This window comes from Euphorbia lathyris, chromosome 6 (assembly GCF_963576675.1).
Source record: "Euphorbia lathyris chromosome 6, ddEupLath1.1, whole genome shotgun sequence".
NCBI classification, from domain to species: Eukaryota; Viridiplantae; Streptophyta; class Magnoliopsida; order Malpighiales; family Euphorbiaceae; genus Euphorbia; species Euphorbia lathyris.
In genome coordinates this window covers 17,957,829-18,029,917 of record NC_088915.1, presented here as the reverse complement: position 1 = coordinate 18,029,917, position 72,089 = coordinate 17,957,829, and the positions used below count along the sequence as shown (strand labels likewise).

Here is a 72,089-nt window from a genome sequence, read left to right as displayed (position 1 = left end):
TAGTAAAGTGTTTATTTAATTATATAATTAGGAATCCTATTCCGAATAAGATTCCAATTATTTAATTACCTAACACAACTGGGATTAGGGTTTTGAGAAGTCTATAAATAAACTCCCTAACCCCATAATTCGACCAACACTAAATAGAAGGGCTAGAGGAATCGTTCCGCAACCGTCTCGACTAATTACAATCTTTCTTACTCACTCTTTGATCTCTTATCGATTTCTGTTAGAGGCAATCATTGCGATTGCTATTATTAAGGTTGATTACTGATTAGTTATCTTTTTCTGTGTTGTTTCTTTTGTTGTTCGTGATACACGAATTAAGAGTTGTGGGCACTTTGTTTGCAACCGTAGATAGTTCTTCACCGAAGGTATCACTTTCTATCCCTTTTTATATGAAATAACAATTAACAAATCTTGGAAAAGGGAAATAGATAAAATTTTATTATTTCGCTGCGCCTAGGCTTGTCTATTTTCCTTCAAAAGTTTCCTTAGATTATATTAAAGGTCAATCACATGCATGCTACAATTATTTTGATCATAATCTCTGATCGAAAAGACTCTAACAAAACCCTAGTAAACACATAAAATGACTTTGAATCCTCCGTGGCTCGAATCTATGTTTGTTCGATTAAAATCATAGTACAAAGATCGAAGCAAAATATTGGAACGTTCGGTCAAAAATCGATGAGAGAAACAACTAGATCAAACTATTTTATATTCATCAAAGTACAAAAATTCTTAACATTAACAAAGAACAACAAAACAAAGCTAAACACGAAAAAGGAATGCCAACAAAGATTAACTCCCAACCCCGCACACGTTGCATGAAGAGAGTCAAAAGGAAAGAACGTCACTCTAGATATGGTAAGCGAAAGGCGTACAAGAGAGGCTAGGTTACCAAACTGCACCCACACAATCCCATTCAAGATCAAACTCAACAAACAAAGCTACCATCCCTCGCACAATTTCAATCGGCTATATTTTTTCCCTCCACCCATTCCTTAGTTTGGACTTGGAAAGACGATAGAAGATGGCATTGCTCATTCCAAAACCCATATCAGGGATAATATTTACAAAAGCCAGAAGCTCTACCCAAGAACTAGAAAAAGCCTGGGAACGACAAAGTAGAAATTCCTCCAGAATGTCCACAACGATGCTCATAAAATGAAATTGCCGCCTTAACTCAACATGTTGGACATAAATACCTTACAAACCACGATGGACAGTGTTCATATGGCGAGGAGAGGATGGGAGGAGATGCACACCCAACATTAAGAGATAACTGTTATCTCCCCGAGCTTAATATGAAAGATTACTCCTCAGAAAATCTTACGAAATCAACAGAAAGAAGAGCAAGAAGGTGAACTAGATGAACAAGGAATGAAAGAAATGCACATAATACATTCAGGCACCATCATTACTAACAAGTAATGATTGAAGAGCATTAACAGCCCCTAGCGTGCCCCTTGAAAACCCGTAAAACTGTGATACATGGTGAATAGAGATGAACTGTCATCAACTCGAAAGGCGTCCAAAAGCATAGAAAATGTGCTTTGACAGTTGCATTTATGAGGAGACTAAGCGACAAGCAAATCAATCACATGAGCCCGCATAACCTCATTATCAGTCTCTATTTCTCAAAAAAAAAAAAATTATCAGAGATCAATTCCTCTCTTTCAACTTATCAGGAATCAGGAAGTACAACGATTCTCAAAACCAATGTTTTCTCATCCTAAATAATGATAAATTAGATCCCGATGGGACATCGGATATCAGGTCAACATAAACTCGCCGCATGGCACTTAAGAGACCTAAACCAACATTTGGGGAAAGAGAATATGTGGTGCCTCTATAGCCAAACTGGACGATACAACTCCGTATTAGAGACCTCAACTCAGGAAGTCCCAAAAGACTCAGTCAAAGATCCATCTGTTACAACATTCACGTATATGATCCCATGAATCACGGACCTAGTGGGCTAAAGGAGTATCAGACCCCAATATCTAGACGCACGTACACCAATCAATAGGTGATATATAACACATCCCGCTCCTAAACCCATAAGCGTCATTTACAGCCCGATCACAGTATAAATATAATAAACTCGGCTCAAGGTACGCTTACTTCACCCATGCATTAAGTTTACATTACAACTTTGATTCATTGTTGTGTAATCCTCGAATCTTACCTCAAACTAACTTGAGTATTGAAGTGGGTTGGCCAGACAACGGCTCCCTCTAAGTAGATTTTCAAGATTCAACCACATCAAATCATAAGAGAACACACAATTTCAAACTAAAATCCTATTAAGATAGATTTTATTGATAAAGATTCTTAAGCCATAAAATTCAAAAATAACATATCAATATGGAAGTTGGAATTCAAAGTATATATGCTTAAAAGATGAGAAGTAGGGTTATTTTCATATGCTTTATAGAATCTAATAACAAGCATAAGATGACTACTCTATTATATTATTCTAATTAGGAACTAGCTAGAATTAATTCTTTCTTTTCACATTGTATGTGGCTATCAATAAAATGTCGGTTAGTAACACTTTAGACATTTTCATATGTAAAAATATATTGTTTAGGATTTTTGCCCCCATCCACTAATCCTATATATATTCTCTATTTAAGTCAAAATTAATTAATTATTATCACCATATTAATTAATAATTAATTGGTCTTATATTCGAATTTAACTTATGAAGAATATGACTGACTGATGGCTCTACAAAAATGGAATTTCTTCTATTAAAAAATGAAAAATCTTAATTAAAAATATATGTGGCGTTCAATTTACGAGGCATATGATATCCAATTTGAATAGGTAGGGGGGAATTTGCTTTATTTTTTAAGAATAATACTCTTAAAAGAAGGGTTACCATAAAGTTACTAGGTGACATAATTCAATTCAATTAAATTTTAGAAAATTTATCTAAACAACATATAGAATAATTTTATTCCTAAATCATCATGCTGATTATTGCAAAATCCAAGAAATCAAAATTAATATTCTTAAAAGGTCTTTTATTAGTATTTCCTAAAATACTAAAGATTATAAAAAATCGTTACTAAACAAAAATATCGTATATTTTTTCATATAGAATTTGAGAAACAAACTAACTCTAAATAATAAAGAAAGCAAAAACACAAACACACATTAAAATATTTTTAAATTTTATCTTTTAATGTGAATTTCGATATGTATAATGCGACAATAATCTATACTTTTCATCCTTACTCGACTTGAAATACAGAGAGTCAAAACAAATTTCCACAAAAAAAAAAAATCCAGTCAAAATGCTCAAAAAACATAAAGACAAAAAAATGAAAGAAATTGTAATTATCATACATCACATAGTAGACTGACAAAAAAAAATTGAATTCATTAACTACAATATTATAAATATTAAGGAATAATTAAGTGTAAGATTACTTCGATCTACGAATATGTTCAAAAACTTATCAAAATCCATTCACATCGGACTTAATAACATCATAAACTTAATCCTTATTCTCATGTTTCATATCAACATTCTCATCCTCATCAACATCAAAAACATTTTCAAAACCTACATTCTTCTTAAAATCATTCGCTTTAAAATTAGCAGCAACACTCTGAATCAAATTCTATAAACCAACAAAACATTTCAGGAAAAAAAAAAAACAAAAATGTAAATTATAACTAATAAAAAAATATTTTTTTGTATTTCCAATCAGCTTTATATTAATTTCAATCATTTGGAACCATATTCATGCACTTTCAATTAATTTAATCCTATATCAAACAATTTCAGCCAGTTTCAGATATTTTTTTTTAATTTCTTCTAATTGCAGCAAATTTAATTTGACACAATTTCAAACACATTCAGACAGTAAACTTAAAGGACGTTAAAATTGCTTTAATGAGATGAAACTTAACACACACAAATGCATATTATATATGTGTGTGTTAGGACCTAGGATGGTGGCTACCTCATCCTCTCCGGCGGCCGGCGCCGCGCCGTCCGATATTGCCCACCTATTTGATCGTAACGCTTTTGCAAATTTCTCTAAGTTTTTTTCGGATTCGAATGGCAGGAAAGGGGCTCAACCCGCGACTCCTCCGTCTTTTGCTGATGCGGTAAGGGGATCGTCTTCTTCCACAGCAGTTCCGACTCCCTCTCTGCCCACCATATCCGAGGAAGGTGGATTCCGAGCAGTGCGCATCCAGCAAGATGTTTACGAGGAAAGAGTAAAGTCGGTTCAACACTCTATAATTGGAAGGGTCACACTAAACAAAGGGGAAAAACCCTGGAAACATGCAGACCTCAAGCTGATTCTGAATAAGGTATGGAAACGTACTTTGGATTGGCAATTGATCTCTTTAGGGAAAGGTTTCTATCAGATCATCATGCCGAATGAAAGCGCTGTACAAGCCATTTGGGGGATTGAGGCATTTGCTCTGAAGCCCGGCTTTATCCGTTTCTTTCCTTGGACCCCTGGCTTCAATCCTGACCTACATAAGAACACATCTGCTCAGGTATGGGTTCGCTTCTATAACCTACCTTGGGAATTTTGGGATCCCAGGATCCTTGCTAGCATTGCCAGAGCCATTGGTGTTCTAATTCGTTTTGACCAGAATACGGTTAATGGGGAGTTTGGGCATTACGCAAGAGTGTTAATCGATGTCGACCTTTCAAGAGAGCTCCAGACTGAAATTCGAGTTGACACGGATAATCATAAACAGTGGACTTATGTGGACTACGAGAATCTCCCCTCATTTTGTGGGAATTGTTCCTCTATTGGCCATTCATCAGCCCAATATCGGAGAATCTCTAGTAATTACAACTTGCACACCACAAAGAATAAGCAGACCAGATCAGTTTGGTGTAAATCTCCCACTTCGGATAATGAGGTGGAGAATGTTGTGAATGAGAAGCATGACCAACGGGGATCGGATGCTGGTGAACCTGAAGTCAAGGGCTCGAACATGTGGCAGATGATATTACACAAATCTGCGCAATTGGAAGACGTTAAGCAAAAAGGAACTGCTGATAATGATACTTCTAGTAGTAAAGATTATGCTGGAGTTGAATCTGAGTTGTTAGTGGATAAGCAGAACCACTCGCAGCAAGAGGTGAATTTCCTTGCTGAATCCTCCAAATGGGAGCAGCACCTTCTTCGTTCCAAAAACAGAAACTGCAGTGATACCAAGGGATATGCAGCTGAGTCTAGCGATTGGATCACCACCAGGAAGAAGTCCAAGGCCAAATCCATTGATTCCCGCTTAAAGGGACGGAACTTATCGCGAGCCTCCTTTACATGATTTGTCTGTACTGGAACTGTAGGGGGATCCTAAATATGGGTACCCAAAGAACTTTAAAGATGATTTACAGAACAAACTACCCGGATCTGGTTTGCTTGTTTGAACCTATGGTTGATGCTGACAGAATCCCGGTTCATTTCTGGAGATCTCTTGGCCTACAGCTTATTTTCAGCAATGACAGTAACTCTCTCTGGATTTTATGCAAAATTGGTTTGAGTAGTAATTTGAGAATTATGGCTAATCACGATCAGCACATCACCTGTTGTTACAGTTTGAACTTGCAAGAATTTCACATCTCGTTTGTCTATGGGAGTAACAATGTTATTAGGCGCCGTCTCCTCTGGGATTCTATCTTAGGATTGGAAAGTGGTGAAAAGAGGATTGTGCTGGGTGACTTCAACGCTGTTAGAGGGGCTCATGAAAAAACTGGCAGACCTCCGTCTCAAACAAGCTGCAGAGATTTCAGGGAATTCATCAATCTAGGTGGTTTCACGGAGGTGGAGAGCTCTGGCCTTCAATACACCTGGTCAAATGGTAGGATGGGGGTCGACCATGTAGAGTGCAAGCTAGATAGAGCCCTGGTCAATGAGGCTTTTATCGACAGCTGGGATAACATCCGGTGTTCGATCCTACCCAGGAATAATTCGGATCACTGCCCGATTCTTCTTGCCTGCAGAGTTGGTGCTGCTCGTAGTGGTAGGTTTAGATTCCTTTCTATGTGGACAACACATGATTCGCTGCACAGGCTGGTGTCGGATTATTGGATTGCCTCTTCTATCTCTCTTCCCCCGGCTCAGCTCCTTTGCCATAAGTTGAAAACACTTCGTCCTAAGCTTCGTATCTGGAATCGCGAAGTGTTCGGATCATTGGATTGCACCTATTGCCTCCAGTATTGTTTCAGATAATCAGTTTGGCTTCATAACAGGCAGAAGCATCCACCATTGCATAGCACCGGCTTCGGAGGGTGTCAACATTCTCAAAAAGAAATGCTTTGGTGGCAATATGGCACTAAAAATAGATATCAAAAAAGCATTTGACACTTTGGATTGGAATTTCCTGCTAACGGTTCTGGATTCCTTTGGTTTCTCACTGAAATTCAAAAATTGGATTCTTGAGATTCTGAGATCAGCGAGAATCTTGATTGCTATTGGAGGAGGGATCAAAGGCTTTTTCAGTTGTTCCTGTGGGGTTAGACAGGGTGACCCGCTTTCCTCCACGCTATTTGGGCTTGCAGAGGATTTCCTGAGTAGGTGGATCTCCAAACTGACTGACGAAGGCAGCTTTACACCCATGAGGTATTCCAATAATTCTGTCTTTCCTTCACACCTTCTTTATGCTGATGACATGATGATTTTTGGTCAAGCATCGATACGTAACATGAAGTGTATCAAGGAGTTTTTCAGTCTCTATGAGTCAATTTCTGGTCAAACTGTCAACTGGGATAAATCACATGCGTACTTTGGCAACTTCATTAATACTATTCGGAGAAATAGGCTTGCTAACCTTCTTGGAATACGGATTGGCTCCCTTCCTTTCTATTACCTTGGTGTTCCGCTGTTTTAAGGGGCGCCCAAATCGCGCTTTCTGCAGCCGATCGTTGACAAGTTCCTTGGGAAATTTAATCTTTGGAAAGGTCAATCGCTAACTGCTGCAGGTAGGCTCACTTTAATAAAATCATCCTTGACGGGTGCCCTGGTGCATTCATTTTTGGTATACAAGTGGCCTTCTGATCTTATCTCACGGATTAACAAAGCTATCCGTAACTTCTTCTGGTCCGGGGATAGGGACAAAAGAAAATTCATCTCTGTTTCTTGGGATATCTGCTGCAGGAAAATGAAGCATGGTGGATTGGGTGTAAAGGACCTTAAGCTGTTTAATAAGGCTCTTCTGGCTAAGTTTAGCTGGGTCTTCTGCATGGAAATAGCTTCATCGTCACTTTGCTCAGAACAAGGTTCTTGGAGGTTTCGGGTTTGGAAAAAAGATTCATCTCGAATTCAACAATATGGTCCTCTTTAAAAACTACATTCATTGCTGTCAGAGATGAATCATCCTGGTGGTTCGGAGACACTTCCTGCCTGAATTTCTGGACGACCAGATGGATAACTCCAACTGTTACGGATCAGATGAACATCCCTAGAAAACTTCAGGGTTCGCTCTACAGGCCTTTGCATGAGTTCAGGATCAATGGGAGTTGGACTAATCTGAATCTCCTTCCAGTGCATATTCAAAATAATGTTAGGGAAATTGATTCGTTTGGTGATACGGATCGATGCGTTTGGCAACCTGCTGCTTCCGGCATCTTAACGGCGGGTGAGGTCTATGATAATCTACAGAGCGGTGGTCTGCTCGTCAGTTGGAGCAAGATGTTGTGGAATCGCTTCATTCCGCCCAGGCGCGCGCTAACCTGCTGGTTATTACTGAATGGTAAGTTGGCGGTGCAGGAATTGCTGCAATCTCGTGGATTGGCCATTGCCCCGAGATGCGAGCTGTGCAAGGAAGAGGGAGAGAGCTTTTCGCATTTGTTCTTCAACTGTCGAACCTCGCAATTTCTATGGCGGATGGTGTGCTGTGCTAATAACGTCCGATGTCCGGTTTTTAATGTCAGCAGTTTCTGTGACCAGGTCAAAGGAGCTCAGGTAAGCAAATATGCGAGGATGAAATGGTACTTCTCGGCTGTTACATGTATCTGGTACATCTGGTTTATCCGCAATAGAGCAATCTTTGAGGAAGATCTCCCTTCAATCCAAAATTTAGGATATAAGCTTATGTTGTTAATCAGAGAGGGATCTTTGTATTCGATTTTCAGTACACGACCGCCTCCTGAACCGGACTATAGAATTGTTCGCTGGATTCCTCCTCCGGTCGGATGGCTGAAGGTAAACACGGATGGGGCCTCGGATTCGAATGGATGCGGTGGGGCTGGAGGAATTTTCAGGAACCATCGTGGATTTGTAACTAGTTGCTTTGCAGTGCCTCTGCAGAACTCGAATGCTCTAATTGCAGAGCTTCAGGCGATCATCTTCGCGGTGAATGAAGCAAGGGAAAGGAACTGGATGAATTTGTGGATCGAATCTGACTCTGCTTTCGCAGTTAGTATCCTTACACAGCAATCGCAGGAGGTGCCTTGGAGAATCCAGAGGGACTGGTGCAGATGTCTACTGCAACTTAACTAGATGAACTGGCGCGCTACTCACATCTATAGGGAGGGAAATCAAGCAGCGGACCACCTTGCGAGCATTGGTCAGAATGCAAATACTAGTCTTTGGTGGAGCGTGCCTCCGGACTCTTGCTGGAGTTTTGTTTTCAACGACAGATGTAACGTTGCGCACATTCGTTTTCTTTAGCTCCGTTTCTGTTTCTGTTTTGTTATTTTGATTCTTTTATTTTTTTTTTCCCCTTGTATTCTTTTTTCTTTTCTTTAATAAGATTCGGGTTGAGGGCTGCGTCGGGGGTGCCAACCTCGTTGGGATGTCTGACCTGCCCTCGCGTCCCAACTTTCAGTTAAAAAAATATATGTGTGTGTTAATTAGAAGTGAGGAAACTGAGCGGGTGACGCAGGTCATCTATATACACTAGTCGAAGAACCGTGCATTGCACGAAATATATAATATTATTTAATAAATCTTATGATTCATAATTTAAATATTATATTAATTTTGTAACTTTTCTTATTTTTTATTATAATGTTTAAATTATTGATTAATTTCTTGAATAAATTGTAATATTATTTAATAATAATAAAGAATCTCTCATATTATTGTAATATAGTAATGAAAATGCTTGCAATCTTTTCTAACATATTTTATTTACTATATATCTTATGCAATATGAGTCCAATTTGATTTTTTTTTTTTACGATGAACGGGTTATATGTAAATCAAGCAAATCAATTGTTTACATCCGATTCAGCCAAAAATCTCACAAAAGGAGTTGAATCCCAAAACATGGGGCTTTGCCATGAGAACGAAGAGCTAGCTAGGAGGTCAGCAACTTGGTTGGCTTGCCTGGGTATATAGGACATCGATAACTCGCCACAATCCCTTGCAATCAGCTGGCATTGGCGTATAACATCTCCAAGTTCAGAGAGGTCATCTGATTGCCAAGCAAACACATCAAAGACCACCTTCTCGTCCATTTCCACCAACGTTCTGCCCAGGCTACTGGTCTTAATCCAGCTGAGAGCTTCCTTCAATCCAAATGCTTCCACAACAGGGACTGCCCATCACCCTGGTTTGTGCATCGTCCCCGGACCCTTCCTAACTAACGCATCACTACAAACCAGCTCAAAACCCATTGATCGTGATTGGGGCACACCGACACATCAATATTAATCTTCCACCATCCATCTGGCGGAACCGACCAGGAGATAGTAGACGGGCATCGCGCAGCTGTTCCGATACCCAGATCACCTTCATTCGTTGACTTGTACTCATCGAGCCATTGGCCAATTTGATTTTATTAGATAAATAATAATGTAATTTAGCATAAATTTTGAGAAGATAAATATAAAAAAAATATTTGACTATTTTACGTAATAATTTATTTCAAATCAAAATACATATTAATTCACTTATATTTTACGGGCATTTTAAGATATAAAATTTTTTAAAAACAAACACATGTAAAAACACATCGCAGTTATGCCGCGGAACGTAACTACCAATTATATTAAAACAAACACATTTAAAATATATTTCCTTTAAAATTTTAAAATGAAATATGCATTCTAAAAGAAGTGAAAGAAAGAAGTAATGGTGGTGCTTTTCTTTAGTAGTAAATTGATTCTTTATTAACTACTTTTCTTTGTTATTTACTGTAATTTTCAAAATTCGAATCACTTGACTTTTCATATCACAGTATATTTTACCATATTGTATACATGTGATGTGATTATAAATCATAATATGCATTACTATTACTTTATATTTTCATTTTTTATTCTTGCATATTAGTAGGGTATTTGATTCCACTTTGCAAAGCATCTAATTGTAATTTTTTTTACCAAATAATAATTAATACAAGTTTGTTAAAATTTCTTTAAACAACATATGATAGTTTTTTTTTCAAAAAAAATATGATAGTTTTAAAAAAAAACACTTTCCAGACATTTCAATTTGATAAATCAAATCTTTTATTAGTTATTATAAATGCAAAACTTAAGTATTTCATGATATTTCTTCAAAAAAAACAAAAAGTATTTCATGATAAGAAAAAGCAATATTAAATTCATAAAACTCTGAGGTGACAAAATGTTACTAATTACATTAATTTAACATCTATATTTTTTAATAGTAAAAACATAATATATATATATATATAATGTATTTGATTAATTGATTCGATGTTCGGTGGACTTGTTCCTAATTAAAGTTTACTATGTATACTAGGATCTAAACTTGAGATCTCTAGTTTAATCTGGGGTTCTAAAAGGATTAATTTACGATGTTTGGGTTACAATCCAACTCAGGTCATTAAAACAAGCAACTTATAAATTGGTTGTTAAACCCAACTCGACTCATCAAATATTCAATTTGAATGGATTGGATTGGGTGATTTTGATTGATTTTTAATTCAAGTATTTTTTTCTCCTCCTTTGCTTTTCAAGAAACACTACAATATAATAGCTAAACCTATGTCACTTTGATTCCAATTGATAAAACAGTATAAAGAAAGCATACGTACAAACTTGTCTAAGGTACTTTGCAATCGAGTTAAACCTGTCCTTCACTCTATCATTAGCCCGACTCAATGTGCATTTGTGTCGGGGAGGCTAATTACTGACAATGCACTATTTGCTTTTGAGATGTTTCATACTATGAAATACAACTATCATGGTAGGCAAGGTTACTGTGCTTTGAAACTGGATATGAGTAAGGCGTATGATCGGGTAGAATAGTCTTTTGTCCGGTCCATGATGGTTACACTGGGTTTTCTAGTGAGCTTTGTTGATATCATTATGAATTGCATTTCATCGTCTTCCTTTTCATTTCTTATAAATGGGGTATCTAAAGGGTTCTTGAAAACGAGTAGAGGTCTCCGCCAGGGAGACCTGTTGTCACTCTATTTGTTTTTGTTGTGTGCAGAAGGGTTATCTTCTTTGATTCGAAAGACAGTGAGTGCAATGGCATTACATGGTAGCAGGGTAAGTTCAACCAGTCCAGTAATATCTCATTTGTTCTTTGTAGATGACTCATTAATGTTTTTTCAGTCTTCAATTGAGAAATGTCAGTTCATCAAAGATATTTTTCAACAATACGAACGGTCATCGGGGAAATGCATTAACTTGGACAAATCAGAAATCAGTTTCAGTTCCAACATCAGGCCTGAGTTTCAGGAGACCCTGGAGGGTATTATTGGGGTTTAGGGTGTTGGCATACATCAATGATATCTTGGGTTACAAACGGTTATTGTCAAATAAAAAAAGCGAGTGTTCAGTTTCCTTAGGGACCGGCTCCCTAAATGGTTAAGTGGATGGAAAGAGAAATGTCTGTCTAGAGCATGGAAGGAGGTTCTTATCAAAGCAGTGGCTCAGGCTATTCATCAGTATATCATGAGTAATTTCCACTCACCGTGTACTCTTTACGATGAACTTCAATGATTTATAACTTAATTCTAGTGGCAGAGGCATGAGCAAGGCGGAGGTATACACTAGGTCAAATGGGAACAACTTTGTGCTCCTAAGGATGAAGGGGGCCTCGGGTTCAAACACTTCCTATCTTTCAATCAAGCACTATTAGCCAAACAGGTATAAAGGATTATTGATTGACCGAATTCACAGTGCTCCCTTATTTTTATACATAAATATCTCCAGGGCTCTAATTTTTAGGAAGCTCGGGTTCGGCCTACTAACAGTTATGTTTAGCACGGATTCTTGAGTGTCAGGAGGGTGCTGACTGCCAGGGGAGTTTGGCGAGTCAGAGATGGTTCTGTGGTCTCGATATTCGGGGATAGGTGGGTCCCAGGTCTCACCAGTTTTAGGTCGCTAACCTGCCATGTTTCTCCACCGTCTAGAATGGTGGACTCGTTGATGGAGTTAGACAGCCACCGTTGGGATGTCGACCTTGTTTGATTGTGTTTTTTCCGCAGGAGGTGGAGCTGATTCTGCACATTCCCTTGCGATTGTGGAATGCTGAGGATCATTTATTTTGGCCTGACTCGCGGCATGGTGCCTATACGATTAAATCGGGGTACAAAATGGCTCTTTGCCTCAATGGCACGATAGCCTCGATTACTTGCTCTTCCTCGGAATCAGATCAGTTATGGAAAACGATTTGGAAGCTGGATGTCCCTCCCAAAGTGGCTTATTTGCTATGGGCCTTTTGTCACGACTCGCTCCCATGTTCTGTCAACTTAGCATCACGGCACGTCCCAATTGCTAACATTTGTTTGGTCTGCGAGTACCCAAATGGCTATATTTTACATGTTTTTAAGTTTTACAGGTCTGCAAGGGAGGTATGGAAATACTCGGGCTTGCCAGTGAAGGTATACAAAATTCCTATGGGCTCCTGTCTTGGCTGGTGCATCATGTCTAAACGCTCACTCAATAAGGAGGACTTTAGGTCTTTTTGCGATATCCTATGAATGTTGTGGTTTCAGCACAACCGGGTGTCTCATGACGGAAATATGGCCAATTTGTTTGTTGCAGCGCTGCTGACTGGAGCTCAAACTGCTCTAAACAAGTCCAGCCTAGCCAGTTCAAGGACGACTGTCTGGCAAGCGATACTGGAGGAAGCATTGGCTGCGGAAGGTGAGCTCAAACTAAATTGTGATGTAGCCTTCCATGACAATGGTTCGAGGGAGCTGTGAGTTTTTTTCTACACCATGCGGACGGGGAGGTGCTTGGATGCGGGTATTCACCGATTGATTTTTGTTGGTCGATATAACATGGCAAACTTCTGGCAATTCGGGCAGGCATATAGCAGGCCTATGTTTGTGGCATCAATCGGCTACTGGTTTCATCTGATTGCCAAATTGTTTTTAAATTGAAAAACTACATATCAATATTTGAAAACCAATCCAATCCAATCAATTTATTCTTTATATGGGTTGGGTTCAATCCAACTCACGAATAAAGCCATTAGAATAAATATACATGCGTTGGATTAGATTGAGTTGGTTAATTTTTGTACACCCCTGGTTTAAGCCGCGTGAGGCCTTTTCAAGTTAAGCTTCATTTTTTTTTGTATGATGTAATTATCAAGATGACAAGTTGTCTTTATAACTGGAAGTAGTCTATGTATATGATATAGACTGAAGTCTGATGTTTTGGCACATCTGAACTAAAAAATTTGTATGGTGATTTGAGAAAGTCTCTCTTTTTAGAAACAAAATGATAGAACATTATAACACATATTTTCACATCATGTGTATTTTGCAACCACATGTGGAAAAACATTATATCTAATGGACCTCAACTTTTTGTAGTGTGAGACTCACATCATAAAATTATAATTTCTTAATTGATTTTATCCTCGGGACTCTTAATTTATTCTGAAAGTATGATCTAATTTGACTTATCTTAGAAGAAAATTATGAAGGTTATGAGATAATTAGGACCGTAAAAGAACTCGACCATTTAAACAAATTGGGTCATGATGGAAGGAATATAGTAAGAGGGAAAAAACTTCATTTGATCACATTTAAGTGTTTCTATTTATCATTGTCCGAACACTTATACATATGTGCATATTTTTTAAAATAGAAAATTTTAAATGAGATAAAAATATTACATATAGTTGTGAGATGGATTCTAGGATAAGGCGTATCACCTGTCACAATATATGTTCAAATAAAAAATGATATATATCTCCACTTTGAAACAAGCTCATCAAGACGTTATATATATTTCTCTCACACGTAATCGCTCTTAATTCGTGAACTTATTGTTTCCTCTCTCGATTAACCTTGGTATAGTCGAAGAGTGATCGGTAATATAAAGATCATGATGATGTATTCTTCCGCTACTAATCACATTAAATATTAGTTGTGCTGTACGAGGTAATTCGATAAACCGAATTGATTACTTTTCTTTCTTATTTCATGTAATAGTTAACTTAGATGCTATGCATAATATTTACTCTCTTACCCATTTCCCCTTGTTCTTTTTTCCTTTTTCTTCTCATAATAATAATAATTATTATTATTATTATTATTATTATTTAAACTTAGCAGCTGAATAAAACAGAAATGATTAAAGGAGCACCCACTAATCAGATTCCAAATTCTGTCATTAAAAAATATACAAATCTGCACAGCACTACATGTTTGGCTCCATTTCACACTTTTTTTTTTTTCTTGCAGCTCATAGACATAGGTTAATATTTGAATTAAGGGTAAAAATTGCCCTAAAGTAGTAGGTAGGGCAGTTTAGGCAAAATCGAAGTTTAACTTGAAGTTGGTAAAATTTGATAAAATAGTCCAAATTTAACAAATTTTTAAATACTAAAACTGATTGTTTTTTTAACTAATTTATTAATATTTACCAACTTCAGGACTAGTTAATATATAAACTTCGATTTTGGATAAATTGACTCTTTCTGCCAACATCAAAACAGGGCCCGCTCTAGGGACATCCTGCATAGGGGGCCGTCTAGGGCTTCTGATTTACGGGTCATCCGATTGGAATTTATTTCAAATTTGATAATTATTAAGATTGTTATGATTAAAAATTATGTAGGCTTGGATTTATAACAAAATGCAGTGCTAGGTTTAATGGTAAAGACATAATGGAGTTGTTTGAAAAGGTGAGAGTTTGATCCTTGGATTTATGAACCACCGTAAACAATTTTTTATTCTTAAAAATAATATATGTATTTTTTGTGGTCTTATATGGGCTGGGCTCGGTATTTGAGTTTTATGACGTGATTTAATAAAAAATGACTTTCTTTGTAATATAACATATTGAGTTAATTACATAACAACAGTACTGATCAAATTTTTTTTATTCTGAGTAGTTTTACAAATTTAAAATGAAAATTATAATCTAGTAGGACAATAATTCATAAGAAGACTCAAATGTTTATGGACCGGCTCTAAGCATAGGTCAGCCAAAAGGGGCCCAAATTGTTTTTTTAATGTATAGATAATAATTTTTTTAAATATAGTTATAATACTCATTCATACCTAAAAAATGACCAAATAATATGATATTTTAGGTCTAAAATAGGTCCAAATTTCTATTTTAAACTTTTAAGTATAATTTTTTTTTATTAAGAGCTTTTTTATCTATTTTTCGCTTAAGACCCATAAAAATATCAGGATCGGCTCTGTCTAGGGCCTCTAAAATACTGGAGCCGGCCATGCTTGAGAAGCCATTTTTTAACCTTAATTTTTTTTCTTTTTTTTTTAAATCAAGAACCTTAATTCTTAATATTTAGTTTAACATTTTTTAATCTTGAGGCTAATTGGAAGCTATGGGTGGGCATTATGCATATTATGAGTGGGATCTTTTTTAGCCCTCAACTTGTCTATTTTTTATGCAAGCATGAATTATTATTAGTTTAATTAATTCCATTAGTGCCTTTAATTTTTCAACTAAATTATATAATTAGTGTTATTAATTCCAACATAATTGTTCTTTGTACCAGTTGCTCTATTTTTCCACAGATTCTTAAATTCCTTGAAAGGGCATCTTACCCTATCTTATTATGTAATAAACTGGAGAAAACATTATCATTGTCTATTCTAGTTTCTTCAAATCAATTTGACTAATTAAATGTTCTTCATATTATTTGAAATTATACTTTTATTATATCATTCAGCATAGAAGAAAGTATAAGGAAAGATAACTTAGAATAGTATTGAATTAATACTTGTAACGGTAACATTCATTCTATAAATACAATACCTAAAATAACGGTAACTACTAACTTTTTTTTTTTTTTGGTTAAAGTCAACACTGATCGGCATGCAAGCGTAATCCAGGGATAGCTTCGGCAGGTGGTTTAATTCGAGATCATCTGGATGACTGGCAAAGTGGGTTTGCAATAAATTTGGGTATTTGTACAACTTTCTTAGCTGAGCTTTGGGACATGTACTTTGGTAAGGCTATTGCGAAGTTCAGATGGAATTGGATTCGAGGCCAATTTTGAGTTTTATGACGGGTCAGATTGGTGTGCATCATCCTCAGGCTTGACTTATTCTCAAGTGTAAAGAGTTGAGAGATAGAGATTGGGAGATTAGTTTTGAACATTCGTTTCGGGAAGGTAATCAGGTTGCTGACTAGATGACGAATTTTACAGATTCTATTTTTTTGGGTCATCACGAGTGTGATGTACCTCATGTAGGCCTCCAGAATATTCTTTTTGCGGATCGATGTGGTCGGTCCCTACGTAGATGGGTTACTAGCTAGTTCTTTCTTTGTTTCGTTCGGGCTCTAGCCCTCCTATTTACGAAAAAAAAAAACTATTCACCCTTTTTACATTAACTTTTACAAAGTAAATAAGAATTTGGGAAAAGTACAAAAATAAACCTTGTGGTTTGGGCCATTTTCAAACATAGACCATGTGATTTAAAAGTTGGCAAAAAGGTACCCTGAAATTCATTCCATTAGCAAACACGGACTAAATTGACTAACGTTGTTAAAAAAAAAGTCAAAAGTCAAAGTGAAAATAGTTAATTTTATCCTTATATTTATTTATTTTATAAATTAACTCCCTTATTATCTAATTATCACAAACAAACTCCAAAATAAAAAATAAAAATCAAATACACCATCTTCTCCATTTCTTTTTAATTTCTTACTGTTCTTCCTCTTTCTCTCTCTTTAATCAGAACATAATGATTAGCAAAATATTCTGGAAGCACACTTTCTTCCTAGTGTTCTTCCAGGACATTTGGGAGAGAGTGTGCTTCCAGGACATTTGTTAAGAAGTTCAGAAGCAAAAAGAAGTTCAGAAGTAAAAGGAACTAGAATATTTGGTCTTCACCATCTTCATCACATCTCAATCATCCTTCACTGTAATTGATGCCTTTGTATTCAAGCTAAACAAATACTTGAATTTGATGTCTTGGTCTTAACCATCTTCACAAAAATTAAGTCATTTTAGAGAAATAATGAAAGAAGCGTTTCGCAAAGAGAGAATCTGCGAAGATAAATACACCTGAAAATGGATGATTTTGCTTCGCAAAAAACGAATCTGTGAAGTCTACGAAGAGAAATACATCTGAAAAATGATGATTTTGCTTTGCTGAAAGCGAATCTGCGAAGAGAAAAACAAGCTAAAAAATGATAATTTTGCTTCGCAGGTTTCGTAAAATGTGAAGCAAAATCATTATACGAAGTTATTTTCTGGAGAAAATACTACTTTAGATGATGATTTTTCTTCACAGACTCCACAAAATGTGACACAAACTCATTTTGCGAAGCCATTTTCTGGAAAAAGAGAAAGATAAAACGGAAGAAATATAGTAGATACTTACCTTATTTCTGCCTTTTGCCATTGAAATCGATAATAAACATATAATAAACGTAGAAGAACGTCGAATAACGATACATTCGATTCGCATAAGAAGAAAACGAAGAAGAAACGGAAAGATAAAGAACCATGTCTTCACAAAAACAGAGAGACAAAGAGAGGAAGAAGAGATAGAATGATGAAAAATGGAGGTGATTCGCACAATATAAAGGAAGGGGAAGATGAAACGATAGACAAGAAGGGGAAGATGAAATGATGAAACCGATAGAAAAGAAGGGGGGAAGATGAAAGATTTGGGGTATTTTAGAAAAGTCATAAATATATATTCTAGATAGATAATGGCTTGGGTAATTGGTCTAAATATGTAAATGGATATCCCATTTAACCAAGTTTTGTAATTTTTCCTTTAAAATTTGAAAATGGAATTAAATTTTGAAGTTGAAAAAACAGTTATTTTATATACTTTTGTGTTAGTGTTTAGTTCATTTAATATTATCGATTTACTGGGTATAAAATACTCTCTTCATTCTACTGTATAGGTTTTTTTTAAGTCGTGCACAATGTATGTACATTAAAAAAAATGAAAATTACATTAAAAGATAAAGGGAAACCTCCAACCCACCCCAATCCATGTGATTCGAACCCATGAACTCTACAATCATAGGCAAGTTTTCAACAAACAGACTAAGAGCTTCACCATCATTCTACTGTATAGGTTGCTTTTAATGAAATTAATTTTTATTTTATTCAATTTTAACCCTATCTTCATTTACTGAAGAAAGCAAAATGAAAATATAATTTGGGATTGAGAAAACATATTTAATCCATTATTTTAGACCAATTGAATTTAAATTTTATAAATTAATTTGAGTTTTTTCAAGTAATATTAATTTTTTCTTGATCACTTAATTTTTATTCTAAATTTGAGATTTATTACCTATATAATAGTATGATGGAAGGATTACTATTTAAAAAAAAATGATATTTCAAATGATATATGACCATCCTCTAAGTTGAAAGTGATTTTTGTTAGTAATTATTAGCATGCTAATGATTTTCCTAACCTAAGTGATTAATCATTACTGAAATAAATGTGTGAGAACTGAGTGGAGCATATAAATATCTAGAGTTGAAAATTAATGGGAATAAATAATTATTGGTACTAAAATAATTGAAAATGATTGACTTGAAAAGTTGGATTTAGGATGCAATTAATTAATTAATTATTATATAATTAATTAAGAACCTTTTACTTATCATTAGCATTTGAATAAACTGATTAATTAAAAAGAATTTATTCATAATATGCTTCCTGAATTGACAGTTTATAATTTTTATTATTTTATTATCCTTAGTTTAATTTATTTGTGTTTGTGGATTTGATGGAAGTGCATTAATTAGTAGATTGATAACTTAAAATTAAATATAGCTTATATTGAAATCCAAACATAATAAATCCAATATTATATTAAAAGCCAAATTGTGTGCTGAAGATAAAGATTAATTGTAGTTTAATATTTTAATATGTAGTAAGTATATTTTAATCAACTATAATGAAATAATTAATAAATGTTGCTGAGTAATTAGTATGTAAATGTGACATAGTTTCCCACTTCCTATGACAAACTTCTTTATTTAAATCAATATATAACTACTCTATTATATTGTCAATTAGTTTTTCTTAATATAAGCTAAAATCTAAACAAATAAAATACTAAACAGAATATTAAAAAAACTAATTCTCTCATAAAATTCTAATTACTATAGAAAAAAAAATCTTTTTAAATATTATATTTTAATTAGAATTGTTTGCATAAGTATTAACCCTCTCTCTTACTATAAATAAGGGTAAGTTTGAGAAATAATTATCCACGGTGCGTTAATAATATAAAATGTCATATAAAAAACAAATTGATGATCTCAAAAAATGACCTCGATTAGAGATTGAAAAAAGTATTAGTTAGTGGTTTAGGTAAAGATTGTAGTGATTTATATATTTAGAGCCAGTTTGGTATTGTTGTGGTCAATAGCTCAACTTTTCTGATAAAATATAGTTTTCTTGCGGAAGTTACAAATTGTAATTTCTCTTGAAAGTCACTTATTTCAACTCTTAAGAAAAGCAATTTTACATTTATTGAACACTACTTTTAACCTTTTCAGGGTTTTTTTTTCGGATTTTAAGTAAATCACTATTGCATTTAACAAACATGGCTTTTAGATGGTGATATCATGCAAATATATCGATATACACATGTGCTCATCTTAAGCTAACAGAGACGTCTAGAATAAGAAAGAGCGTCGAATTAAGACGTGTGGGCCAATGGGACGCTTTCTGAATCCTCTTCGAATCAAGACCCTTCGATCACATCCAAAATTAAGGAATCTCAATTCAAGTATATTACTAACTATCTAAAATACGTCAACCACTCAAAAGATGACACATATCCTACATGGAATATAAGAAGAGGCTCAAACACCAACTGATGGTTTTGTCCATGACTCCCTGTAAATAGAATGCAACTTCATCACTAAAGTACACACTGATCTATCGCAATTTTACTTAGTATTTTGTTCTATGCTCTACTAACTTAAGCATCCGAGTGAGATAGTCTATCAACCGTTTCACATTGATTATCTTTTTATCTTACTTCAGATATTAAATAACCCTTTTCAGGCGACAGAGTACTTTCACACATATTCTCTCATATCAGCCGGAAAAGCTGCTTTTCGAATTTGAGAGAGTTGTAATCGTGTTTTAAAAATATATAAATATGGGCTTGAAAATATACATTGGTCAACTTGTATTCTAATGAATGCATGTATTTGTACTTTAAGCCATAACCATTTTAATCAGTCAAAAGCCCATTGGGCCTGATGGGCATTTTAAGAAACCATGAAATTACTGAATATGTCTTTGTTTTACAACTTTATTTTATTCAACACTACCATTTTTGTTCTACTTTAGTAGATTGAGTTTGATTAGTTTTTAAAAGAGTGAAAGTAATGATGCAATAAGAAAAGAAAAAGATTAGATGAAACAAAGTAAAATCTGTTTTTTTTTTTTTTTAAGACTTGGGCAATATCATATTTATTTTGTATATATATTATAGAGAAATTCATTTTCATCTGTAAAGAAACCAAGAAGTTAGTTATATATATCTTTTATAAAGTCATGCTTTTAGGTACGTGAAAATGAAGATTTCCGTTTCTTTTTATGATTTTTATTAATTTTAGTGGGTTTTTTCTCTTTGTGGATCTTATACCGACTTTATTCTGAATTTATGTAGAATTTTATTCATTATATTTTCTTGATGTATCTTTTTTTTTAATGGAAAGATATATATTTTTTATAAGAAAAATGAAAATTACTAATTCATATTTCATGCTTTTGAATTTGTAGTTTTTTTATACGTGCAATTTGTAGAATTTCACTAATTTACATTTATTTAAAGTTTTTAGATATCAATTCCTTTTTTCATCATTTTGAATCTTCAAAATTGATTTTTCTTTCATTTAACACTTTCAAAAATACTTTTTAAGAGCCTTTTATCTTATATTAACCTCTGAAGTTATCAAGATTTGAATATTCAACTGTTCGGTCCAAGAGCAATGTTATAAAACTCGAATTGGACCGACCGGTTCAACTGATTCAACCAAAAACCGGCCAGATCTCCGATCCGAACTGAACTGGTTTGTTACATTTACAATAAACCGGATAGAATCGGAATTAGATCGGAAACCGACAGTCTAACCAGTAACTAGAATGACCCTGGTTTAATAAAAAAAAAAAAAATCATGCCCAAAATATAAGCAGCTCAAGCCACTTGCTTTGAGGCAATTTTTGTGATAATTATTCTTCAAATTAATTAAATGAGTTTTATTGGTTTACCGTCAAATTAGTATAATATATTAATCCCTTGCCAGAGCCTCTCAGTGTTGTGATGTCCATCTCGTGGGATGGAGTAGGCCAAGAGAGGGGGTTGTGAAGCTGAATACTGATGGTTCCTGTCTCAGTAACGGTAAGATTGCGGCTGGAGGTGTGCTTAGAGATGCAGGGGGCGCCTGGCTTTCTGGGTTCTCCCAGAATTTAGAGTTGGGTTCTTCCTTTTCTGCGGAGCTCTGAGCTATTCTTACTGGAATCAATCTTGCTAAAAGGCTGGGTGTTAAGAGGCTCTCTGTGGAGTCTGATAATTTGGAAGCAATCAAAATGATTTCTGAGAATCATTCTATGGGTCTCAACAGTCGCAACCTCATCAAAGTTATTAAAAGGCTTTGCTCCTCCTTTGAGTTCGTAGAGTTCAGACACATTTTTAGAGAGCGGAATCGTGTTGCTGATCGTTTGGCGGCGGCGGGCCATAAAGGGACGTTAGGCGTTACTACCCTTCCTGTTTCCCCTAGTTTCATCTCTCCTCTTCTCTTAGAAGATAGAATTGGGGTTAGCTTCCCTAGGCTAATTCCTGGGTAGTTTGTTGTTGTTCGTTTTTCTTTTCCTTTTCTACAAAAAAAAAAAAAGAGTATAATATATTAATATATATACATAAGTAGTTCTATATTTGTTAATTTTAATCTGGAAAAAAATTATGCCATTAATTAATATATTAGATTATATTTAATTTATAAAAATATTTTCAAATCAATTATATATATTTTTAATATATATAAATATTATTTATTTATTACATCATCCGGTTTGATCAATCCAAATTATCCGGTCCGACCAAATGAATCCTGACCTAACTATAAATTCGATTTGATATCCAGTCCGATTCTAATAACATTGTCTAAAAAGACATGATATAACCCACTATATCAAGGAATCAATTGAATTAAAAATTCAAATTGATAATTAAAATCCAATTATAAATTTTATATTAATTCATGTTGAGACCTAGCTATCCATCATTTTATATTCTTAATATCACATCAAAGTTCTCGACATTATCATATGCAAAATATTACAAGTTCTAGAAAAAAAATTAAAAGTTAGAAAAAGAGGGAAAATATGTTCAAGTGGTTGCCACCCTAATTCTCAACTTTCCAATTATTCTTTCCCAAAACTGACCCAAAAAAAATGAATACAAGAGGCCAAAAAAATCTTTTGGATAGATCTAGGATTTAATTAGTAAATTGAATCTGAGCATAAATTTTAGGGATTTTTAAATCGGATTAAATATTTCGAATAATAATATTCAAAAAATATATTAGAGATTTTTGAATCGAAGCCAATATATAAATATTCAGAGCCGAATTTCACTATTGACATTTTTTTGAACCAGTCTCACGTTTGAAATCGTTATTGAAAAAATATATTAGAGATTTTCGAATCGAAGCCAATATATAAATATGGGTGTTATTATACCTAGCCTCAAATTCCCACTCCTAGCCCCGTGAAAGGACGAAAATACCCTTTCATGAGTTAAGGGTGGGAAAAGGCTATTTTTTTACCCTCCCGACACGCGGGCGTGTGGCTATCACGCCTCACCGTGTGGTCGGACGTATGGGCATCACGATGTCATCATTGTGGGGACGTATGAACATCACGCCGCATCACAGGTGACGACGTATGAATATCACGCCGTCGCCTATGGTGAGGCGTGTAGCTATCACGCCGTCACCTGTGGTGCGGCGTGATGTTCATACGCCGCACCAGAGGTGACGGCGTGATCTCCACACGTCCTCATGTCCCGATTCTGATTTCGAATAACAGAAAAATCCGGTGCAAAAAATGTCCAAAAAACATCAAAATCAAACGGGAATACGTATCATAGGTCCCTTTCGTTGATAAATTAGTCCGGATCCATGTTTTCGTTGATAAATTAGTCCGGATTAGATTAAAGAGAGTTTAAGTTGTTTGAAAGAATTTGAAAATTCTAAAAATTGTCTAAAGAATATTTCGGTCTTTTCACAGGGCTAGGAGTGGGTATAGTAATTCACATATATTCAGAGCGGAATTTCACTATTGACATTTGTTTTTTTGAACCAGTCTCACGTCTGAAATCGTTATTGAAACACTGCTATTTTATCCTTTTCTGCTATTTTGGATTGTTAGATAGATTCTGTATTCATTATTTTGGCTACTTTTTAGGTGTTTGGGTCCTATTTTCTATAAAAAATTCATTATATTGTCTAGTGTACTCCACAAATTTCTCTACTTATCCAAATTGAACTCCATTTAAAAATGAATTATGAAAATGAGCTCACCTAAATAATATTTTTATATTTATGTGATTTTCTAAAAAAATTACCTAAACTTTAATTAGGGCTAATCTTATGATTTCATTTTTTTAGGTCAGTACTTGTTGTGGTGGGCAAAATTTTTATTTTTCCAAATTTAACTGATAACAACATCAAAATAAAAAATTTCAACAATTAACTAATATTTTAAACAATTTTAATTCTTCAACTTTTTAGGTTTGAGGTCATTTAGGTGCTGTTCTTTTTATCAGATAAAAAGTTAATGTTTAGAGAAAAAACTCCAAAAATGATGATTTTGATAAAATAAAAAATGTGATTTTATAGTAAATAGTAAATATAATACTAAACAACTTTAATTCTTAAAAAAATTCATTTTGAGATCATTATCGGTTAAATTTGATTTTTTTTTGCCAACCACAAATATCGATCTGGAAAAAAATGTAAAACCACATGGAATTTATTTGAAATCAATCCTTATAATTATATATATTCAATGTTCACTTTTTATAGTTGAAAAGTAGCTTATTACAAAATTAAATTCATGTTTATTTTTTATAGCTGAAAAGTCGCTTATTACAAAATTAAATTTGTGCTTACTTTTTATAGTTGAAAAGTAGTTTTTTATAAAAACAAAAAATCCATACCTTTTTGAAAAAACAGTTTTTTCCAACCGCAAATAAACCAAACTGGCTCTAAAATAGCTTAGAATAGAAGCGATATAATTGTATCAAAAAAAAAAAGATTATATATTATATTTGGTGTAACGAAAGCAAAAGCAGTTAAGGTTGTTAAAGGAACAATTATTGGAAAGAAGAGAAAGACTCCACCACCACAATGACATTTAAATAAATAGATTAGGTACAAATTTAGCGGGGAAAGTTCACCATGGATACTAAAGTTTAAAATTTATTTTAAAAGTAATGGGAATCGAGATTATTTGTTTAAGATAAACAGTTAAGTTGTTACGGTTGTTGTTAGCTGTTTGTAGTTGCAGTAAGTTGTTAGTTGTTTGTTATTAGATGTTTAATTACTAGTGTTTAGTAAAATTATATTGAACTGTTGCTGTTCGGATTTAAAATGTCTAATATGGATATGTTTTAAATTAATCAACGAACAAATTTTAAAAGGAAAAATGTGAAAAAATGCACATAATGTTTACAACTAGAAATAATTTTAAGTTTAACGTCTAAAATAGTGCAATTTTATCCATAACGCTGGCAGCTAAGAGCAATTTTTCTCTAACATTGACAAATTGGGTCAATTTTAGATATTTTATTTCTTATTCTACACTAATTGCACATATTAGTAGTTCTTAAAAAGAGATTTCTTTTTTTTTTGTGATTTAATAATAAAATTGAAAATTAATATTTATAAATTCAGCGAAATATTTGAATTTTTTTTTGTCCAACTCGTACAAAAGATAATATATATTTTTTATTTTTTTTAAAATCACATCTAATAATAGGTTTGTAATTTGTCACTAAACGATAATCATGTGAAGTGTAGATGATAATATCCATGACCAAGAAGACAATTTTATAAATTATTTCTCAAATTGACTCAATTTTTCAATGTTAGGGGTCAAATTGCTCTTGGATGCCAACGTTAGAGGTATAATTGCACATTTTAGACGTTAAGGATAAAATTGCTTCTAGCTATAAATGTTAGAGGTATTTTTGCACCTTATCTTATGATAAAATAAAATATGTATTACACAAATTAATAAAAATAATCTATATAAAAAAATAAAAAATTTATTGAACGCAACAAAACTTTGTTCTTCCGATAATTATGTTGTAGAAATATAAATAATATTAAAGAATAAACATATTTTGTGGAAATAAAAAGGATAATTTTGTCAATAACAAATAACTACAAACATATGTTTATGAAAAGCTCCAAATAGGAGCTTTTCAAAAAGCTCCAAAACGCTGCAGTTTTCAGAGAAAATGTTAAACGCTGCGGTTATATAAATATAACCAAACGCAATATTTCATGCGGTTTGAAGTGAAACGTTAAACGCTCCTCCGAAAAGCTGAAACAAATACCCTCTAAATAGCATGCTCGGATTTTTTGACCTGCGGTGAGAGTGATTTTCTGAAATCACTTGACTTGACAGTCAAGTTAGAACTAAAGTGAATAATGAAAGGAGTTATAGAGCGAAAATGATCATTAAATGGATGTTACACCTATGAGCTCTTGTAGACTTTGGATACTGATGATATGTCCATATTGCCCTTACGTTTCGATCAGCCTTAGGGATTAGTAAGTCTGAGTCATATTGGTTGATAGGGTTAGGTGGGTTAACATGTGTCGTAGAGGTATATCATGCGAACCAATAGCTTAAGAGGCATGTTGAGTAGGAGTTTTGGTGAATCGATTGGAGCGGGGCTCCTTTGCCCATGTGGATGAAGTTGAGTTGGAAGTCGATGTGATTGACTTTTCCTGGAGAGCGCACTTGTCATGTGAGAGTCTGAGACAAGTGTTCGTGACTGGTATGTTGGGTAAAAGATTCTTTTTATCTCTTACAAATCGTTTGCGCTTATCGAGAAGCATTAAATAGAAGCAACACCATGAACATAATTATTAGATAAATTTCTTAAAGGGATTTTACCTTACTAGACGAGTCATTCTTAAAACACCAATCACTCCAAAATATTTTAAAATGGTAGAAAACTAAAACCAACATTCATAAAATATCGTTTCCAACATATCTAAAATATAAAATACAATATAAACAATTAAAAAGAAATCAATATCAAATCTCTTTCATATCAAATTTTTATCACCTTACAAACTTTCAATAATTACAAAAAAACCTTCAATTGTCAGCGTTTTGATTTCTGATTTACGTTCTTCAACATGTTTCACGTTAAACTCGACAATTTCAATACAAAATCGAACAAACCCCTAATTTAAACAAATCACGTCCATTGTAAGAAAATATTCATTAATTGAAAAACATAAATAACGCGGGACAACAAATTAAAACATAATTTTATTTGAAGTACTTCATCCAATTTCACTCGTTTTCACATGAATTTCACCAGTTTCACACCTCTTATGAAATTGAATGAAACTGGATGAAACCGACATAAACTCATTTTAAACTGATTAAAACACTTAACTAACATTAACACCAATATTTTACCAAGTTTTACATGAACTTGTTACAGTGAATTTCACATGAATTTTAAAATAATTTGGTTGTTATCCTAAAAGTTTGAACAATGTTTTCAAATTGTATAAATATTTTATTTTGTTTTGTTATTACACAATAAGAATAATAATAATAATGGATAATAAAATCTTGAACCAACATGTTGCAACTAAAATGTTTGGCATACAAGCACACAAGAAGTCCTTTCTTTATGTCAGCAAGATTGATTATAGTGTGTATGTGTTTTTTACACATGTCCTATTTCTATGTCATTATCGATCTACAAAAATAACAAGATAATACCCCACTTAAAATGTTTGATTAAACAATGTAATAAATTAACCGATTAAGTGAATTAATAATAATAATTAGAGATATCATAAGACAATATCTCATTGGATGCCTTAGCGCACGCTTAATCTGGTGACAAGCTTGGTTTAGGATGAGTGGATGATGCTAAATCTTTTGGCGATCATGAGAATCAAGATTCAATATCACACAATTTATTCTACTTTCTTTGATAGAGAGAGACTAGCTTAACTCATCACCCTATCAATCTATGCTATATACTAATACATGTGATAAGCTTAAAAAAAAACCGTTTCATAATAATTGTGGTTTTGAGAAAAAAAAAATTTGTTTCGAATTATTTAACGTTTTACACTTTTTAATGAGCGTTACACGTGTTTTTTCCAATTTTATCTTCGTATAATAAGAGGAAAAAAATTTATAGAAAAATTGAAGCATTAATTGTAAAGGGGTAATAAGGTAATGTTTAACTACTTTTTTGGCTAACTAATAGGTTTCTTAATATTTGTGTAGAAACCTTAAAAGATAATTAAAATGAAACAGATGGAGTACATCATTTGCTTTCTGAACTTGTCTTAAAAGTTTGGTTTGCTCCTGAATTTTCAAAATATCCCGATAGCCTTCTGAATGTATAAAATATTCAGTTAGCTCTTTAAATTTGCATAAAATGTAATAAATTAATCATTCGGTTGTAAAAAAATATAAGTTAAACGCAAAAAAATATGTTGCACACATCTTAAAAAGGTAAAACGACCAATGTCAGGGTATGCGATTCTAATATTAGAGAAGAAAAGGTTTTATAGTTGAACAAGTAAGAACTTCCTTTTTTAATATTTTTATAATTGTATGGCCACTAAATTCGTGGGGAATCTGCGGGATACTTCCTCCAACAAGAATTGGTACTGAGGGTTTAACTGGGGTTGGGACCCTGCACGCTAGTCCATTTTTTCATCGTTACTCCGGTGGATTTCTGAATGAACTTGACCGGATTGGGTTATTGCTGAATATTCTGACAGATAATGGTTAAGCGACATCCACACTCACAACATCAATGATAACTTGTTACCTGGATTTGGTCATGTGTCTCAACTGTGATGATGATTTGGCGTCGTACTTGAGCCTACAAAACAATATGCAGGCCAGACGGGGCCAGAGTCTAGCAAACCTGCTCCGAAGCCTAAATCAGTTTATGATTTAGGACCGAATTGAAGGTTATGAACTAGTTTAGAGATAGTAGTTAACGTACTGAACCTTCTACCTATACTTGTTGCATATTTATAGTGCATGATTAGGTTTAAGGTTGCCACCTCCTTATGAATCCTCATAAGCTTAGGATTCCGAATCCTGAGAGGAATCATTTATCTCGTAGGATTCTAGAAGATCCTTTGATGTATTGAGGCTTGGACGTTTGGTGATGAGTCACTACTTATTAGGCTTAATCAATCGTTTCCATCCTACCGGGGTCATTTTGGATGCGTTTGGGCTTTTTTCATGTCTTAGGCCTACGCCGTAACGAGGGTATTGATGACACATGTGATATCGTTTATCCGATATCAGTATCCAAACATGTTATTTTTCTAGACCCATAACATATACACCTTAGTATTTAAAATATAATAAAAATAGTAATTTATTTAGTTTGATATAATTAAAATTATTACTTGATTGATATAGTTGTAGATAATTTTTAGAAAATGGATGTCTATGTAAATTTCCCTTTTTATAATCCAAGCTCACCTTAGATGTAAATGGACTTTAATAAATCTAGGCTGAACCAGATCTAAAGTCTTTTTCCTTATTTAAGCCCGGCCCACTGGATGCGGGCCTAGATGGACAGGCCGTAGTGATAGGCTAAACTTCAAAACGCCTAGTTTAGAAGGCTGTCCCAAATCTGTCTCGTTGAACTAGAGTTTGGAGAATTCCTTCCGTCCAGCCAGCCAGCCACTTCCTCCGTTGATTTCACCACTGTCACCTGCAATTCACCCAGCCCACTTCCATTTCCATTCCAACTTCTGTATTCCAATTAAGTTCCAGATCTCCACTGCCAAGGAAATTTGATCAAATTGAAGTCGGAAATCAAATGCGCGATAGAAGCAAGAGCTCGAACAATAGTTAGGCCCGCAGATCGCCTTAAATGAACTCTCCTGTGCATTTTTTCTGTAAAGGCGAATTTGAGCTGTATTCCTATTTATGTGTGCGTTGATGTATCGTAATTGAAACGAGTGCGAGATTCTCCATTTCTTCAAATTTTGGTATCTCTAGGAAATGGCGACTCTTGGATTGGCGCCAGGATTGTCACGGAAGCTCAAGAAGGTATTGGAATGTCGCACTGACACTCCAGATATGGTCTCATCGCTGGATGCTCTCTCAACTTTTTACTCTGAGAACACTCCTCAATCCCGCCGCAATCTCAGATCCACCATCGAGAAACGCTCTCTACATATCAACAATCAGTTTCTTCAAGCCTCCGGTGCCGCCCAGCAGGCAATTTTTCTTTTCTTTGTAAATGTTGGAGACATGCATTACATATTTACTTAATTTATTTTTTCTTTTTATACATTTTTTTAGGCGTTGGATCGAGTAGAGGAGGAGGTGGATGCGCTTGCTGAATGCTGTGACAAGTATGTTTTTCTTCTTTTTTCATACTCATCTCTCCTTTTAAAGCTCCACTTCAAATTGGAATTGGTCTCGAAGCGTGTGCATTATTGTGTTCCCGTTCATTCATCTATTAATGTAGAATCCTTGGTCATTTTGTTGCTCTTTTAAATAAATCTTCAGTTTGGTGTCTCGATCACGTTCTAATGCTGTACATGCTAATTCTAATCAAGTTTTTCTTAATGTGGATTGCCTTGGCATGTGGAATGAACAAGGAATACAGTGAGTCCTTAACTCTAATTGTGCCGAGCAGGTGGTAGGATTAGTGGGATCACTAATGTGATAAAAAAAATTCACAGAGCGTGCATATATGTAGAGAATTATACCACCATTGCTTACAATGTATCCTATAACACTCAATTACCAGCTCTTGTACAGCTGTCATTCATTCTGTTATAAGTTTGTTATGCAGTTAGTCAAGTAGTTAAGCTTTCTCTTTCCTGTATAAGTAGCTAAGCACTGTATTGTAATTTCCAAGTTGTTCATACGATTCATTTGAAGATTCAATACAACTTTCTCTTCTTTTCTCTGTTCTTCATTTCTACTTCCATTTTTCTAGTTCTGTACATGGTATCAGAGCACATGCACTCAATAATTTCTCAAAATCCTTACACGATCCGGGCAAATTCCGCATTAATCTAGAAGATTTATGGTTCAGAAAGGAAGAAATTGCAGCAAAAACACCTTTGCTTCATTGTTTGCTGAAGAAGAAGAGGAAGATCATCAAATTGATGAAATGGTGAATCCAAATGATAATCGCACTGGAACTAACAATGAACATCGCAACAATGGATCTGGAGCAAGATCTTCTAATGTTCATCTAGAAGGAGAATCTTCTTTCATGGATTTGCCTAATACTGATCATCATCCAGGTTTTTCCTTGGTGAGTGCTCCCTTAACTCCTAGCAATTATCTGTCTTGGATTAGAGCAATTAAGATTGGATTGTCTGCCAAAGATAAGCTAGAATTTGTGTTGCGTGATGATATAGAACCTGATCCAGCAAATGTTGATTTACATAAGAAATGGAAGAAGATCGATCATATGGTCTTATCTTGGATCTTAGGTTCACTATCTAAGGATCTAGTTGAATCGTTCTTGTATTGCAAAACAACTAGAGAATTATGGCTGGAATTAGAGGAGAGATGTGGTGAATCCAATGGACCATTGATCTATCAAATCAAGAAAGATTTAAGCACTCTTAGGCAAGGAAATTACTCTGTATGTGTATATTACACTAAAATGAAGAAGTATTGGGAGGATTTAGCAGAAATCAATCCTATTCCTGTTTGTGAGGAGTGTGGAAAAGCTGCTAAGAAAGTAATGGCAATGATTGAAGCTGATCATTTGATGCAATTTCTTATGGGCTTGAATGATATATTTGAGCATGCTAGAGATCAATTGTTGATGATGGAGCCTTTGCCATCTGTGAACAAGGCTTATGCCACAATACAGAAAATGGAAAGGCAGAAGCAAAATGTCAGTGCTGCAACAGACAAGATTGAAATTGCAACTATGGCTGCTGGAAACAGGTCATCAGATGAAGGAAAGAACAAAGAAGATTTGGTTTGCACACACTGTAAGAAGCCAGGCCATTTGAAAGAAAATTGCTTCAAATTGAAGGGATATCCTGATTGGTTCAAGCAAAAGAAGAAAGGAGGGAAAAGGTCTACTGCACAGGCTCATTTGGCAAATAGTTCTGACATTGGTGATATTGAAGAAGGGTCAGGGCCAGATCAATCCGCTTTGTTCTCACAAATGTTTCAGAGGGAATTTCAGAAGTATACAAACAACAAAGCTACAAATGACATGGCAAATTGTTTTTCAGGATTTGCAGGTAATGTGCATCTAACTAGTCATCAAATTGGTGATCATGTTTGGATTGTAGATTCAGGAGCAACATGTCACATGTGCAGTGATATAAATATGTTTGATAGCTATGAAAATGTGTCTACTGTGAGATCAGTCACATTACCAGATGGCAGTAACAAGCAAGTTCAAAGCATAGGAACAATTAGTTTTTCTCCCAAATTAAAACTAACTAATGTGCTTCTTATACCTTCATTCAAATACAATTTGTTGTCAGTGGGCCAATTGTTAAAGGATACAAGCATTATTGTTAGTTTTTTCCCTGGAAAATGTGTACTACAGGACCAGAAGACTAAGGAAGTTCTGGGAATTGGACACTTGGAGAATGGGCTGTATCTTCTTACTAAAATATCCTTCCAGTCTGAAGTATTAGCACAGTTTGTTGGTAATAGTTCTTTTTCATCTGTAATGGATAACAACTTACTTTGGCATTATAGGTTAGGCCATGTTTCTTGGAATAAAGTGAAACATGTAGATGGAGTGAAATACAAGGATAATTTGTCTGTTTGTACTATTTGCCCTCTGGCAAAACAACACAGAAATGTATTTCCAAACAGTCAATCTACATATAATAAAGTTTTTGATCTACTGCATACTGATATTTGGGGTCCCTATCATAGAGTTTCTACTGCAGGAGCTAAATATATTTTAACCATTGTCGATGATTATTCAAGGGCTTTATGGACAATCTTGTTAAAGAGCAAAGCTGATGTAAGTGAAGCTCTGCATAAGTTTCTATTACTTGTTCAGAATCAATTCTCTTGCAAAGTTAAGGTTATGAGGAGTGATAATGGGACTGAATTTACCAGTCAATCTTGCCAAAAGATTTTCAGTGATCTTGGTATCTTACATCAGAAATCTTGCCCATATACTCCACAGCAAAATGGAGTTATAGAACGAAAGCACATACACCTTCTTGAAGTAGCAAGATTCTTACTTTTTTCAGTCTGGTTTGACAAACAAGTTTTGGGGAGAGGCAATTACAGCAGCAACACATATCATTAATCTTTTGCCTGTTGAAAGTTTACAATGGCAAACACCTTTTGAAAGGCTTCATAACAGAAGTCCTACTTACACAAATCTTAAGGTTTTTGGATGTCTTTGTTACATAGCTACAACCAAACCTGGCAGGGATAAGTTTGAGCCCAGAGCTCAAAAGGCAATCTTCTTAGGCTATAAAGGAGGCCAAAAGGGGTTTGTGGTATACAATTGTACTTCTGGAGAAATTCAAGTTACAAGGGATATAGTTTTTCATGAAGGAATTTTTCCACGCAAAGAAGAACCTTCATTGGTTATTGATGAAGCCAAAAATGATGATAAGGTCATCTTACCTTCCCCATCTCATGATTATGAGGAGGCTTATCCAACTAACATTAATAACAATCATGGTCCTTTTGATAAAAATGCAGGAAATGACTCAAATGTAGATAATGCTGCAAGTGCCTCAGCTCCTACCATTGGTTCTTCATCTCAACCAACTACAACAGCTGATGCCCACAATGACAGGCCACACAGAGCAATCAAAAAACCATCTTGGCTCAACGATTTTGTAGCAACAGTAAAAGAGCCTGCAGTTTCAGGGCTATGTTCATTACCACTAGTTAGTCCTCTCTATGCTGCTTTTCAAGCTAAAATTGCAGAAGAAAAGGAGCCAAAAAATTATATGGAAGCAGCAACAGATGCAAGGTGGCTTCAAGCTATGAATTTGGAGCTCAAGGCCTTAGAAGATAACAACATATGGGTTTTAACAACTCTACCTAAAGGGAAAAAGGCAATTACATCAAGATGGGTATTTCGCATCAAGAGGAACCCTGATGGATCAGTAGAGAAATTTAAAGCAAGGTTGGTGGCAAGAGGATACAACCAAGTATATGGAGTTGATTATACAGACTCTTACTCACCAGTTGCCAAAGTTGATACTGTAAGAACTTTTCTTGCTATAGCAGCTGCTTTTAACTGGCCAATTCACCAAATTGATATCAATAATGCCTATTTGCATGGCTTTATTGAAGAAGAACTCTATATGATTCCACCTGATGGCTATGGGAAAGCTAAGAAGGGTCAAGTTTGTAAGTTGAATAGGTCACTTTATGGCTTGAAACAAGCTGGTCGCATGTGGAATAAGGAAATGTCTGCCAAATTGCTACAATTTGGATTCATTAGATCTAAACATGACTACTGTTTATATACAAAATCCACAGATCAGTCTTATTTAGCACTTGTCCTATATGTGGATGATCTCTTGATTACATGCACCTCAGACTCAGAAGGAGAAATTGAGAGTCTCAAAAAGTTCTTACACAAGGAATTCACCATCAAGGATCTTGGTTATGTAAAGTATTTCCTTGGTATAGAGGTGGCAAGATCAAGTGCTGGCATGGTTATTTCTCAAATGAAGTATGTCAAGGATCTCATAGAAGATACTAAGTTAGACTCAGCTTCACATTGTAGTTCCCCTTTACCATCAGGCTTTCAAAATCATGCATCTTCTGAAAAGATACAATTCCCAGATAGCTATAGAAGGTTGATAGGAAGACTATTATATCTTGGTTTTACTAGACCTGATATTTGTTTTTCAACTCAACAGCTTAGTCAACATATGTGTGAACCCACCAAAAATCATATGGATGCTGCTTTACATGTTCTCAAGTACCTTAAAGGAACTATGGGCAGAGGGATATACTATCCTACTCAATCTTCATTGGAAGTCAATGCATACTGTGATGCTGATTGGGCAGTTTGCAAGGGAACCAGAAGATCTACAACTGGATATTGTGTATTCATTGGCAAGTCAATGATAGCATGGAAAAGCAAAAAGCAATCAATTGTTAGTACTTCTTCAGCAGAAGCAGAGTACAGAAGTTTATCAACAATAGCAAGGGAAGTTAAATGGATCTCTTATCTCATGAAAGAGTTTCAAGTGCCAATTAAGTTCCCAATCTCAATCTTCTGTGATAATACATCAGCAATAGCTATTGCAGCTAATCCTATTGATCATGAGAGGACCAAACATTTTGATATTGATATTCATTTTGTGAGAGATTATGTTGAGCAAGGCTTCATTCAAACGCCTCATGTTTCTACAACACAGCAATTAGCTGATCTCTTTACGAAAACAATGACAGGAACTCAGCTTGATACTTTCTTGTCCAAACTTGGTATTGTTGACCACATACCAGTTTGAGGGGGGAATGTAGAGAATTATACCACCATTGCTTACAATGTATCCTATAACACTCAATTACCAGCTCTTGTACAGCTGTCATTCATTCTGTTATAAGTTTGTTATGCAGTTAGTCAAGTAGTTAAGCTTTCTCTTTCCTGTATAAGTAGCTAAGCACTGTATTGTAATTTCCAAGTTGTTCATACGATTCATTTGAAGATTCAATACAACTTTCTCTTCTTTTCTCTGTTCTTCATTTCTACTTCCATTTTTCTAGTTCTGTACAATATATAACGGGATATGCAAATATTCATAAATTGGAGTAAAATAAGAGTGAACAGAATATCTGCTTAAATACTTACTATCTATTACTAAATCAATTCAATTAATACTTCTGTGCTAATTTATTTGAACAACTGTCACGCCTTTCCTATTTATTTTATGAGTGTATTACGGAGGAATTTCAGAGAATCCTTAATTCTTTTTAGTGGGAATCTAAAGAAATTATGCATCTCCAAACACTTTGGAGGTCAGGATGTTTGGAATTTCACTGCCTTTATTGGGCAAGTAAGGTTGAATATTTATTTTCTGAAACCAATTCTCTTGCTATCATAGTTTTCAAAGTTAAATATTTTTCCAATGGCACTTCTCAAATGCTCGATTAGGACAATCACCTGACTATATATTGAGGAGTATTTGGAGCTCTCAACTATTGCTTAAAGAAGGTTATGGTTGGAAGATCGGAAATGTTAGTCTCTTTAATGTTTGCTCAGAACCATGGCTTTGAAATAATAAAAACTTTCGTCTTCAAAGTCCAATGATTTTGAGGTTGGAAAATCTAAAAGTTTGCGATCTTTTTATTCCGAGCTTCATAATTGGGATGTTGAGTTATTGGAGGAGTTGTTCTTCCCTAGAGATATATAAGAAATGTCCACAATTCCGCCAAGGTGGGATGATAAAAAAGATTCAATTATTTGGCATGGCAATCTGTCTGGTATTTACTTTGTAAAAAGTGTTTATAAACTGGCAGTCAAAAATCTTGGAAAATGAAAAATGTTGAAATAGAATATGATAATTACATTCTTTCAACACCATTTAATATCAATATATCTTTGATTTGATTTATGTGTAACAACCTGATCCTGATCCAGAGTGCGTGATGTCGGAACAGAAGACTTGAGTAAGGAGCGACTTTAAAGGATGACAGTGCGGACATTAATAAGGTGTGTTTTCAATACATATAAACATGATTTAAAGTCACGAGACTCTATATGTTAATTCTTTGGGGTTAATAATTCAACAAGATAAGTTGACATTTTTTAACAGATATTTGAGATGTGATTTGTTGTTATTGAGAAACTAAACATATCACTATAAACATGACCAATGTAAATAGACCATTAACCAATTTGTGAGGCTTTTAATACTAAACATGTGTGTCGATTTTCCGTGTATAATTTATTACTCTACCATTAACTGAACATAATAGAACTTCAAAAAGATCACGAAGAACCTACCTATTGGCTTGTTGAAAAGTTTCCAATTTAGATGCTTTAAATATGGTGCATGTTTGATAATGCTTTGGAGTTGAATCAAAATGGCTATCTATAGCACATACTTATCTCCATCGAGCAACCAAAGGATTATTAAAATTGGTTGAGTTTTGATAAATTTAAGGGTGTTTGGTTCGCGCGAAGATAAATGTATGTAATATAAAAGAATCCAAGAAAGGAAACAAAAAGAAAGGAATGATAATGATCCATTTGACAATCCGTTTAACCCATAGAATAAATAGATTGGGTTGACCCATTTATGAGTCGGTTATAAACGAATCGACCCATTTAATCCATATAATAAATGAGTTGGATAGTGAGTTAGTTGGGCCGATCCATTAATCAATTTAATAATTTATGTAAAATGAACAAAAAAACATGAAAAAATGAGAAAACGTGAAAAAAAACATGAAAATGTGAAAAATAGAAACGTGGAAAAATGAAAAACGGAAATATATATATATATGAAAAATATGTCAAAAGTGAAATAATCTTGCATGACTGTTAATTGGATTTGACTGAGTTTTCTCTCTTCCTCTTTTTCTGTTTTATTTTTTTCTGGAATTCGTGATTTCTGAAATTTCAGTATTTTATAGAATTCCAGATTTTTGAAATTTCAGTATTTCCTGGAATTCCAAATTTCTATAATTCAAGTATTTTTTGGAATTCCAGTATTTTTTAGAATTATAGATATGGAATTCTAGAGTCTCGAATTTCAATATTTTCTAAAATTCCAGTATTTTCTGAAATTCCAGGTTTCTAGTATTGTTTGTAATTCTACTATTTTCTAGAACTCCAAAGTCTGGAATTCCAAAATCTTTTCTCTGCCTAGGCTGAACCTTTTCCTCGCCTCCCATCCTGACCAAGAACAAGAACAGACGGCGCAGCAGTTAACGAGCTATACACAAGTCCAACATGATCATCCTCATCTTTAGATTCAGAACAGCAATTTGTCATCTCCGATTTGCAATCCAAATGGTCTTTCAATGAAGAAATCCTGCAAAGGTTTTTCCAGAAAGGAAATCATCGAATACAATATACTTTTTTCCTTGTAACATATTAACATTAATCAAGAGAGAAGAAGAAATATAAATTTTGACACTTCTTTGATACCTTGAATATCTTTAACGTAAAAAAAATTGTAAAAACTTGAGTCTAATGACGGTGGCAGAAGGCACAGGGTGCTAATGCCCTCCGGCCGTCCGGAACCATCCCTTGTACCATTCTTTATGTCTTTATTCACATTTTCACGTTTTTTTTTTAATGTTTTTTCATTTTTCCGTCTTTTTTTCTTCTAATTTTTAATTATGTTTAGTTAATTGGGTTAAACGATTCAACCCATCTAATTTATTTCCACATAAGCAGTTTTTGATACTGTTAGTTTTTTGGACTTTTTAACTAAAAATGGCCCGTTTGTTTTACATGTTGTTTGCGGTTACGGTATGCTATTGGAAAAAGCTGTTTTTCCGAAAAGCATTGATTCTTTACTTTTATAAAAAAACTACTTTTCAGCTATAAAAGGCAATAGGAGCTGTCTAACCAAACACCTAAAAATCTCAATTATAAAGTGTAAAAACAAATATGAGCAGAAAAAGCAGCAACTAAACACTTCCGAAATCAACTTCAAGGTACTTGTTTGTCAACTTTCAAACTAGGTAGATTGTATTTGCAAATCGATCAAACCAAATGTACTTTTTTCTAAAATCATTCAACCTTCAAGTTTATCTCAATTAAGTCACTCCGACCACTTCAAAAACAAAAAAAAATATACCGTTTAGATCAGTCAAATGCCACGTGTCGTTTCCACCAGTACTGACATGGAAGGAATATCACCTTTGAAATGATCATAATTGAGACAATTTAAACACTTCAATGAAAAAAATTAAAATTGAGTCAACATTTTAAAACAATTATAAAAATGAGGAAATTCAGTCAACAATAATATATTTAACCAAAAATTGAAGCAGTAGCGGAAGCAAGGAAGAAGCATGCTTGGCTCAGTTGTTGACTTTGTGTTTGTATATTCGGTTCACCATTTCCGCTCTGCTTCTCTCTACTTCTTTGTGTTGTCATGCTTGGCTCAGTTGTTGACTTTGTGTTTGTATATTCGGTTCACCATTTCCGCTCTGTTTCTCTCTACTTCTTTGTGTTTTCATTTCAATTTCGATGATTTTCTTCCTTCTTCCACTGCTCCCGAGGATTTTTTTTTTCTTCTTAACTTCTCTGCTTCTTCTGTTTCCGATTAAGTTTCAACTCTTCCAATTCTTCATTTGTTTGATCTTTTGCACCTTGTTTACCGATTTTTTCATCTAAGGTTCAACTCATTTCTTGCTTCGTCGCGGACTAGTAAAGGAAATGGAGCGAAAATAAAACTGCCTTAATCTTCAACAATGTCTACGCTTATGGCGGCGGCTTCTTCTTCTTCTTCTTCTTCGACTTCTTCCACTCCATCTGAATGGAAGTATGACGTGTTCATTAGTTTCAGGGGTGAAGACACCCGTGATAATTTTACCAATTATTTCTATGAAGATTTGTATCAAAAGGGAATTGAGACCTTCATTGATAACAAACTTGATAGAGGAGAAGAGATCACTCCAGAGCTGATAAAAGCAATTGAAGAATCCATGATTTCGGTAATTGTGTTCTCACGGAATTACGCTGATTCACCATGGTGTTTAGAGGAGCTTGTGCATATAATGAAATGCAAGAAAGCTCATGGGCAGATCGTCTTTCCTGTTTTCTACAGGGTAGATCCTTGTGAAGTGGAGGACCAAACTGGGGTTTTTGGGGAAGGATTTGATAGAGCAAAGGAGCAAGCTAAGGGAGATATGCGTTTGGTCAAGAAATGGAAAGCTGCTTTGAAGGATGCTGCCAATATATCAGGATTTGACTCCGCCTCTTTTAGGTAAACCTAGCCTTTCTTTTTCTTTTGTAATTTGTTTTGGGAGTTTTTAGCTGTTTTTTTTTCAAGGAAAATAAAAACAGCTCTTTAGCAGCTTGGATGATTAACTAATGCTGAATATATCATTAGCAAAAAAAAAAAAGCAGCTCATTAGCAGCTTATGTGTTGTAAATTGCAATGCCATTCTTTTTTAATTATTTTCACCAAAAGGTCTAATTTAAATATGAGTGCAAACATTTGCCAATGCCAATGATTTAGTACACACTGGCTCTGTTTTTCTTTTGTAGCTAGAAAATCCACTATAAGTTGTATGTCCATACAATGAGACATCTTTAGCTTACGTTATACAAACAACAACGCCTTAATCCTGAAATGATTCAGAATCGGCTAACATGAACCGTCGTACGAAACCGTGAAATTAAGTCGTGTCAGCAACATAAATTCTCTCCCTCCACTCCGTCCTATACTGCTATATTTTTCTTAATCCCCAATAAACTCATATCACTCTCAAACACCCCCTTTCAAGTTTGCTTAGGTCTTCCTCTATCCCTCACCATTGCATCCCTTTTCCACTCTTCAATCCTTCTAACCGGCGCGCTTGATGCGCTCTTCGTCATACATGGCCAAACCACCTTAGTCGGTTTTCCCTCATTTTATTCTCAATAGATGTAACCCTACTTTCGTCCTAATTATTTCATTCCTCACCCGATCATTTCTAGTTTGACCTCACATCCATCGCAACATATGCTCTCCGCCACCAACATCTTATGAATGTGACAGTGTTTCATTGCCCAACATTCTATGTCATATAATAATGCAGGTCTAATTGTCGTACGATAGAATTTTCACTTCAATCTATTAGGCATGCCGGGGTCCCAAAGGAAACCCGTAACACTCTTCCACTTCGATCAACCAGATTTAATCCTACGAGCAACATCTACATCCACTTCTCCATCCGTTTGAATAGTAGACCCTAAATAACGGAAGCAATCCGAGCCTTGGACAACCCTCCCATCCAGGGTGATTGTCTCTGCCTCCCTACTTCTATCGCCGCTAAACTTACACTCCAAATATTCCGTTTTACTTCGGCTCAACTTGAAACCTATAGATTCCAAAGTTTGTCTCCATAATTCCAACTTACTCTCCATGTTTTCTTTCGTCTCATCAACCAACACAATATCATCTGCAAACAACATGCACCATGGTATACCGTCTTGAAGTGAACTCGTTAATTCATCCATAACGACGGAAAAAAGAAATGGGCTAAGTGCGGAACCTTGATGCACTCCAATCGTAATAGGGAACTCTTCAGTCTTCCCAACAACACTGGTACGTATACTCATGCACGTTCCCTTATACATGTCCTTTATGATGTCAATATATTTCCGCGAAATGTCTTTTCTTATTAAGACCCACCAAAATACTTCCCTTGGTACCTTATCATATGCTTTCTCTGAGTCAATGAAAACCATATGAAAATCTTTCTTCTTATTCCGATAGTGCTCCATTACTTGTCTCATTAGATGAATGGCCTCCATAATTGATCTACCTGGCATAGAGCCAAATTGGTTTTCCGAGATCTTCACCCTCTTCCTTAGCCTTTGTTCGATCACTCGCTCCCAAAGTTTCATAGTGTGACTCGTTAGTTTGATTCCTCAATAGTTGGTACAATCTTGGACATTGCCTTTGTTTTTATACAAAGGGATTATGGTACTTTTCCTCCATTCCGATGGCATCTTATTGCTTCTCCAAATCTTGTTGAAGAAAGTCGTCAACCATTTGATTTCTCTCTCTCCCAAACATTTCCAAATCTCAATAGGGATTCCATCACTACTTTCTTCAATCTCATCTTTTTTAATGTCATTTTGATTTCACCCTTTTGAATTCTCCGCATGTAGTCACGATTTACCATATCGTGAGGGATACTTATATCTCCAACATCTTGTACGCGATCTCCATTAAATAAGTTATCAAAATAGGACCTCCATCGTTCCTTGATATCCTTATCTCCAACCAAGACTTTTTGGTCCACATCCTTCACACATTTAACTTTTTGAGATCTCGTGTCTTCCTATCTCTCATACGGGCAATTCTATATATGTCTCTTTCCCCTTCCTTCGTATCCTTACATACAGATCCCGATTCACCTTTGCTCTGGCATCCCGTATAACCTTCTTTGCTTCCCTTTTAGCCTCTTTATACTTTTCGTAGTTCTCTTCACTCCTACATTTCCCCAATATTTTATAGTATTCTCGCTTACTCTTTATTGCTTGTCGCACTTCTTCGGTCCACTAAGATGTGTCCTTATCTGGTGACATGCTACCTTTAGATTCTTCTAGAAATTCATTTGCTACTTCCTTTATACTATGCTCCATCTTAGTCCACACTGAATCTATATCTAAATCCATGTTACAAGACCAAATATTTTTTGTGGCCATCTTATCCACAAATTTTTGTTGGTTCTCCCCTTGCCGTTTCCACCACTTAATCTTAGACTCCACTTATTGTATTCGTTTTCTTATACATCTCCTACTTCAAAAATCAAGCACCACTACTCTATGTTGAGTTGTTGTACTCTCACCAGGGATTACCTTACAATCAATATAACTCATTCTCCAAGCACTCCTTACTAGGAAGAAGTCAATTTGTCTCGCATTACCACCACTCCAATAAGTTACTAAGTGGGAGGTTCTTTTCATAAACCAATTGTTCATGATACTCAAGTCATAGGCTAATGCGAATTCCAGAGTATTCTTTTCTGCTTCATTCCTATCTCCAAAATCAAAACCTCCATGGACACTCTCAAACTCATCTTGCCTAGAACCCACATATCCATTAAGGTCACCACCCAGTACCATTTTCTCATTCCTAGGAACCTGTTGCACCACTTCCTCTAAATCCTCCCAAAAAGCTTATCTTATAGAGGTATCCAATCCTATTTGTGGTGCATATTATGATATTCACAATCTAATCCCCTGTCACAAGCTTAATGTTCATAATTCGATCGCTCTTTCTGGACATCGCTACATTATTAATATACTCTCGGTCAATGAGAATACCTACTCCACTTCTACCCTTATCCTTTCCTGAGTACCAAAGCTTATAACCCCAAGGAGCTATCTCTCTGGCCTTGACTCCAACCCACTTGGTTTCTTGTAGGCACATTATATTTATTCTCCTCTTCTTCATAACATCTACAATTTCAACTAATTTCCTGTCAAAGAGTCTATGTTCCATGTCCCATAGCGTAACCTACTACCCCTACCATTACCGTTACCGTCGACTAGCTTCTTTACCCGCACCCGTTTATCATGCGTGGACCTTTGCACATTTGACACCACCTCGGGCGCCGGGGTGGCGTGCCGTTTTGGGGCGACGACCTAGCAACCGTTGCACAATTTTCACTACACCGGCCTATGAAGTGCAGCGCATCGCTGAGTAGGGAACGTCCCCACGATATCCGTATTTTGGTTCATGTCTATAAGATGTGGCTAAGTTTCACGCTGGCTGCCACAAACCTACCACAACCCTCCTCCTTTGTCCGCTCATGGGACCTGCTGTAAATGCCACTAAGTGACACTCATGGATGGAGTTAGCTTACGTTATACAAATAACAAACCATATTTTGTGCTGATAAGAAGAATGCTGAAATACTTGTAATGAACACATAAGCTGTCGATCCTGTATAAAAATGGGGGAAAATTAGTAGAATGCATTATCCATTGAACAAAATCTCCCACTCTTATCTTCAAGATGATATGTGGTAAAACTGAGAAAATGAGAACAGAGAAGAGAGCAGGAAGAATTGCAGAACTTAAGAGAGGAGAAACTGATTTTGCATTTTCATTGATAAAATCTCAAGCAGAGGGCTCAAGGTACAACTAGTCGTTTCCTGGGCTCGCACACAACCCTTTCTCTCTCCATAACTAACTTACAGCTGCAAACAAAAATAACCAAAACGCAGCTATCAAAAGTAAACCTGACTCAGCAGAATTTACATATATCATGAAACATGCCTCTTTTTCTCCCGCCCTTATTGCTTATCTGACCAGTTTCGGAGTCCTTAAAAGCCCCCTGAAACACCAAATTCGACCTCATTTGCAGAGAGTATTTGAATGCCAAGTGCATCGCGAACGGAGTCAATCCCTTTGGACCCTACCATAGAGCTCACACCCCTTCCGTTTGTGAGACTGTCTTGCCACAAACAATGGATGATTCCCTTATAGGTGCCAACCCTATCGAGCTGCAACCTAGACTGTACGTGCTTGATGCAAAATGATTAAAAGCAAAATGCTTAATGTTTGAATATATGATTGGAGGAATAATTAATGTCCATAATTAATTACATACCTGTGCATAGCAATCTTAGCTCAGAGTTATTTTTTGTGTTTCTATTTTCACCTTTCTTTAACAAAAAAGGATTAAAGAACTATAACTCTTTCTTCTGAAGTCTGAAATCCCTTCAGGATTTTAGTTTACTGATTTGTTGTCTGCATTTCTTTTGATATATGGATTGTATGATGGAAAATCTTGTTATATTAGCTGATGTAATTCACACTTCTTATTTTCTGCCATTATGATTGCTTTTGTAGATATATGATGCATGTCAATGTGATTTGATTTAATAACAACCCCTTGTATGTATAGAGATGCATATCCATAGCTATTTCACTGACACGGCAGCTAGAATGACCACAGTAATTGATAAAAGCGTCTCATCTTCCAAACTTTTCTTAATAATTAAAAGATAGCCCTTTTTCCTCTTTTTTTTTCTGATTTAATATATTCTATTCTGATTACTGAGTTAATATCTAATATATATATTTTAATATTAAATATAGCAAATAATGAAATGTTTGTTGTCGATTAGCGAAATGAGTTAATATCTATTCTCAATATTTTATTTCTTTGTTGATATTCCAGCTAACAACTAATTTCCTTTGCATGTGGCAGGCCTGATTCCAAACTGATAAATATAATTGTTGATGAAATATTGAAGAAATTAAAACGTAGACCATCAAGTGATACTGAGGGCCTCATTGGAATAGAATCCTCCTTAGAAGAAGTGGAAAGGCTATTAAATATCGGATTTTCAGATGCTCGCGTTGTAGGAATTTGGGGAATGGGTGGTATTGGAAAGAGCACAATTGCTGGGGCTGTATATAACCGCATATCTGCTCTATTTGATAGTTGCTGCTTCCTTGCAAATGTCAGGGAAGAATCGGAGAAAATGGGACTTTATAGTCTGCACCAAGAACTCTTTTCTATCCTGTTAGATGATAACAATCTGAACATACACAAGCTAAAAACAAATCTAACTTCAATTAAGGCTAGGCTCCACCGTAAGAAGGTTCTTGTTGTTATTGATGATGTGAGTAGTTTAGAACAACTAGAACTTTTACCAGGGCTTCATTGGTTTGGCCCTGGAAGTAGAATCATTATAACAACTAGAGATAGACACTTGCTAGTTAGCCATTCAGTGGATTTTGTGTATGAGGTAAGGGATCTAAATGAGGAACATGCACTTGAGCTCTTAAGCCGGTATGCCTTTAAGCAGAAATATCGTACAGAAGAGTTTACGAAGCTCTCCATGCTTGCTATTGATTATTGTAAAGGTCTTCCTTTGGCACTTAAAGTTTTGGGTTCTTCTCTATATGGTAGGAGTGAGAGTGAATGGATTTCTTTTCTAAAGAGACTAGAAAAACATTTTGACAAGGATATTCAGCAAATCCTTAGAATAAGTTTCGATGGACTTGATGACCCTAATAAGTCTATATTTCTTGATATAGCATGTTATTTCCGAGGACATGACAAAGATTATGTAGCAAAAGTTTTAAATAGCTTCGGGTTTTTCCCAGAATATGGAATTCGTGAGCTTATTGATCATTCTCTGTTAACTATGTTAGATAACACTGTAGGAATGCATGATTTGCTACAAGACATGGGTCGGGAGATTGTGCGCCAACAATCGCCGGAAGATCCTGGCAAACGTAGTCGACTTTGGGATCATGAGGATGCTCTCCAAGTATTGATGCAAGAATCGGTAATAACGAGGTTTATGCTGTTTCTAGTTCATAAAAAAATGTGTAAATAAATGTTGTTGTGAATAGAATTTTAATTCTTGAAAAACAATTAAATCGTAAACCATCCATGGATGAGAAGCTCCCCACCCCTTACTAAGAAGTGACCTTCATGGATGCATGTATGCATCTATTTTATAATCTCAATGAGATCTTATCTATTGGCACTCAGTTTCATCTTTTGGATATTAGGGGACAGAATATGTTGAATGCATGGTCATTGACTTGTCTAAATTGGATGAGAAGAAGTTCAGTGTTGAGGCATTCATGAAGATGAAGAATCTAAGGCTGCTTGATGTCCATGGTGCCTATGGAGACCGAAAAATACATCTCTCTGGTGAGTTCGAATGTTTATATTACCAACTGAAGTGTCTCAGTTGGGAAGGGTATCCCCTGAAATGTTTGCCTTCAAACTTTAATCCTAAGAAGATTATTATCATCGAGATGCCACACAGCTCCATTACACGGCTTTGGGAAGGAATCCTGGTATGCATGTTACTTTTTGGGTTTTTTCTTGAATGATTTATGAGGTCTGGGCAGCTAATTTGGTCTTCTCATTTTTTTTCTTTTTGTGCCTATTTAACAGGGGCTGAAAGAGTTGCAATTCATTGATCTCAGTCATTCCCAGTGCCTGACTGAAACCCCGGACTTCACAGGAGTACCAAATCTTGAGTTGTTGATTCTTGAAGGTTGTACTTCCCTCTCTAAGGTTCATCCATCCATTGGAGTTCTCAAAAAGCTTACTCTTTTGAATATAAAGGACTGTAACAGCCTTGAGAGCCTTCCAAAAACCATTGAATTGGAATCTCTGAATAAATTACTTCTTTCTGGCTGCTCAAAACTTGGACAGTTTCCAGAGATTGTAGGCAGTATGAAACACTTATCAACCGTTACTTTAGATGGAACTTCCATAGCTGAACTTCCTCTTTCAATGAAGAATCTGACTGGGCTGGTTTTCTTGAGTTTGAGAAACTGTAAAAACCTTGGGAGTCTTCCAAGCGAGATCAAATTTTGGAGACCTCTTAAAAATCTGGATCTATTTGGCTGCTCAAAGCTTGATCGCTTACCCGAGAGCTTGGGGAATCTTAAACATTTAGAGAAGCTGGATTTAGGTGAAACTGCTATAAGACAACCCCCATCCAGCATTCGATTATTGAGAAATCTGAAAATATTATCCTTCTATGGAAATAGACCGATATTATCGTGGTGGTCCTACATGATGAATTTTTTGTGGAAAAGACATGGCTTTGTGGGTTTATCATTTCCTTCTTTAAAAGGTTTGCATTCTCTACAAGAATTAGACCTCAGTGACTGCAACCTTTCAGAGGAAGTGATCCCTGAAGACTTTTACTGTCTATCCTCACTGGAGGTACTGCATATTGGCAAAAATAATTTCGTAAATATGCCAGCAAGCATCAGCCGACTTCCCCAGCTGCGTTATCTCTTTCTAGATGAATGCAAGAGTCTTAAAGCTCTGCGAAAGCTTCCAGCAACTATACATGAAATATCTGCAAATAATTGCAAGTCTCTAGATACACTATCAAGTCCAGAAGCAATGTTTGCAGATGTATGGATGTGGCCAATCTTCTACTTTACTAATTGCTTTAAGCTTGCTGTGAATCAAGGCAATGGCAGCACCAGTACCGCATTTGAATTTTTAAGAAGCCATTTGCAGTCTCTCCCAATGACTAAGCTTCAGGTCCTTCCATGATTCTCATTAACTCCTCCTTTCTCTTTCCCTCAAGTTATTTCTCATCATGGTAATTTTTCCGTGCAGGATGCCTCCTCGTATTCAGGCCGTAGATTTGATGTTATTGTTCCTGGGACGGAAATTCCAGACTGGTTCTCTGAACAAAAGATGGGCGCATCAGTTACCATCCAGTTGTCTCCAGATTGGTACAATGAAAAGTTCAAAGGACTGGTTGTATGCACTGTTCTTATAACTAGTCAGTTCCTCCGTGACAATCCAGCTTCAGACATTGCCATTTACTGCAAGTTGGAAGCCATTGGGTATTCTGCGACGTCTAGCTTCAAATTTCTTATCTATAAACTACCATATCTTGAGTGTGATCACCTTTGGATGGGGTTTCATTCCCGGATCGGATTTGGTAAACAAAGTTGGCTCAACAATTGTCACTCTCTTAGAGTTTCATTTGAGTCCTCTGCCCCAGGTGTGGAAATAAGAAAATGTGGAACCCGTTTAGTTTATGATGATGCTGGTGATACCGCCAATTTGGGATCTTGTGAAAATTCAGGGGTTGATTGTGAAGAGAATGGTGTGGGAATCATGGTAGAAGGAGGTTGCGAGTTGAAAAGAAGTAGTGATGATGAGGAAGAGGAGCCTTGCTTCAAACAGTCCAAAGATTTCTTTATTCGTATAAGTTCGTTTTTACTTTCATTTTGTGGGTCAATTGACAAACGTGGTATTTGAATTACTTCGGTGAACATAGGCCGCAACGTATCGTTTCAGTCAACAACGGTGAAAGATGATTAGTACTGGTAGAAGCCACATTACTTTTTCAGTGTCTTTTGAAGTCGTTAATTGAGACAAAATTTAAAATTAAATGATTTTGTTGTGACAACTTAAAGTTGAGTGAGCACTCATTGTGCATTTAAGGAAATGATTGTATTAATAAAACAAAAAGAATGAAACTTCGGACCTGTTTGTTTTTATTTTTCCTAACTGCTTTTTGCCTTTCAATACTAAACAGATGATAGAAAGTGTATCAACAACAACAAACAGGAAACAAAAACCGTTGAAACAAAAGGCCCTTCATCTTTCTTTTACTCTTTCTTGAAAGCTTTCAAACAAACCTGTCCTAACGGAAAATGTGGAATCCTCAAAAACCTATAATTCCAAACGTGTCTTGAATTCCCAATATATCATGTGTCTAGCTAACTATCTATACTTAACAAATGAATTAAGAAATTAGTAGTTAACTTATCTCATCTCATCTAATTGTTATTATCCCGAATTGATATGTTTTTATTTTGGTAAAAATTATAAAGTTACTGTATTTTTACTTAACAAACTAATTAATTTCTGTATTTTTAAAAAATAATTATATAGTGTCTCATTTTTTATTTTTGTCAATTGTTTAATCCTTATTTTTGAGTAGTCAATAATCCTTATTTTTGAATCAATGGTAAAATTAGATGAAATAAAATTTTAAATACCAAAATTATCTATTACTCCATTTTTTTTAATAATAAACATCTGCCTTTCCTTGTTTTGAATGAAAACATCTGCCTTTCCTATTTTATGTTTTTTTCTTCTTTTTTTCCTACATAATGAGTATTGAGTAATTATTCTATTAATTTTTATAAAATTATAGAATTTTAATTTAGTAATGTAAAAATTAGGGAAAAGTACAAAAATTAATCTTGTGGTTGGGCCGATTTGCAAAAACAAATCATGAGGTTTAAAAATTAAAAAACAGAGGTATGTGCTTTTGCAGTTTAAAAGCTCAGTTATTCTTCAAAAATCGTTATTGTGACTATTTACCCGAAAAGGGAGCAATTTGGAGCAATTAAAAAGATTGACTTTGCAAATTATCCAAAATTCAATGTCTAACTTTGCAAATTAACTTAACCGCAAGTATTGTTTGGTCAAAAAATGACTCATATATCCTTTATCCGCAAAATTCACAAAGTAAAGGCTCATATTTGCAAACTTTTAAATTACGATAAATGTCTTTACAAATCGGCTAAACCACAAGGTTTATTTTTTTATACTTTTCCTTAAAAATTATTCATTTAAAAAATGAAAGAAAAATATTTTAAAAATTAGGAAAAAAATAGAACTATATAAAATTATAAAAGTGATTTTTTTATCTCTAATAAATTTTATGGATTAAATAAATAAAAAATATATGTTTTTTTGAAAAATATAAGAAATTCATACTAATATTTAATGTCAGTTTAAAAAAATAAAGAAAAATGAAATAATTTAAAAAATATATATATAATTAATATATACAATATATATAATACACAAACTTTGTTAAAATTATTTGATTAAATTTGAATACTAAAATATAAGTATATATTTTATTTATATAACTAAGAGTAATTTTATACTTTCATATATAAAAAGAAACAGAGAAATTAAGAGTTGATTAAAATAAAATTTAAAGACCTTATAATAACATGATGAACTTACTAATTTATTTGATATCAGATGAATATAAACTTGCCCACGTGACACTTACGAAGCTCGGACCATCACCATAGTGAAGCTGCTCAATACGATCCCATCTTAAGGTCTTGATTCAGGAAGTCTCCAAAGACACCGTCAAGACTCCACCCGTTACAACAATCACACCAGATCCCACAAATCACATACTAGTGGGCTTGAGGGATATTGAGTCCCGATATACAGGCACACATTCACCTATCGACGTGTGGCACATGACATGTCCTGCTCCTAAACTTATAACCGTTTTTCATACTCAATCACAATATAAATAGAGTAAGACATTGTTCAAGACACACTACTTCATTCATTCATTAAACATGAATTATAGTTTTGATTTACTGTTGTATTCGTTCTCAAATCTTCCATCAAAGCCGACTTAAGCATCAGAGCGGCTTAGCCAGATTCTCCTTTAACCTTATTTCTGTACAAGTGCAAGTTTACAAGTGGATTTATAAGATTCAATCATATCAATATTAAAAAAAACACATGTACCTTATAATTGTTTACTTTTTATTTTCTAACCAAATTTACAGATTTTTTTGTTTGGATAGAAAATTTATAAATTATTAAATAATTAATTCATCTAAAATTTCAAGGAATTGGATTATTAATCTGCCTTATATGAGCATCTGAGCTTTTGAAGATAAGAATTGTTATTGGGATGGAGGCCAAATTTAACTAACGTTTTTTTTAGAAGTAAAAATTTGGTATGTAATGGTATACATTTAATCCTGATATCTTTAAGCAGAATTAAAATTAGTCATATGTTACCGAAATTTTTAAAAATCGGATTTGATTGTTATTTAACTATCAGATCGGACATTCCAAAAAGTTTGTCGATAAACTAAAATAATTTCATATATTTTTTTGTTATTTATAACTGTATTTTTTGTTATTTATAACTGTATTAGTAACACAATAAACATTTTAGACATTTTGATCACTTTTTATGTGATTAACTTATATGTGTCAGACGTAGTTGTTAGCATTTTGACAAGTTTTTCGTAACTGTGTTAGTTACATACTAAATAACTTAAACGTAATTGATGTTTGGATGGTCCAATGTGACAGTTAAATAACAGTCAAACCAAACGTTTTTAAAATTTAGGTAACATGCTACTAAAATTGACATTGTTTGAAAAAATAGAGTTAAATTTATACTATTTCATATGTTAAGACTAAATCTGCAATTTTTCGCAAATGTGAGGGTGAAATTTGGCTCCCATTGATATTTGAAATATCTTGGGTCAAATTTAGGGAAAATCCAATTGAAGAGCACACATTTATCCCCTCTCTTTCTCTTACCGTTCAACATTTATCTATGTAAAGCACCTCAATTAAAGATGAATGTGTTAGAGAATGAGAAAGATCTTTTATGGAAGAGAGAAAGAGTTACGAGAGATCAGTTAGAAAAATAATATTTCTCGTTAATCCAACTTGTAATTAGAAGTACGCACTATCTACCGCTAGGATACTTACTTTAGTTTGTTTATTATATACATCCTTTATTTATATATTATTAAGTATCTCTGATGCTAAAAAAAATCTAATACTATATTTTTTAAATAAAAATACACTTGCTTTAGTTTGTTCATTATACAGTTCTTTTATTTATATATTATTAAGTGCCTCTGATGCTAAAAAAAATCTAATACTATATTTTTTAAATAAAAATACGATTGCTTTAGTTTGTTCATTATACAATTCTTTTACTTATATATTATTAAGTGCATCTGATGCTAAAAAAATCTAATACTATATTTTTTAAATAAAAATATATTTTATATTTTAATAAAATTTCATATTAATATTTTATTTATATAAGAAAATATATTTTTTAAAACATACGTTAGAACATATATTTTAACTTTTAAAACATGAAATATCAAGTTTAGAACGTACGACATATTTTTTTAGAACATATATTATGTTTTTTAGAACATGCGTTATGTTTTTTAGAACATGAGTTATAAATTATATTATAGAACAAATGCAAAAATGATTCAGATATCTACTGATTTTTTTAGAAAATTATACTTAATTTTTAGAACACAAACTATAAACTTTAGAACATACGTTATATTTTTTAGAACATACGTTATATTATTTAGAATATGAGTTATAAATTATATTATAGAACAAATGCAAAAATGGTCCATATATTTACTGATTTTTTTTAAACATTATATTTTTTTTTTGAGGATTTTTTTTAAGAACACAGAAATTCGGTACTTGATATTATTGAAAGAAAAGATAACAAACTTTGTTCACAAGGCCTTCACAGGGTCAAACACACAATTTTCAACGAAATTAAAAAACATAATTGAACATAAAAACAACCATTGAAGATGTCACAAGCACCATCAATAACAAATCCATCTAGTTTCTACCACGCAGACGGAGGACAACGTGAAGGGTTGATTCTTTCTGGATATTATAATCAGCCAAGGTACGACCGTCCTCTAAAGTTTGCTGATTTTTTTAAAACATTATAATTAATTTTTAGAACACAAATTATAAAGTTTAGAACGTATATAACAATATTTAGAACATCGTCCTTAACATTTTAAAACATAAATTACAAAAAATATAGAGGAATTAAATAAATAAGAAATTGGAGCATGTTCTTGGATTTATTTTTCTATTAATAATTCATTATTATGCACATTTATTTTTTCTATTAATAATTCATTATTATGCACATTTAATCGATATTAATAAGTGTATGCGTCAAATATTAAACAATAGAAGATACAATGACAATATTATATTAAGCAACGCGCAACATATTGTATAAGAAAAACAATTGTTTTAGTGGTAAGTAGCATTGAGTGTAAGTGGAAGTGCTTGGGTTTGAATCCCACCAGCAGCATTCCATGTTTTATTTAATTTTTATACTCAAAACGACGTAGTTTTGAGTGTTCTTATTCTCTACAACCCCTTCTTAAGTTGGACAAGTCCCAACTTGCACAAGAAATATTGTAGATGATTTGCAGAAAGAGATTTGCTGAACATATTCGCCAACTATTGAGTTGTAGAGATGTATGGAGTGATGATGAATCCTGAATTGATATGTTCCCGAATAACATGACAATCAAGATCAATATGTTTTGTTTTCTCATGATAAACGAGGTTAGCTGCAATTGTAATAACAACCTTATTTTTATTGTGTAGAGGTATGGGTAAAGAAACAAAAATCGAAAGATCGCGAAGCAAAAAAGAAAGCCATTTTGACTCGCAAGGTGTTGTTGCCATACTTCAGTATTCCGCTTTAGCGGAAGAATGACGAACTGTGGATTTTTTTTGCTTTCCAAGAAAATACAATATGCGGTTATAGATTTCCTAATGATCTTACAGGTTGCCTAATCGGAGTCACAATAGCCTGTAAGTTGCAACTAATGTTGAATATGATAGAACCATCCAAGGTTATGTGTCCCCTTGAGATACCGCAAGACATGGAATGCAACCTCTATATGGTGAATGTATGGAGAACTCATGTATTGACTAAGATGTTGCATAAGATAAGTAATATCTGTATACGCGAAGCAAATGTATAGCAATCTGAAAATTACTTGTATAACCAAAAGGATTGGTAACATAATTAGTCTTTTGTAATTCAGTATCATGAAGAAGATCAGAAATATATTTAGTGTGTGAGAGAAACAAACCCTGGAAACTTAATTTAATTCAATGTCGAGAAAATATTTAGCTTCATCTATGTCCTTCAATGTGAATAAATCATCCAAGTAATGCTTGACTTCTGAAATTTGCTGAAGATTATTCCCTATAAGTATTAGATCATCAACATTGACCACCAATAAAAGAAATATATCTCTATGCTTTTTAATGAACATACAATGATCATGAACAGATTTCACGAAACCAAAATTAAGGAGCTTTGAAGATTTACCAACTTATATACTTGAGTAGATAAAGCAGAGAGACCAAGTGGAACCTTTACATGAAGCTCTTCTTCAAGACCTATGTGGGGTAAATTACATACGTGGTGTACAACGTTTGCCTCAAATCACACTTTGGTGTACAACCAAAATTTTGTCACACTAAACTGTACAATCTTTTGGTGATCTCCCACTAAAGTGTACAGCCGGTAATTTTGACCGGTCAAAACCTGATCAACGCACCACCTCATCACTTTTAACATCCTAATAAATAAAAGTGGGTCCTACCTAATATTAAATGACAAATTTAGTCTTAGTTATATTTTTTTTTATTTTTTTATTTTCTTTTATATTAATATCCATATTTTCTCTCTCTTACTTCTCTGTTCTCTCTCCTAATTCAACTACAGAATTGCTCCTTGGCATCTCAGATTCTCTTGTTGATTACTACTTCAACTCCACAAAGACATATTCTTGCTGAAGCTGAAACATTTATCAAAGTGCAAAGTCCATCACCACTCCCAGAAACGCCTCAATCTTCAAAGAAGAACATAAGAAGGGCGAGGTTTACTCCGTTTCCGCTAGGGGACTGTGCAGGTTGGATGAGTTGGAGGGAACAAGCACCGGTCACTACGAGAGGCTGTCGATTCATATTCAGGCGGAAACCGAAGGAGAAGAGATGACGGCGGAGGTGTATTTTGCACACAGGAGTTTCGGGGAGAGAATGTGGGAGAAGAGAGGGAAAGCTGGTTTGAGTGAGTACTGTGAGGGACATGGTAAAGAGTATGTGAAGAAGGAGGATAAGATTGGTGGTAGCTTTATTGATGCAATTGAATATTTTCTCTCAATTTCTTGAAATTCATTGCAATTATTAATAATAAATGCTTGTTATGGACTCGATGCCTATTTGATTGCATTCATCATGTGAATTGGAGATGGTAGTGAACAGATGATTGAAGATGAATAAATAAGTCCTTTCATGTATCAATTTATCTTTTATATGTTGTTTCAATTCTTTCTGTCATAATAACAGTGCTTGAGATTGTGGTTTTATTTTTTAATTTTGTTTAATTTGGCTGCTGATTGAAGCAGTCAAATAAAGAGATTGTTATGGCTATGATGAACAAGAATGCCACATTTCAAATGTATTCTAACAAAAATGAGAGAGATGTGAAAGGGGTTAGGATGTCTATTATGAAGAAGAATGATACATGGGTTTTATAAGACAAAGCTTAACCCCTCATAGTGAGAGAGAGAAATGGTAGAGAGAGGGGTTAAAGGAAGAAGATGAGGGGTTGAAAGGAAGAACAAGAGGGAAGAGGGAGAGAGAAATAGGAGTGAGAAAGGGGTTGAAGGAAGAAGATGAGGGTAATTTAGTAAATATATAAGGGATAGGGTATTTTAGTAATCCTATAAAGAGTGGGTCCCATTTTTTAATGTTATAATGAAAAATGATGATGTGGCAACTTTGACTAGCGTTGACCGGTCATAAAAACCGGTTGTACACTTTAGTGGTAGGTCACCTGAAGTTCGTACGGTTTAGTGTGACAAAATTTTGGTTGTACACCAAAGTGTGATTTAGGGTAAAGGTTGTACACCACGTATGTAATTTACCCGACATATGTGAAGGTAAGCATTATTTACATCCACTTGATGTATGGGCTAGTTATTTGTAGTTGCAAGAGCTAAACATAATCGAACTATAGAAAATTTAGCTACAAGAGAAAAAGAAGTAGTATATTCTATACCTTCAAGTTGATTGAATCCATTGGCAACTAACCCAGCCTTATATTTAACGACTATCCTATCTTGTTTATATTTTACACGAAAAACCCATCTAGAATCAATATGTTTCTTGCTAGGAGGTCAACTCGTGGGATATAAGCACAACTAAGTTGGTGATTACTATTTGAGCAGCAAAAAATTATTGACATGTAGCATTGGTAAATTTTGTACCATTGTCACTGCGGAAAAATTTAAACTTTTAGAGAACTGAGTATGCACCATATTAAAAAACTTGATGATGTTTGATGGTACTTGACTTTTATTCTGTAACAAAATTTTCCACACCGCCTTGGAGAAATCATTAACAATGATTAAAACATACTTTGCACAAGTTAGTGAAGATTTATTATAAGGACCTTATGTATCCAAGTGAATCACTTCAAATATTGAATTTGTAGTAGTATTACTAATGGGAAAAGGAAGCCTATTTTGTTTGTCCATAGGACAAACATCACAGGGAATACAATTATCATCACTCAATATACTAGGAATTGCATGTATGTGTTTAAGTTTGATCAAAGAAGCATGAGCAAGTCTACAATGCCATAAAGGCAAACTTGTATTACTATTATCCAATCTGTCGCTTATATGTGCAACATATATGTTATTACATTTATCATATGTATTAGTTAGGACAAGCAGTTGAAAAGATTGACACATAAGCTTGTAAAGTCTGCACTTGTAGTATCCCACAACCAAGATTATGCTAGAATGATGGTCTTGTAACATACAAGAATTGGAATGGAAGGACACAATAATAGAGGAATCCCTTATTAAACGTCCAACAAATAACAGGTTATAGTAGAATATAGGAATGTAGAGAACATTCAAGAGCTATAACTTGCCAGCCAATAAAAACATCTCCAATATGAGTGATCAACTGCTTGGAACTCTTAGGAAGAAAAACATGTCTAGAAGGATTAAGAACTCTAGACTTTCTTAAAAATTTCAAGAATGCACATATATGTGAATTGGGACCTGAATTAATTATCCATTCAGAATCGATAAGAGAATATAGAGAATGATTAGAAGTATTACATATAAATCTTGAGAAGACAACAAAATCACCATTACCTTTGCCACTGTTGTTGCTAGTATTTCCTTCAACATTATTCGTGTTGCAAGTTTGTATATATTGCATGATTGTATTCAAATTTTGTACAAGTTGTGTCATATTTGGCTTATAACCTACATCAGAAAAAGTATATACATCTGCAGGAATATCAAATAGAGTGTTAGTAGTATTTTACACCAAATATGCCTGTTGAGCACCTTTCCCTTTCTTCTTTTTGGCCCACTCTAGAACACCATGAAGCTTAAAACAAGACTCTCTTAGGTGACCAGACCTACAATAATCATAAAAGCGACCGTCTTTCTTCCTTGGATCTTACTAGTTAAAATGTTGATTATCAAACTATGACTCTGATTAGTTGTTATAAGGTTTGTGGCCAAAAACTTGATTTGCAATATAAATTGTCATATCATAAGAAATTTGTCATTGCTACTCCACACTTTGTATTACAACAAAAGCGTTGTTAACCGATGGAAAAGGTTCCATAAAAATAATATAATTCTTAACTCTATCATAAGTATCATTAAGGCCCATTAAAATTGCATTAACTGATTTGTTTTAGTTATATCAATCATACGCCTAAAAGCATCAAACACAAGATTTGTGTCCAGCACAATAACAAACAAGAGAAGGTTGAAAATAAGGAAGATCTTCCCATAATTTTTTCATTTTTTGTATAATATGACACAAATGATAGGTTTCTTTGAACAAAAGCATTTAATTCTCTTTAGACTGTTGGTCCCTTATAACGTAACAAGTTAGTTCCAAGGGGGGGGGGATATGAACTATTTAAAATTTTGTACGTTGAGGCTGACTTCTTTTTCTTTGAAAAAGGTTTACACAGTGCGCTGAGTGAACTTAAGACACTAGCTTAGTCAACTAGTGACTAAGTCAGCTTCTTTCCTTGAGTCAGGAGATAGCACTTGAGTCTATTCCTGAACTCAGATACTCAATGCACACAACTCATCGTGACCTCTTTACTTAATCAGTTTTTAAGCAAGCAATATATATATCAAAGGAGTTTAAGGTTAGAAAGATGTTACTCAGCAGATTTATCCAGGTTCGGCCTCTATGCCTACGTCCTGTCCCCGGAACACGTTCCGAGCTTTCGAATTCTCTACTGAGCTCTTTAAAGGTAGAGCACCAAACCTTTTACAACTAGAAGCTGAGTATAACAAGAGTACCTTCCTCTATACCTCTACTCACTCATATTCTATCGCTGAGCACTATAACCGAGTACTCAGCCTCTCCTTTCTATTTCTAGAATTGATAATAAGATTGTCCTAAACAACAATTGCTAAGACACTTTAGATGATTGGAAATCACTCTAGACTTTTACACAATAATCTGGAAATTGGTGTAAGTATTTGCTTTGCTTTTTCTCACAGAACTTCAAGTGTGAATTTGGTCAGCGTAATGGCTAGTTGAAGATCTGCATCGAATGAAGCAACTGAAAGGCCTATTTATAGTGACACTTGAGGCATTCGGTGATTTCGAATTTCGAAATAACCGTTGGAGGGAAACGGCTTGATGTCGTTGTCACTTAGTACACGCTCAGTGTCGTTGGCCAATCAGATTCTTGCATCTTCTGTCTTCGGTCAGTGATGAGCAGCTTTTGGTCAGTCCAGCAGAATGTCTCTCCTTTTATGGCAAAGTCAACCAGACAGCTTTCTGTGTCTTCTGAACTTTACCCGAAGTGGAAATACTTTGTCTGGAAGTTGCTCTTGTTCAGCTGCTGTCTTGTACTCTTTGTCGTTCAACTCAGCAGCTTTGTTCCGAAGTAGTCAAGGAAGGTCTTCTCGATCCTTCACATGCTGAGCTGCGTTTTATCAATAACGACAGCGTTTTGCTTACACGGGCCGAGTGGTCTTGATCTATTTTGACTTGGGCCTTTGACTTTCTTTTGGGCCTTTAGCCTTTTAATATTTGTGTCTTATAAACAAGTAACTTAACATTGAACAAACACATTAGTATAATAAATCAAAGCATAAACTTAGTGTGTTTAGAATATTTTTAATCATATACTTAAATAATTTTGTCAAATCAAAATCATGTGGAAAGGTGTTTCAACAAACTCCCCCATTTTGATGTTGGCAAAACTATTCAGTGAAGAACTCAGTGTTGAGCTCCCCCATGATAGTTGACCTTTTATAACTTAATAAACTCCCCCGTAAGGGTTGAGCTACTGACACAGTTTTACTCTAAACATTTTAAGGTTTAAATGAGTAAGTCCTAGGTCAGTTTTTCAGATAAAGGTCAGCTCATAGAACATATTCTATTAACTCAGTTTTAAGCGGAAGATTTAACTATCAGAGAACGCTGAGTATATTGTTGTTCAATGAATCTTATAAGACAATGTTTTATAGCATTCAAGACAGTGTTAACAGCATACAATCAACAAGCATTGTAAATGATAAACATAGTTGATGTATTTGAAGATGCAGGCATTGTATTAAGTTTAAAGTAGTCAGCATACATAAGCAAAATAAACATAGAAGATAAAACTAAGAAGTTGAGCTAGCTAGTTTTATTTCTTTTTGCTCTTAGGCTTTTGCTGACTGCTCCCAACAGCATCCTCTTGCTGAGTTCTTCTAGCTTGTTCTTTCTCCCCCATTTTGGCAGCATCGGGAGGAGGAGGAGGCCTGAAAGAGCTTGTTTGGACAGCTTCAGTAATTTTAGCTGACATGTTTTTAAGCTTGAGGGTGCTTGCATTTATGCCATCAAAAATAATGACACCCTCTTCCAGTACATCTTTATCAACCTCGATGTTGGATGAGCTGAGCATGCTCAGCACATATTCTTGTGATTTTCCTACCCAAGTTATGGTGTCCGTCAGCGCAGCAAATGCCTGATGAAACATTCTCAGTAATGCTGTGTCATAGTACTGACGCTGGATGTTGGAATGATGTATATGGGTGAAGGTACGGTGTGAGTACTGGAGAATTTCATTCTACTTCAGTTGGTCAGTTTCCATCTCTTCCTTGTTTAGATTCAGCAAGCGAACAGCTTCGCCGATCTGCTCTACTGAGCATTGAGAGTAGGAAGCCAGCTGATCGTTAGTCTTTGCTTGCTCAGTTTGCAGATGGTTGAATAGATGGTGGACTTCAGCTAAAGTGGCATACCCAGAATTCGCAGCTGACAAGGTTTGGAATTGTCCCTGAAAGGAGTCAAGGTGTTGAACCATAGTCAGCTGGAGTTCAGCCAGCTTTGTGATGGACTCCTGCTTTGGTTGTTGAGCTTGGATATTGGTCATGACACTCAACAGGTCTTTGAGACCTCAAACCTCGTTGAGAAGTTGAGTGACTTGTGAGAGCTGAGTGGACTCATTATCGGCAGACCCAGTAACAGTTTCTGAGGTTTGATGAAGGTCGTGGATCAAGGCCTGCACCGAATTAATTATCCTTCTACCAGACTCAGTGGCAGTGAGATAGTTGTATGATCTTTCATCAGTTTGACCAGTTGGTGGAGGTGTTAGGTTTAATTCAACATTTGAAGTGCCAGCGGGGTCAGTGACTAGTCTTGGTATGTCAACCTGCACTTGTTCTATTGGTTTGGGAAGTGATTGAACAGTAGCATTGATGATAGGTTCAAAGTCAGGCTGAAGCTGACTTGTTGGTGAAGGTGGGACATGTTCAGTGCTGCCTGGAGCAGGAATTTCCATAGTCGGCTGAGGACTAGGTTCAGCATCGGCATCGAGAACTTGCTCGGTGTTGGTCGGATTTTCAGAAGCATTTAAGTCGGCTTGTTCCTGTGGAAGAGAAACAGAGGCTTGCTTTTCAGTTTGCTCTGGTAGAGGAGTAGAAAGTTTTCTGAAGAACTTTAGTTTGATACGTGAAGGATCAGGGGTCAGCTCAGGTTGGTTTTCAGTAAAGTCCAAAACTATAGTCTGATGTGCCTTTACAAGTCTTCGTCTTATTCCCTGAGTCCTTGGAGGAGTGGGATCAGCAGGAATTGATTGAGATGGAGAAGGTTCTCCCTGATCAGTATTGTGCTGTTCTGTGTGCTCAGCTTCTTCGTCTGTAGCCAACTCAGTGTTAGTTGGCTCAGCATCTTCCTCTTCACTTTCTGACTCAGTGTCATCCTGACCACTTTCTTCGTCAGGCTGTTCTTGCTCATCGTCCTGCTCTTCTTCCTCTAATTCTTCTTCTAGCTGGTCAATGAACTGATCATCCAGTTCAACTTCATCGTTCTGTTGCTCAGGGTCAATGCCTTGACTCTGGGCATAATGAGAGTTGATGGGTATGAAGAAGGTAGTAGGTAGAGCATCAATTGGACTTAACTCTGAAGAGTTCTTCTGTTTCTTACGCAGTGATTCCTCATCAGCGTCTGCTCTTTCTTCTGCCTCAGGCACATCTTGCCTAGGTCTTTTCTCAGCTGACTTAGGCTCAGTTTGACCTTGCTGGGGCTGAGCATCTGTTCCTTTGGATACAACCCTCAGTTTCTTTGGAGGAGGAACAGCTCCCTTAGAGGTGCTTTGCACAGCTTTCCTCTTCCTGTTAGTGGGAGCTTTGGTTCTTCTGCTCTTTTTAACCATTGTTCCCTCAGCGGTCTAATCAGCAGCACCTTTTTCTTTCTTAATTGACTGATCAAATTTCAAAGCAAATAGGGCAGCGGCAGTGATCTCTGATCCTTGGGCCTTAGTTTCCCCCGATAGGTCCACTTGGTGGTCCAGGAGGATTTTGGTGATGAGTGAGCCCAGCCTTAGAGTTCCAGTGCTCCTTTGAAAGCCGGCGATTAAGAATACTGGCATGTTGATGGGATTGTAGGTCAGCATATGCCATATGAAGCATTGCTCAAAGTTTGTTGTTGAGCTGGTGCAATTTATCTTTGGGAAGATATAATTGGTCAGCAGGTAGTGTGCCATCTTTTGGTGTTGGCCCATTGAAGTACTGGAGATTTCTCCAGCATGGCCAGTAGGTTTGCAGAACGTAGTGGAGTACCCAGTGTTGTCCTGATCTCCAGACTTCCTAAGAATGGCTCCTTCATTCTTAAGTTTCAGAAGGCTGACTAAGTAGGTGGGATTTATGAAGATGGTTTTGTCCTTCACCTTGGTGACTAAGCGGTCCTGGTTGTCATTAGCGACATGAAGGTGGTGGTAGAATTCCCTCACCAAGTCAGGGTAGGTAGGATCTCTTATTGAGAATAGCTCAGTCCAGCCATTCTTTGAGATCCACTCACAGAATGGTTGCTCAGTTTCCACAAATTCTTCCAAGAACCACCTTGAGTGGTCAATCTTGTATTCCCTGACGTTCTCATAGACCCTGGTATATGTTCGTTGCTTAGGTTTCTTCCCCTTGGAGGAGGTACCTTAGTCAGTCTGGGTTTGCTTGCTCGGTGTGGTAGCTTTGGTTTGATCATGCTGGGTAGGAGGCTTAGGGTTTCCAGCAGATTGGTGATGGGCATCAGAGATGTTTACAGAGACGTTCGTCATTTTCGCAGAGAAGATTTGAAGGATTTGAAGTTTTTGAGAGAGAAAGTATTAATGGAAGAGAATTCTGTAAGCGTAAAGAAATAAAGGTCAATGTGAGAGATGAATCTTATCGAATCCATGTGTCAGTTTTGCCCTTGGGATATTCAACCGACAAGAATCCTGGCATTTATGACACATTCGGCACATACGTCATCCTAGGTGGCTATACGCGTGCTTTTGCATTTAATGCAACGGATCAATTTACTCAGTGTGAGGATCCTAATCATTCTATATTCTGAGTAGTCAATTTTATACAACTGGATGGTTTAAGTAATTGGTTGCTCAGTTTGAGATAACTACTCAGTGCGCATATTTGCTTAGCATGTGAAATTCATTCATTTAGCATTAAACACTCAGCATACATCTATTCACTCAGCAAGTAATAGCATAAATCATTCAGCATGGAAATTCACTCAGCATGAATATATATTTAGAACTGGAATTTACTGAAGAGGATTAAACATACCAATGGCTTCTCTCAGTATGCTGAACTGCTCATGAGCCAGTGGCTTCGTGAAGATATCTGCAAGCTGCTCATCCGTTGGGACATAGTTCAGCTTGATCTCACCCTTGAGTACATGGTCTCTAATGAAGTGATGTCTGATGCTGACATGCTTCATTCTGCTGTGCTGAATTGGGTTCTTTGATAGATCAATTGCACTTTTGTTGTCACATTTGACCTCAATTGTCTTTGTTTGAACACCATAGTCTTCAAGCTGTTGCTTAATCCATAGGACTTGAGCAACACAGTTTCCAGCAGCAATGTACTCAGCTTCAGTGGTAGACAAGGCTACTGACGCCTGCTTCTTGCTGAACCAGGATACAAGACAGCTCCCTAGGAAGTGGCATCCTCCAGAGGTGCTTTTTCATTCAAGCTTGTCTCATCCATAGTCAGCGTCAGTGTATCCAATGAGTGTGAAATCATGCGTGTTGGGATGCCATAAACCTGCGTTCACTGAGCTTTGCAAATATCTAAGGATTCTTTTTACAGCTATGTAATGAGATTCCTTAGGGTTAGATTGATATCTAGCACAGTAGCATACTGAGAACTGAATGTCCGGTCTACTCGCTGTTAAGTAAAGTAGAGAGCCAATCATACCTCGATACAATTTGTTGTCTACTGACTTACCATTCTCGTCAGCGCATAGGACAATGTCAGTGCCCATATGAGTAGATATTGGCTTGAATTTTTCAAGATCATATTTCTTCAATATCTCCTTGGCATATTTAGCTTGACTGATGAAGATGCCATTTTTTCCTTATTTAATTTGAAGTCCAAGGAAGAAGTTGAGTTCTCCCATCATTGACATTTCAAACTCAGTCTGCATTTGTTTGCTAAATTCCTTGCACATTGACTCGTTAGTTGCACCAAAAATAATATCATCAACATAAATTTGAGCCAGCAGGGTATCTTTCCCCTTTCTCTTAATAAATAAGGTTGTATCAGCTTTGCCTCTGACATAATTTCTAGTCAGCAGGAAGCTGGTCAGCCTTTCATACCAAGCATGTGGTGCTTGCTTGAGGCCGTACAGAGCCTTTTTGAGTTTATAAACGTGGTTTGGGAACTTAGGGTCCTCAAACCCTGGAGGTTGGTTAACATAAACTTCCTCGTTTATAACTCCATTAAGAAATGCACTCTTAACATCCATTTGAAATAATTTAAAGTTCATATAGGATGCATATGCACATAAGATTCTAATAGCCTCTAGCCTTGCCACTGGGGCAAAGGTCTCACCATAGTCAATACCTTCTTGCTGACTGTAGCCCTGAGCTACAAGTCTTGCTTTGTTTCTGACCATGTTCCCTTGTTCATCCAGCTTGTTGCGGAAGACCCATTTTGTCCCTATGGTCTTCTGGCTTCTTGGTTTTGGTACTAGATCCCATACTTCATTTCGTCTGAACTGATCAAGTTCTTCTTGCATTGCATTCATCCAGAATTCGTTATACTCAGCTTCAGCGAAATTCTTTGGTTCCTGGATTGAGACGAATGCTACGTTGCTGAGGTATCTCCTGAGTTGATTTCTCGTCATCAGGGTATTCTCAGCGGCATCAAGAATAGCACTTTCTGAGTGGCCTCTTGGTATTCTAATCTCCTTTGGTAGATTGATGTCTTGCGCTGGCTGTGTTTCAACAATCTCTGCAGGTGTAGACTGGTCAGTGAAAACAATTTTAGGTTCACTTTTACCTTTGGTCAGCCCTTGAGGGAATGACTCAGTGGCTGTATCTTGATCAATGGGTACTGAGTGGGGATCATCCTCAGTCAGCGGCTGATATCTTCCTGCAGGGTTAGTTTCGTCGAACTCAACATATACTGACTCTTCTAAAACTTGAGTTCGTTTATTGAAAACTCTGTATGCTTTGCTGTTTGTTGAGTAGCCTAAAAAGATAGCTTCATCAGCTTTTGAGTCAAACTTAGCTAAGCTATCTTTGGTATTCAAAATAAAACATTTACAGCCAAAGGCACGAAAGTATCCAATATTGGGCTTTCGTCCTTTCCAAAGTTCGTAGGGAGTTTTCTTTAGTATAGGTCTAACAAGAGCCCTATTAAGAATATAGCACGCTGTGTTGACAGCTTCTCCCCAAAAGTACCTTGGAAGCCTATGCTCACTCATCATTGTCCTGGCTATTTCAACCAAGGTTTTGTTCTTCCTTTCAACAACCCCATTTTGTTGAGGCGTTCTAGGAGTAGAAAAATTATGGTCAATGTCGTTGGTCTCACAGAATTCAACAAACTGCTGGTTCTTGAATTCTCCACCATTATCACTTCGGATGTGAGCCAATTTTAGGTCTTTGTCATTTTCAAGTTTTCTTACCAAATTTGAAAATGTCTCAAAGGTTTCATCCTTGCTACTCAGCAAAATGATCCAAGTGTACCGAGAAAAATCATCTACAATGACCAAGGAAAATCTTCTTCCACCCAAGCTCAGCGGCTGGACTGGACCGAAGAGATCCAAGTGTAGTAACTCTAATGGACGTTTAGTTGAGACAATGTTTTTACTATGAAAAGATTGTTTGGTTTGTTTTCCAGCTTGGCAAGCGTGGCATAATTGATCTTTTTCAAATTTAAGTTATGGCAGTCCCTCAACCAATTGCTTTCTTGCTAATTTGGCCAGAAGGTCCATGCTTACATGACCAAGTCTTCTGTGCCATAGCCAGGAATTTTCTTCCTTTGACACTAAGCATACAGTTTTTGAAAACTTTTTCTCTAAGTTCAGCATGAAGACATTATCAATACGAGGGGCAGTTAAAATTAACTCAATTGTTTTACCCTCGAATATTTTACATCCAGTGTCATCAAATATAACTTTTCTCCCATTGTCACATAGCTGAGCTACGCTGAGTAAGTTATATTTGAGTCCGCTGACTAGGGAGACAGACTCAATAGTAGGATTACCTCCAATGGTTCCTGACCCTACTATCTTACCCTTCTTGTTGTCTCCAAAACTTACGCTTCCTCCTCGTTTACGCTCAAATGTGATGAACTGAGTTTCATCACCAGTCATATGCCTCGAGCATGCGCTGTCAATATACCACATTTTTGACTTCTCAGCACACCTCAGGCTTACCTGCAATGTAACTAGTTACTTTTAGGTACCCAATTCTTTTTGGGTCCTAGCTTGTTAGGTTCAACAGGTAAAGCATCATATTTTATTTTATGGCGACATACTTGGATAGTATGGCCATTCTTTCCATAGAAGTCACAGCTGACCTTCCGTTTAGGATGTCTCACTGACTGGTCAGCACCCCAGTGCTGAGCGTGCCAGCACACCTTTGTGGTGTGTCCTTTCTTCCCACAGAAGTCACAATGGACATTCCGCTGAGGATTCCATCTCTGCTGACTAGTACTTCGGTACTCAGTGTTCAGAGGATTATTTCTTTTGTTTGGAACCTTTAGTTGGTTCTGAATAGATGTGACGTCCTTTCTCAGTTTCTTAGAATCTGATTGGACCTCAGAGACAAACTTTTGCATAATTACTATGTTACTATACAAATCTGAGTTGTCCTGAAGAAGATATCGAAGGTCACTCAGTTTGACCTCCTCAACCTCGTCACATCGCCTGCTGAGTGCTCTAACCTTTTTATTACACTTTTTGACAAGTGTGTAGAGGTCACTCAGGGCATTAACCATTTCATTTCTGAGCAAGGGTAGTGATATTACCTCAGTTGAATGTTCCTCATCGTCAGATGCAATGGAGGGGTCAGCATGCTCAGAAACACATGGCTCAGCAAGTTCGTCAGCCATGAAACAAATCTTTGCTGACTCAGTGGCATCAGCTTCAGATGATGATGAATCATCACTATCACTCCAGGTTGCCACCATTGCTTTCTTGCCGTTCTTCCTTTCTTTTCTCAGCGAGGGACAACTTGACTTGATATGGCCAGTTTGATGACATTCAAAGCATGTAATGGGCTTTGAGCTGTCCTTCTTGTACTTGTTGTCGCTGGAGTCAGCTTTGTACTTATCAAACTTCTTATAAGGCTTCTTAGAATATTTGTCATTCTTTTTGAATAGCCTTTTCATCTTTCTGGTAAACATAGCCATCTCTTCATCGTCTGTTGAGCTCCCATCAGTGGAGTCACCTTTCATGACAAGAGACTTTTGCTTCTTATCTTCAGACTTTTCCTTCACCTCGAAATTCTTCATCGAGATCTCATGGGTCAGCAATGAGCCAATGAGTTCATCATACTTATAGGTGGTTAAGTCTTGAGCTTCCTCAACAGCGATCTTCTTTGCTTGCCAGCTTTTAGGAAGACTCCTAAGAATCTTCTTGACTTGTTCTTCCTCAATGAAGATCTTCCTAAGTCTCTTGAGCTCGTTGATGATGTTTGTGAATCTTGCATTCATGTCTGAGATCCCTTCATCATCGTTCATTTCGAACAGCTCGTACAATCTCATATGCTGGTTCACCTTGGATTCTTTCACCTTGTTGGTTCCTTCGTAGGTGACCTCCAGCTTCTTCCAGATCTCCTGCGCTGACTCACAACCTGAAATCTTGTTGTATTCTGCAGCATCTAGCGCACAGTGAAGAATGTTTATAGCCGAAGCATGATTTTGTAGCTTCTTGAGATCATCCTCTGTCCATTTGGTCTCAGATTTGACAACCGTTTGGCCAACAACAGTTTCAACAGGAACAAATGGGCCTTGGACTATAGATAGCCATGCACTCATATTTGTAGCCTGAATGAAATTTTTCATCCTATTCTTCCAGAAGGTATAGTTAGACCCGAAGAATAGGGGAGGCCGAGTTATGGACAGACCCTCAGGTAGAATCTGAGTTGTCAGATTTCCTGGGAGAAACCGAGTGCTATTTTTAGCCATAGTGGGGATCAGCTCAAGGTAGTTAAACCTTGCACAGTGAGCTTTTAGGCTCTGATACCACTTGTTGGTCCCTTATAACGTAACAAGTTAGTTCCAAGGGGGGGGGATAGGAACTATTTAAAATTTTGTACGTTGAGGCTGACTTCTTTTTCTTTGAAAAAGGTTTACACAGCGCGCTCAGTGAACTTAAGACACTAGCTTAGTCAACTGGTGACTAAGTCAGCTTCTTTCCTTGAGTCAGGAGATAGCACTTGAGTCTATTCCTGAACTCAGATACTCAATGCACACAACTCATCGTGACCTCTTTACTTAGTCAGTTTTTAAGCAAGCAATATATATATCAAAGGAGTTTAAGGTTAGAAAGATGTTACTCAGCAGATTTATCCAGGTTCGGCCTCTATGCCTACGTCCTGTCCCCGGAACACGTTCCGAGCTTTCGAATTCTCTACTGAGCTCTTTAAAGGTAGAGCACCAAACCTTTTACAACTAGAAGCTGAGTATAACAAGAGTACCTTCCTCTATACCTCTACTCACTCCTATTCTATCGCTGAGTACTATAACCGAGTACTCAGCCTCTCCTTTCTATTTCTAGAATTGATAATAAGATTGTCCTAAACAACAATTGCTAAGACACTTTAGATGATTGGAAATCACTCTAGACTTTTACACAATAATCTGGAAACTGGTGTAAGTATTTGCTTTGCTTTTTCTCACAAAACTTCAAGTGTGAATTTGGTCAGCGTAATGGCTAGTTGAAGATCTGCATCGAATGAAGAAACTGAAAGGCCTATTTATAGTGATACTTGAGGCATTCGGTGATTTCGAATTTCGAAATAACCGTTGGAGGGAAACGGCTTGATGTCATTATCACTCAGTACACGCTCAGTGCCGTTGGCCAATCAGATTCTTGCATCTTCTGTCTTCGGTCAGTGATGAGCAGCTTTTGGTCAGTCCAGCAGAATGTCTCTCCTTTTATGGCAAAGTCAACCAGACAGCTTTCTGTGTCTTCTAAACTTTACCCGAAGTGGAAATACTTTATCTGGAAGTTGCTCTTGCTCAGCTGCTGTCTTGTACTCTTTGTCTTTCAACTCAGCAGCTTTGTTCCGAAGTAGTCAAGGAAGGTCTTCTCGATCCTTCACATGCTGAGCTGCGTTTTATCAACAACGACAGCGTTTTGCTTACACGGGCCGAGTGGTCTTGATCTGTTTTGACTTGGGCCTTTGACTTTCTTTTGGGCCTTTAGCCTTTTAATATTTGTGTCTTATAAACAAGTAACTTAACATTGAACAAACACATTAGTATAATAAATCAAAGCATTTAAACTTAATGTGTTTAGAATATTTTTAATCATATACTTAAATAATTTTGTCAAATCAAAATCATGTGGAAATGTGTTTCAACATAGACTTGAAAATAAGTGGTAAATTGCCTTTGCCATAACGTTCTTCTAACTTAATCCACAAAGAACAACCAGTAGTAGCATAAAGGAAATTTTCTACAAGATCCTTAGAAATTGCATTGAATAACCAATCAAGAACCATATTATTAACCTTTTTCTAGTGAGAATACTCAGTAGAACTAGAATCAGGCTCCAATCGATCACTCAACACAATATCCAATTTGTCTTTAGTAGTTAAAAATACAATCATAGCTCTTCTCGAGGCAAAGGAATTAGATCTAACGAGAGGTGTACTTACAAGGATAGATCCAGGATTATATGAACTATGGAGAGTAAAATTGGGATCATCTTCGAAATTATTGTTCGATTTGTTGTGTGGCTGTGGATGCGGCATCTGATCTGTTTCCGACAAAAAAGAATCGTAAGATTCCGGTGAGCTATTTAAGATAAGAGGAGGACGAACCATTCTTGAGTAGTAAATCATAGAAGAAAAATAAAGTGAATCTAAGAGAAAAAATGAAGAATCAATGAGCTTCTATGTCTGATACCATGTAAAGTTCCTCAATAAAAAAAAGTGTATTTTAGAGAATGAGAAAGATCTCTCGTGCAAGAAAGAAAGAGTTAAGAAATATCAGTTGGAAAAATAATATTTATGGTTAATCTAACTTGTATAAACTATACAAGTATATATATAGATCTAACTAATTATGTTAGAGTTAACCTAACTAGGGTTAACTAACTATACAAAATGACTATGGTTAATTAACTAATATTGTATATCCTCTACAGTCTATTATTTTCTACCTGTAACAATTTACCCTAAATAATTGGACTTGCAATATGGATTCAGATATAGATTCGATATGGAATAAGATGGAGCATAGTATAAGGGAAGTAGCGAAGGAAGTTCTAGGGGAATCTAAAGGTAGCATGCCACCGGGTAAGGACACATCTTGGTGGACAGAAGAAGTACGACAAGCAGTAAAGAGTAAGAGAGAATCCTATAAACTATTGGGGAAATGTAGGAGTGACGAGAACTACGAAAAATACAAAGAGGCTAAAAGGGAAGTAAAGAAGGTCATACGAGATGCTAGAGCAAAGGTGAATCGGGATCTGTATACAAGATTGGATACGAAAGAAGGGGAAAGAGACATATATAGAATTGCTCGGATGAGAGATAGGAAGACGCGAGATCTCGGAAAAGTTAAATGTGTGAAGGATGTGGACCAGAAAGTCCTAGTTGGAGATAAGGATATCAAGGAATGATGGAGGTCCTATTTTGATGACTTATTTAATGGAGATCGCCAACAAGATGTTGGAGATATAAGTATCCATCACGATATGATAAATCATGAATGCCTGCGGAGAATTCAAAAGGGTGAAGTCAAAATGGCATTAAGTAAGATGAAGTTGAAGAAAGCAGTAGGACCTGATGGCATCCCTATTGAGATTTGGAGATGTTTGGGAGAAAGAGGAATCGAATGGTTGACGACGTTCTTCAACAAAATTTGGAGAAACAATAAGATGCCATCAGAATGGAGGAAAAGTACCTTAATCCCTTTGTATAAGAACAAAGGCGATGTCCAAGATTGTGCCAACTATCGGGGAATCAAATTAATGAGTCACACTATGAAACTTTGGGAGCGAGTGATTGAACAAAGGCTAAGGAGGACGGTGAAGATCTCGGAAAACCAGTTTGGCTTTATGCCGGGAAGATCAACTATGGAAGCCATCCATCTAATGAGACAATTAATGGAGCACTATCGAAATAAGAAGAAAGACTTGCATATGGTTTTTATTGACTTGGAGAAAGCATATGATAAAGGTACCAAGGGAAGTACTTTGGTGGGCCTTGATAAGGAAAGGCATTTCGCGGAAATATATTGACATCATAAAGGACATGTATGAGGGAGTATGCACGAGTGTACGTACTAGTGTTGGAAAGACTGAAGAGTTTCCTATTACGATTGGAGTGCATCAAGGTTCCGCACTAAGCCCATTTCTTTTTGCCATCGTTATGGATGAACTAACAAGTTCACTTCAAGATGGTATACCATGGTGCATGCTGTTTGCAGATGATATTGTGTTGGTTGAGGAGACGAAAGAAGGAGTGGAGATGAAATTGGAACTATGGAGGCAAACTCTAGAATCTAGAGGCTTTAAGTTGAGTCGAAGTAAGACAGAATATTTGGAGTGTAAGTTTAGCGGCCGTAGGAGTAGGGAGGCAGGGACAATCATCCTAGATGGGAGAGTTGTTCAGGCCTCGGATTGCTTCCGGTATTTAGGATCTATTATCCAAACGGATGGAGAAGTAGATGAAGATGTTGCTCATAGGATTAAAGCTGGTTGGTCGAAGTGGAAGAGTGCTACGGGTTTCCTTTGTGATCCCGGCATGCCTAATAGATTGAAGGGAAAATTCTACCGGACGGCAATTAGACCAGCATTGTTATATGGTACGGAGTGTTGGGCAGTGAAACACTGCCACATCCATAAGATGTCGGTGGCGGAGATGCGTATGTTGAGATGGATGTGTGGTCACACGAGAAAGGACCGGGTGCGTAATGAAATAATTAGGACAAAAGTAGGGGTCACATCTATTGAGAATAAAATGAGAGAAAACCGACTAAGGTGGTTTGGCCATGTGAGACGTAGAGTGCTTGATGCGCCGGTTAGGAGAACCGAAGAGTGGCAAAGGGATGTAGTGGTGAGGGGTAGGGGAAGACCTAAGCAAACTTGGAGGAGGGTGATCGAGAGTGATATGAGTTTATTGGGAATTGAGGAAAATATGGTAGTGGATAGGACGGAGTGGAGGGAGCGAATCTGTGTCGCTGACACGACTTGATTTTCACGGTTTTATATGATGGTTCATGTTAGCCGACCCCGAATCATTTCGGGACTAAGGCTTTGTTGTTGTTGTTGTTGTTGTAATTGTTTTATCTCTGCCTCTAATAATAATTTACCCCAAATTAACTGTTTTACCAGATGATATAAACGAAAATCTTACTAGTATAAACAGAAGTCCACTTGAAAAAATTGTATATTAATCCTATTTTATTTTGTTTTAGAGAATCCTATTATTATTATTATTATTAACACAACGACCTATTTATGGGTGGACCTATCCGGCAGGCTTTTTAAAAAAAAAAAATACTTTGCTCAGATCCAACCTAACCTGCTATTATTTTAGATAGATTCGGACTGAACTGGACTCGGACTTGAAAATCAAATTCCAAACCCAAATTAAATAATCTCACTTAAAAAATATAATAGCTTTTTTTGAGAATAAATATAATAGCTTTTAATAACAAAAATCAATATTTATATTTA

At 35.7% G+C, this 72,089-nt stretch overlaps 1 protein-coding gene across 4 annotated transcripts; it reads left to right on the top strand.

Moving 5' to 3' along the window:
- The first annotated feature begins 29,303 nt into the window (after nt 1–29,303).
- On the top strand, nt 29,304–48,299 carry LOC136234117 (TMV resistance protein N-like). 4 transcript variants are annotated; one of them, XM_066023886.1, is made up of 8 exons: nt 29,304–29,883; nt 29,968–30,020; nt 36,236–36,307; nt 39,384–39,542; nt 44,493–45,582; nt 45,812–46,105; nt 46,206–47,318; nt 47,397–48,298. In XM_066023886.1, the coding sequence occupies exons 3-8, from the start codon at nt 36,285–36,287 to the stop codon at nt 48,048–48,050; spliced, it is 3,333 nt and encodes a 1,110-aa protein (XP_065879958.1). In that variant the 5' UTR covers nt 29,304–29,883; nt 29,968–30,020; nt 36,236–36,284; the 3' UTR covers nt 48,051–48,298. The 4 variants fall into 4 exon arrangements, with proteins under 4 accessions (XP_065879958.1, XP_065879960.1, XP_065879957.1 ...); XM_066023888.1 differs by lacking the exon at nt 39,384–39,542; XM_066023887.1 differs by lacking the exons at nt 29,304–29,883; nt 29,968–30,020; nt 36,236–36,307 and adding an exon at nt 39,184–39,270.
- The last annotated feature ends 23,790 nt before the right edge of the window (nt 48,300–72,089 follow it).

Bases quoted from the DNA above. Each gene is read 5' to 3' on its own strand.
- LOC136234117 (XM_066023885.1), top strand. From the start codon at position 39,028: ATGTCTACGCTTATGGCGGCGGCTTCTTCTTCTTCTTCTTCTTCGACT. The intron at 46,106-46,205 runs GTATGCATGTTA...CCTATTTAACAG, and splicing joins GGCTTTGGGAAGGAATCCTG to GGGCTGAAAGAGTTGCAATT. The intron at 47,319-47,396 runs GTCCTTCCATGA...TTTTCCGTGCAG, and splicing joins TCCCAATGACTAAGCTTCAG to GATGCCTCCTCGTATTCAGG.